Source organism: Eulemur rufifrons, chromosome 7 (assembly GCF_041146395.1).
Source record: "Eulemur rufifrons isolate Redbay chromosome 7, OSU_ERuf_1, whole genome shotgun sequence".
NCBI lineage: Eukaryota > Metazoa > Chordata > Mammalia > Primates > Lemuridae > Eulemur > Eulemur rufifrons.
Genome location: NC_090989.1, coordinates 73,773,938 through 73,846,026, shown reverse-complemented (window position 1 = coordinate 73,846,026; position 72,089 = coordinate 73,773,938). Strand labels below are relative to the sequence as shown.

General features: G+C 34.1%; 2 protein-coding genes and 1 non-coding gene across 3 annotated transcripts in view; 2 read left to right on the top strand and 1 right to left on the bottom strand.

The window, feature by feature from the left end:
• The window catches only part of CLDN16 (claudin 16), a 20,249-nt gene extending 11,846 nt beyond the window's left edge, over positions 1-8,403 (top strand). The window contains 4 exon segments of the mRNA XM_069472784.1: positions 1,081-1,183; positions 4,602-4,766; positions 7,379-7,570; positions 8,270-8,403. Of these exon segments, the coding sequence (XP_069328885.1) occupies positions 1,081-1,183; positions 4,602-4,766; positions 7,379-7,570; positions 8,270-8,403 (594 nt within the window).
• A 19,213-nt stretch (positions 8,404-27,616) lies between these two features.
• Positions 27,617-45,562, bottom strand: TMEM207 (transmembrane protein 207). Its single transcript, XM_069471993.1, has 5 exons — positions 45,488-45,562; positions 43,581-43,618; positions 37,684-37,728; positions 36,657-36,799; positions 27,617-27,753 (listed from the first exon to the last, which is right to left on the bottom strand). The coding sequence occupies exons 1-5, from the start codon at positions 45,560-45,562 to the stop codon at positions 27,617-27,619; spliced, it is 438 nt and encodes a 145-aa protein (XP_069328094.1).
• Positions 45,563-66,684: 21,122 nt separating this feature from the next.
• On the top strand, positions 66,685-66,787 carry LOC138388820 (U6 spliceosomal RNA). The gene has a single exon (XR_011234305.1). It is a non-coding gene; the product is annotated as a U6 spliceosomal RNA (small nuclear RNA).
• The last annotated feature ends 5,302 nt before the right edge of the window (positions 66,788-72,089 follow it).

The following is a 72,089-nucleotide window of genomic DNA, read 5'->3' as shown; positions in this document are numbered from 1 at the left end:
TTGCAAAGCAAAGTGTTTTTATGTTCTTTCCTTTCTTTTCCACATCAACTTAGCCCCCTTTCCTTTGCATTCCTCTTCCCACCCTGCTCTATTATTTATTCTTTCTTGGGGAAAAACTTAAATTTTCATTTTCCAAGATAATTCTTTGTTATACTTTACTAAACTATTCCCAGATTTCCAAGGTAATGTGAATCCATAATTGAGTCAGAAGAAACAATGGTATTAGCTCTGTTCCATATGCATGAGCTCTGCCAAGAATACTTAAACTATTTTCTGTTGGCATGTTTACAATTTTAAGAAATCCACTATGACTTACAGATTATGGACAAGGTATGGGAAGGCTCAGGGTATTCATACCTTTTAGCTTTGAGTGGACACTTAGAGTCATGGGTACGTCATTTCCAAGTAAAAGTAGTTTATACCTGTCAAGTTGTATGAAATTAACGTTCAATTTGTTGACATCCATATCATAGCTTAAGCATTTGTATAATGTCAGTGGAACAAAGAAGACTTGGGACCTTCATATTTTATTTATTAGTGTGTTTTCATTTATTTGTGTTCTTTGCTAATTGTTTTAAATTTATGAACCTCTTATAAAATAACACCTTTCTTCCTGGAACTCACTGTTCATGATGAAAAAAATTAATGTACGTTACTAGTAGACTCAAGATGCCAACAATTATTATCTATTTTTATATTGTTTTTCTTTTGTGAGTAAATGTCACCACAGAGAGGTGAAATGAATTGTTTCCATGTTAAACAATTACTCTATGATGGAAGCAGCCATAGATATTTGAATATATTATATTTAGTTTTGATTTTATCCCTCTTAACCATGTTTTATTTTTCTGCCCAGCCCCCATCAGGAAATGGACTTAGTCCCTGGTCCAGAAAAACTTTAACTGTCAGTGCTTAAGGCAAAATATTCTAAAATGCATTTTTTGCTGTAAATGAAATTCTCATCATGCTTATAACCATTTTTCTTTGCGTCAAACACAACAGCTAAGTTTTCCCTTTGATTAAGGGGAACTGAAATGTGTCTGCATGAGTTGTTTACACAGTGTCTTCTCCGACATCTAGGTGAGCACAAAGTGCCGCGGCCTCTGGTGGGAGTGTGTCACAAATGCCTTTGATGGGATTCGCACCTGTGATGAATATGATTCCATATATGCGGAACATCCTTGTACGTATATGCCTAAGACCTCTCTACTTGCCAGGAAGGGAATGCCACAGAAAGCTGAGCTCAGGTTTCCATTGTGGGTTTTTGTGTTCTATAGTACTGTATTAAGGTCCTGTCTAGTTTGAAATGTTTCAATTCGAAATTGAGTTTGTTTCTGAAATGTGAATTGAAACATTTTGGAAGTATTTACATTTTAAAAACATTTAAAATATTGTAACATATTTTATCTTTTTCCATATATTTGTACTCTCTAGGGGTAGAAATACCGTCTATCTCTGCTATTCCCCAAAGAGCTGGGCATAGTGCTTTATACAGTAGACTTACAGTAAACACTTTTTGAATGGAAATGATTTTTTTTAGAGTGCTGTGATGTTATGATTAAAATTGACAGGTTAGATGAAAAGCCTTTCAGCGGTATCTTTAAGCTACAACTTAGTTCAAAGAAAAAGTTTGCAGTTATTTCAGCTGAAAGTTTGCTAAGCAAGAGAGAGGTGGAGATAGGGGCAGAGACAAAAAGAGACAGGTGGCCAAAGAGGGACACAGACTATGGGGATTAGTGGATGAAAAAATGAACACATGTGACACGTTGTTACAGGCAATATGAAAGCCAGCTCTTTTGTCTTCCTTACTTTCAACTTTAAGTTATAGGTAGGTGTTAGCAAGGCCCATGTTGCTATGAATAAAGAGATCTCTTAAATTAAAAAAATATAATTGTTGATTCTTTCAATCCTTTTCCCTAGCATTTATTTATTTATTTCCTTCCTTCCTTCCTTACTTATTCTAGAACATTGAACTGTGCCAACAAACACCAGTCCTGTTATCAAAGCAAACTGTTTATAGTCTCTTTCAAAGCAAATGAGGGGTGATGGCACCACTTGGCAACTTCTTTTCTCAAAATAAATTTAAAGTAAACCCTTGGAATGTGACTTTTCCCCTGAACAGCTATTTCAGTCCAGATAAAAGCATTTAAAAAGAGCAGTGCTCTAAAATATTTTAATCTGCTATTTAGGAATTGGGTACCTGAAACATTTTTTAACATAATTCATAATGTCCTTGTTTTATTTTTGTTTTAAAAAAAGGGATCTTAATTCTTTTCCTTTTCCCCTCCCTGTGCTAACCTAGTTCTACCTACAAAGAAACATAATTTGGTGACTAGGAATGGAAATTCGGTCTATTGCAAAATTCAGTGATGTGGTCAGAGCTGAGAAGAAAAATGAAAGATTCAATATTTCAGACTTTTAAAAACTATTGTATACATTTATCCAAGAAGAAATTAAAATCACTCATCAGCCCACTATGCAGAGAAAACCACTCTCTATATTTTAATATGTTCCTTTTTTTATCTTTTGCCTATACTATCTCACATATTTTTTCTTTTGTTTTTACTTACTAATTTCAAATACTATACCAAATTTTTCTTTAAAAATTTCTATCATATGTTTAAAGACAATAGAGATGAAAACGTATTATAGGAAAATTACATATTTTATTCTCTATGTTGGGATGTTACCTATGAGGAAGTAGAATTTCATTTTTAGTTTTTGCTATTTTTTATACAGCCACAATTAGATAATTCTCTCCATTTCCCTATGGCCCTAAAGTGTGTGGCCCCAAATATTTGTTTGGCGTGGCTCCTGTTGATATAGATAATTTCAGTCCCCACAAATCATCATATTAATGTCATCCTAGTAGCCACATTTCACATGATCCCCCCAAAAGAAATTCCTCTCTTATGGGCATCAACCATCTACTTGCAAAACTGCTCTCCTAGAATCTGGATGGCCGTGGTACCCCCGCTCCACCCCATAGGTATGAGTCCTGTAGCTCTTGAGAGACCCTGTATTTGGGATGAGAGGCAGAGAGTCCCAAATGGCAGGACCAGGACCCATGAGAGTCTGCATGAGGGAGTTCAGGCCACCCCAACTTAATGGTACTGCTGTGCCTGGGTAGTCCTAGGTTCTGAAAAGGGACTTGGAAAATTTCAAGGGAGGTGCTCCAAAGTCCAGGGACCCCTGGGCCTGGGACACTGAGTAGGAGATCCATTTGTATATACTATGTGGTGATCAAGAGGTTATGTTGAAATAGTGATATTACCTAATGAGTTGCATATTTTGCTCTTTCCTCTATTTTGTGAAATGTGAGTCTTATATTTATAACATTTAAATTTTTTGAAATAATGCCAAATTTTGAGGTTTTGCAAATTCTCTTCTAGAAACAAATATGTACTCATATATATTATGCTAATAGGATAATTACATATAGTATATTCTCCTGTTAATAAGGCAAGAACTGATTTTATACATTGATTTCCTCTTTCAGATGCATCATAAATTATTTTTTATTTTAAATAAGGAAAATTGGATGCATTTTTGTAAGCAACATTTTGCCAAGTAGCCCTAAATTGACTTACCACTGGAGAAAAATCATTTAAAATTCAAGGAAACCTCAGGTCACTATAGAAATAAAATATATTTAGTGTAATATGAAAGGAATAATTTTTTTTACTCTTATTCATTAGCCAGCTAGAATAGTAATAGTTCTGACTTCAGGTAATTGACCTTCCATTTGTGACATAATTTTCCTCATTTTAATTTAGCATAACTGTAACTCAGAGTTTAGGAGGCTTTCACAGTTGAAAATGCTTCTACTATAGAAGATGATTGCTACTATTCCACTTTTATTTACCCAATCTTTTCTTTCTTGGACCTTTTACCATATATTATTATGGGCTGTAGCTTATTTGACAATATAAGGTCGAAGGCTTGATATGGAATGTTGGCCAAGAGGAGTCATATCTGAAGAGCTGAAAGAGAAGCTGATGTGGCTTCCAAAATAGTCTTCTACTACTTAAATAGCAGAGATGAATTCTCCTCCTTTTAAAGATCTGCTGATGGCTCCCACTAGCCTGAATAGGCAAGAGAGGTCTTGAAATGTTTTATCCTGCTTTCCTATGCCAAATTTTAACGAAATAATTGTTTTCAATTAAACTTGAACAATTATAGTGATAATTTATTCATATCTTCATTCAACCTTTAATGGGTAGTTCTGTAGAGCAGATATTCTAGCTTCAAGTCATCATTCACTTATAATACTTATGAACAAGACTCTTTTCAGAGCAAGAGGCATAAAGGAAACCATTTGTTTAGTACCAACTATCTACCGGGATGCTACCTGCTAGGATGCCAACAAAACCACGTAATCATCAGTGCTTAAAGAAGTAATGTCAATAATCTCCTAATATTTTTGAGTTTTATAAAAAAAATTAAGGGTACTCATGTCCAAGTTCATAAAAATGTGAATTCTGACTTCTGTTGGCGGGCCTATTTTAATGTTATGAAGTCATCTGTTTTTGATGTACCTCTGTGAGTTAATACGTTTCCTTCCTTTGTCTCTTCCGTAACCACATGCCCTGGTCTTCCAGTGAAGTTGGTGGCAACACGAGCGTTGATGATTACTGCAGATATTCTAGCTGCATTTGGATTTATCACCCTGCTCCTTGGTCTTGACTGTGTGAAATTTCTCCCTGATGAGCCGTACATTAAAATCCGCATGTGCTTTGTTGCCGGAACCACATTACTAATAGCAGGTACTGGTCTGGACTAGTGATGGGGTAGAGATATTCTGCTAAGGACTTGCAGTGAAAAAGAAGGTTACTGTTCTGAAGCAGTTCATTTTAGGATCATACGTGGCTTGCTTTTCTAGATCTAATGAATAAAGAGCACAACTACCAGCCCTACATTCTTTAGCTTTGGAATTAGTTTGGCTGTTATTAATATCCCATATCAAAATATGCCAAAGTTCTCAAACTATTTTTTAGTCATTTGAAAAGTTATATAATATTTCAAATTGTTAAAATAATTTCTTTGTGGTTATTCTTGAAGTTAAATCCTAAAGTAAGCCCCAAACCACTGCCTCCTTAGTTGTACCCACCCCACCAATTCCTTTTAGCAATGAATTAAATTGTGCCAAATCCTGTATGAAATTTTTCCCATGCACCAACCCATTTGATCATAAATGAAACAATAAACAGATCATATTATTATCCCCACTTAAGAAGCAGATAAAGAAATGGAATTCTGAAGACTAATAAATTAAGCTTGACTAATAAACAGTAAGTCAGGAAGCACTTTCTTTATGTGCTGTTTATTAGTGAAATGGCAAAATTGAAACATTACTCTTGTCTGTCTTCAACTTCAAAGCTTAGTCCTCCTCTATCACAACATTATATCTTCTTTGGATCTGAATGCACGTCGGGAGGAGGTGTAGTGCTGAAGAAATCAAAGTACAAGAAGATTGTATACCAAGGGGCACACCCCAGAGAGAAAACCATCTTCTTGTCTGGTAGTAGCAAAAATTTAGTAAAGCAAATATAAGTGAGAATCTGACCAGACAGCATAGGGAAGTGAGTGGATAGAGGCTTTGGAACAAAAAATACTTGGAGATATATTTCTGTGATATCTGTTTCCTGATCTGCAAAATAGAGTGAAGCTGGTGCAATAATACCCACCCTGAATTGCTGCTGTGAAGATTCTGCAGAGCAAGCTCTTAGCAGAGGGCCTAAACCTTTACACTCAAAACTGGGGCCTTCCTGATTTTTTCACACAGAAACGTTGAGTCAAGGTCCTAATAATCCTCAGGTTGCATTACAAAATTATAAAAGTTTAATAATTTATCCTTTTAGGACATTTCATTTCTATATCCAGCCTACTGACAGTATAAAGCTTTTGTATATAACAATGTATTTTATTTAATAGATTTAAACATTATTTAAGGCTATACAATTTTATTCTAGAACACTTTTTGAGGCATCACTATACACACATTTTTTATAAAACAACAAGGCAAATAAAATTTAAAGAAAGTGAAAGTCACTGAAGAAAATTCTGGCAGGAATGACTGAAGAAATGACTTCATGACTAGGGATGGCCAAAGCTTTGAAACCGTCATTCGGAATTAGTATGCTAAATAGACACATTTTTAAAAGGCCATAATCTATTCTGAAGTTTCAGAAAAGGAGTATCTAGTGTAAACCAGTGGGTAACAGTGTTATGGAAAAGGTGTGGCAATTTATACCCTGTTTTCTAAAGATCATATGTTCATGATCTGGTTCTTCTTAAATTCCTTGCATTAAACAATTAGGAGAAAAATGCAGTGAAATCGTATTTAAATAGATACCACAGACTCTCTAGGGAAAAAATGTAAATGTTTTTTTGAGGACTACAAATTTTAGAAACAGCCCATATTTCATGGATGCATCATATTAGGATGCACCAATGCAAGTGCCCGTGCACCACTGGATTCTCAGAACCCACCAAAATATTTGACGTATGACAAAGTTTAACAAATACAGCGGTTAAAATAAATAAAAGTTCATAACTCTCTACTGAAAAATTAATTTTCCCTCATAGCTTTTTGTCCCTCAACTCCACACCTTTCTTTTTTGTATCTAGGCTTTGACAAACAATTGATTCCTTTAGAGTAAGAGAACCCTAGTGGCATCATTTCAAACCAGTCAATTATCAGAGAGGCTAATTTGTGGAAATCAAATTTTATTTAAAGGGAATAACATTTCTTGGTCCATTCTTATATGGTATGGTATATAAGAACTTACTTGAAAATAAAGACAATTTTTTACTTTGGTTATTTGTCTTTGACCTCAATAAACTAAATGACTTTAAAAGTATAGTTTCCATATAGGTGCTGATTATGTAGCTGGTATAGCTTCAATGGTGGGGCTAAGGAACAATAGAATATTCTTAATGATATATACTTGCAATTTAAAAATCAGAATAGAATGAATATATTCTCTATATTATTTGTATTAGACTCTGTGATCTTTTTTTGTTTTGTTTCATTTTGAATATTTTTCTTTATACAATACTAATATAGCATTGGAAAGATAGGAAAATTAAAGAAAATCATGGTGGTTAGTTTAGGTTTACACAACCAGATGAACACCGCATTATTTTATGTTTGTATTTCTCTTTATGTATAAGCTGAAATAAAATTTAAAAGATATACAAGATAGAAAGCAAAAGGAGGAGATAGAAGAGGTATCTAAAAGTTGAGTTGCCCATGAATCCATAGTACTGTTACCTCTCTAAATGATGCCATTTATTTTGGGTAGTAAGCAGTTTTCCTTGGATTTAAATTTGGAAACTACCCCATATTATTCTTAGCATCCTCTCTTTCTTTCAGGTGCCCCAGGAATCATTGGTTCTGTGTGGTATGCTGTTGATGTTTATGTGGAACGTTCTTCTTTGATTTTACACAATATATTTCTTGGCATCCAATATAAATTTGGTTGGTCCTGTTGGCTTGGAATGGCTGGGTCTCTGGGTTGCTTTTTGGCAGGAGCTATCCTCACCTGCTGCTTATACCTCTTTAAAGGTAAGAACAAAATAAAATAGCATACTTTCTTGCCTCCATTATCATTTTTCCTAGCCCAGTGGAAACACATCTCACAAGAACAAAGTAATATTGTTCATTTAAATACCTACCTATTATCATTAAAAATTCCAATTGTTCAAGGGCAATTGAATTGTAGTATTCAAAACTGATTTCCCTGTTAGTGGTATATTAGTTGAAAAAAGTATCCATGGCTAAAACTATGTCCAATATTCAAATATATAATAGTTATTTTGGCATGTCACAATCTTTTATATATATGTGTATATACACACACACAAACATATATAATATGTATATGATATATATATATAAAACTTCACTCAGTCAACTAAATTTATAATTAATGTTAAATGGAGAAGTGGACTAAGAGCCAGCCAAATATCTATTGTTAAATAATTTAACATGTTATATTGGATTTCTAAAAGTGCCACTTAAACTACTAAGAGAATACCTCTCCTCATCAGAATAAAAAAATACTTGGCTGAATTTTAAATATAAAAACAACTTTCAGGATGAAAATATTAGATTTTCTTAGGGTTCCTAGATGATTCTTACTTTGAGTATCTAAATTCTTGCCCCTTTTGGGGAAGAATATATAAAATGGCATTATTTTTTAATTTCCAGAGTTTATGGAGTCATATTTATTTTTATGTCTCTGCATTTATTTCTTTCAAATAGATGTTGGATCTGAGAGAAACTATTCTTATTCCATGAGGAAAGCCTATTCAACTGCTGGTGTTTCCATGGCTAAGTCATACGTGGCCCCTCGGACAGAGACTGCCAAAATGTATGCTGTAGACACAAGGGTGTAAGATGCCACTTATCAATCTGCGTTGGCATATTATTTAATTAAACAATCAATATATTCAAGTTAATAAAATAGCATATCATTCCAGGAACATTTAGATTTCATGTTCAACTAAATTAACTGCTAGCTTAATCAAACAGTTTGATTCTCCTGTCATTTATCCTTTCTATTATTCTCATATTATTCTCTCTGCTTCTCTCCCCACACACTTTCTCTGTAATTTAATATAAGGATGTGAGGATGTAGAAATGTTTGTGATTTCTATATTTCTATTAGAAATTATGACATAGTGATATTAAAATAAAATGATATGTTAAAAATAGAAAGCCAGAAATCCTAATCTTTGAAAGAATTTACAAACTCCTGTCTTTCTCCCTGGCCTTTGGTTCACTTTTTGTATTCTCAACGAGTGGATGAGTTATTAGATAACTTTGAAGAAGACGATTCTTTGAAATTCACAGTATATCAAAACCTACTATTTCTTTGATTCTGTAAAAAGAGAGAAAGAAAATAATAGCTTCATATATCAGCCACTGGTGGGCGTTAAAGATAAGAAGTTCCTCTTCCACATTCTAAATGTCAAAGGCAAATACTAAATTAATACTGGAGTCAGTGGTGATTTTCTACCTCATTAACAACATAAAAGATCTGTGTATTATTTCACCACTATTCTAACTTTGTTTGTATATTGCCAAATTATTAGACTACAGCAGTAATAGTTCAACCATGGAGTTCACTCATTTATTAATTGAACATCCAAATATATTTCATGGATGCATCATATTAGGATGCACCAATGCAAGTGCCCGTGCACCACTGGATTCTCAGAACCCAGCAAAATATTTGACATATGACAAATTTAACAAATATATGCTATTAAAATAAATAAAAGTTCATAACTCGCTACTGAAAAATTAATTTTCACTCATAAAATGTGTTATTTTGAAAAAATAGAATTATATACACACTAAAGAAGTCAATGATGATTGCTAATAGCTTTTCATTCATATTCATAATTAATCATCTTGCATTTTTTAAATTTTAGAGTTTTTGAAAAGGTTATCAAATTTAATCTGAAGTTTTCTGATTCCTTGTAATTCATATGAATATCATTAATATCCTTAAGGCAACCTTGCAGTACCTTAAAAGAATGTCAGCTGAACTAGAAATTAGCTCTTTAGGCCGGGCGCGGTGGCTCACGCCTGTAATCCTAGCACTCTGGGAGGCCGAGGCGGGTGGATTGCTCAAGGTCAGGAGTTCGAGACCAGCCTGAGCGAGACCCCGTCTCTACTAAAAATAGAAAGACATTATATGGACACCTAAAAATCTATATAGAAAAAATTAGCCGGGCATAGTGGCGCATGCCTGTAGTCCCAGCTACTCGGGAGGCTGAGGCAGTAGGATCGCTTAAGCCCAGGAGTTTGAGGTTGCTGTGAGCTAAGCTGACGCCACGGCACTCACTCTAGCCTGGGCAACAAAGTGAGACTCTGTCTCAACAAAAAAAAAAAAAAAAAAAAAAAAAAAAAAAAAAAGATTTAGAAATTAGCTCTTTGGAAAAATGGAAATTAAATTGTGAATTTGTGAAGACACCAAAAGATGTGTTTCAAAGTTAAAATGCTAAGCATATTGTGAAAATGAGATGATGAAATCCAAGTGCATGTATTAATGTTGTTGAGAATGTTGTTCATGACTTCCCACAGTACCTCTTTGGAGCAATTCCAATCTGATCTTAGAATTAAGAGCAATTAATTCACCTTTATCTCATGGATATTATTAACTATATAATTGACATTAAAATTATTTTTAGATCATATACACTAGTTATATGGGTATTATCCTACTCATATTATTTTGTTTTTCTTTTTTCTTGTTTTTTAAATTTTTTACTCCCATTTTAATTCTATGATATGTTTTCTGTCATGTTTTATATATTCTAATAAGTCTCTTAAAATTCCCCATGGCAAAGGCAGGGAAAAACTGATTAGGTTTTAAAAGTGTTAATTTTTTTTCCTTTTAAAGATTTCATTTGTATAATAAAATATTTCAGAGACTCATGGTGATAATTAATATGTATAACTGTTTTGAACATTTTCTCAATTAAAATGTTTGTATATCCTCAGGGGGATAACAATATTTGTTTTTTTATTTATTTGAAATATTTATTCCTAATCCATTATAATTTAATGAAGCATCTCAAGATAAGGCATAAAAAAGAATATATTTTGTAGAGCAACTAGTGAACAACAAAACAAATATAAAATGGTAAAGAATTAATAATTGACATGGTGGTTGATTAATAAGGCAAGAAAGAAAAATAGTATAAACAGTATACACAAATAATAAGATTATTATGTTTAAACATTAAAATAGCTCACTAAATTCTGGGTACTATAATTTAATCATGCCTGTTAATAACAATAAAACAAAGAAAAAAATAGAAAATTGGAAATGTTATTTACCTACCCTTTTATTAACTGTTTACTTTATAGTATTACATTTTAAAATTGAAGTTAGCCTTTTATTATTACAAAATTTGTCTATGTGCATTATAGAAAGTTAGAAAACACAGTGACTCAAAAATATATCTTATTTAAATATCAAGGTACCATATTCTCCCCATCTAAAACATCACTACTAAAACTTAACGACTACCTACACCTCCCTCCATATAGTCTTTGTTTATACACATACGCACAAAGACATTCATACATACACATATCTCTTTTTAAAGACATCATTCCATATATGTTGCTTTATACCTACTTTTTTTTTTTAAGTTAACAATCTCTGCCTTTTGGTAGCAATACATTTTCCTCTTATTTAATACTCAGTTCATATTTAAGTTTCCTCAAGCATTTCAAAAGACACTGTACATCTGGTTTGTCCAAACCAGGATCTTTATTTCAGTTGGTAGATATGACCCTTCAGTCTCTGGCCATTGAGCTACATTTTATTCCATGACCATGACTTGTTACAAAAAAAAAAAAAAAAAAGCTGAACCAGTTTTCCTACGTTTTGTCTTACCTTCTGAATTTCTCTAGTGATACCATTTTACTTATTTCTCAATGCATTTTATTTCCATTAAACTGGAATTTAAATATAAATGCCACATAGAATCAAGTTAAACAGTTTTTAGAATAAATCATAGAAGATGTGACAGCATATTTGGAAACTAATATCTGGTTGATTTACCCTTAGTTTAAATGCTAAAATTTTTCACTGAATTAGGATGATGATAATCTGATTGCTCCATTTTCAGTTATATATGACAAAACAAATAATCACTGTGGTGTTATTTTGGAACTATAGGAATATCCCATTCCTGATCAACTGTATGGATAATAGTTTTAACAACTGATAATCCTTATCTGAGTTAATGCATTGGTTAGGATTTGTAGAAAGAGGATTTTCTAATTCTATTGCATCTACATCGTTTTTTAGAAATTCTTCTGTACAAGAAGCCTTTGTCTCTTCATCTGAGTCTGTTCAACTTAGCCTGAAAGGATAGGATGAATATTTAATTTTTTCCCTTTATTCACCAATTTGTTAATACAAACTAAGAAGCTGGTCTGTTAGTGGGATGATATATAATTTATCATCCACTCTGGTACACTTCTGAGAGTAAAAGTGAGTACCATTATTAGTTAAGTGAGAATGTTTCTGGAAAAGCAAGTAGATATGGTCACTCTCTTAGCTCAAAATGATGTGTATAATTTTTCAGTATTTTTTCATTTTTGAATATCATTATGGGCTCATAGATTTTCTTTGATTCAATGGGTTTTAATTCACTGTAATCATTATTATGTTAATACTCAGATTATTAAATTTCTTTAATAGCTCCTGTATTTTCTTGACATAGCACTACTAATATATTTTTCAGTAATCTTAATGTTGAAATACATACAAAAAAGTACAAGTTTATAGCTAGATGAATTTTCATAATATGAATATACCTGTATGTTGGGAAAATAGGTTAAGCTTAAGATAAGAAAGGTTTCAGGAGTTTTGCAGGGCTTTGCCTTAAAGGAATCTGTGGACATGTTAGTTCACAGAATAGAAGCTGCTTCCAACAGGGAGTCATTGTCAGAGGACGTTTGCAAAGAACATTTCTTCTTTGCTGCTGGACATTGCCTTGAGCTTTTTTGCAAGGCAGAAGCTCTGTTTGGGCCCTTGGTGGAGAAGCTGATTAAAATGTCTGCCCAGCAGATAACATGCAGCTGGAACTATCCTAGACTTCAAGGCTATTCCTTCTTCACTCCTGACTACATGTCTCTGTGTTTAGAAGAGGTAGAGTAGAGTAGTACACAGACTCAGTGTTCTCATTTTATACATTTTATCTTTAATTTGTATGTTCAGCTAGGTCTGTTTCTAACTTAGGGCTTAACATGCTTATCTTAGAAAAATTTTGTAACCGTCTATTCTTGTTGACAGAATTAGATAAGGTTCCCCTGGAAACCTCAAAAACTGAGCTGTACACATAATTCTTTAACAAAAGACAACTATTTGCTGTAACAATAAATACTGACGTGGGATTTCAGTCAGGGCCTCACAGCTCACGGGAATGCTGGAGGACCCTTAACTCCACCATCATTTAAACTGCACTTTGCCTCTATCTCAATCATTTCTCCATCTATATTATTTCTTTATTTCATATTATTTCCTATGATTTCCAAATCCCTTGCTATGATCCTGCCTTGGGCCCTGTTTTGCTGGAAGAGTAGTTCACTTCCGGCACCTATACCCTGTTAAGAAGTAGAAGATTACCACCAACCTCTAACCTGCACCAATGAAAAGCTTCCCTACACTGTCTTCCAGCTATTATCCTCAAAATCCTATGGGCAACCACTGTCTTGATTTCAAATATCATAGACTAGTTTTGTCTGTTTTTTGAACTATCATATATTCAATTCTTTGTGTCTGGCTTCTTTCATTCAACGTTATGTTATGATGGTCAAGATTTCCCTGTATTGTTGCATATAGTTTAGTTTATTTTCATTGCTATATAGTATTCTATTACATAGATGTACCACAAATATTTAATTCATTTTACTGGTGATGGATATTTTATTTGTTCCCAATTTTTAGGCCATTACAAATAGTGCTACTATGAGAGATCTTGTACATAATTTGGGAGACATATGCACTCCTTTCTCTTGAAAATATACATAGGAATGGGGTAGCTCCATCACAGGTATGCATATTTTCAGATATGGTGGATATTGACAAAATAGTTTTGCAAATTTCTTGTACAAATTTATACTACCACAGCAGTTAATGAGAGTTCTATTTGCTTTACATACTTGCCAACACCTAGTATTATCTATCTTTTTCATTTTAGCTATTCTGATGTGTGTGTACTGGCATCAAAAAGCAAAAAATTTATAGTTTTTAGTTTTCCTCTTCCTAATAACTGATGAAGTCCTGGATATGTTTACATGTTTTTTAGGCATTTGGATAGCTTATTTAATGAATTTATTTGTCATTTTTTTCTATTTGGTTGTCTGTCTTTTTTTCTTATTAATTTGTAGGATTCTTTACATTATTTTTGATATGAGTCCTTTACCGGTGATACATGTTCCAAATATCTTTTCCTAACTTATGGATTGCAGTTTCACTCTATTAATGGTATTTTCTGATGAAGAGATGTTATTTTTAACATAGTCCAGTTTGTCATTTTCTTCCTTTATGGTTGTTATTTTTTTGTGTGTCATGATAAAAAATTACTGTCTACCCCAAATCATGACAATATTCTCCTGTTTTCTTCTAAACTATGAATTTTAATGACACCTTATATTTTATTTCATGAAAACCTTATTTAAGTATAGCATACATTTAAAAACATGTACAAATCATAAGTGTATAATTTGATAAATGTTTACAAACTGAACATACTACATAATTGGCATTGAGATCAAGAAATAATACTATGCCAGAACTCTGGAAGTTATTTTTCACACACTCCTGGAAGATCCCTCTGTAGCTTTCATGGCCCAAGGTAACAGATTGAGGTTTAGAAATCACTTTAAGAAAAATATCTGAGTGCAGATGATTTCCATACAAGGGGATTGGATAGTACAACAGTACAGCTTTCTAATTATGTCCTTCATCATGTAATTTTCTTGTTTATAGTACTGTGAACTTTAAATTTTTTTAAATATACTGAATTAAAATGTAACGACCACAACATATAGTTCACAAACAAATATATTTCTAAAAGAAGTTGATTGACTCTACACACACACTGAGATACACACACACAAACAAATGATATTAATACTTATTGGGGTTAAAATTAAGTAGAACACTTAGAGTATAAAGTCAAAGCATATTTCTTTTGTTTCCACAGTTTCATTTCTCTGAAATAGGTTATATTTCATGGGTTGGTGGAATGTCATAAAGACTCAATATTTCATTTTGTTTCAATGTATGAGCAACTGTTTCAGTACAGAAGAAACATCTGCCACTTACTTTGGGAATTAAGTTTGATGTTCAATTTAAATATAAACCCAAATATTTTTGAATAAATTTATTTTAAATAATAAAATGAATGAATTTCATAGAATTTTTTGCATATGACTAGGTCATGAAAAAATATCTTATACATGCATTCAATAAAAACATGTATTGCCTTTAAAAAACTTCTTTTAAAATTAAAAATACTTTGGTTAGCATATTTTTTACAGAATACTGTACTGAGGTCCTGAAAAAGTAGTTTTGAGGTTTGTTTTTAATTTGACAATTACTCAAACCAGTAAAATTTAAGATAATTGACTTCTTTTCAGTTTCTATTCACAAAAAATTAGAGAATAATTCAAATAAATAAAATATAGAAAGAAATAAAGAAGATGGCAAAGATGTAGACAATTTTCTAACAATGTAAAATACAGTAAAAAAAATAATAGAAGGGAGAGAATGTTATCTAGATTATTACTCTTTTTATGAAGTAGCCTTCCATAGTGAATTACTGGTTTGACTAATCACATCACCTTAACTTCATTTAATTCTCACTTTAGAGAGAAGTAATCACAGAAGTGGGAATCTAAGTACCACAGAGTTTTTTAACTACTTTTGTTCCATAGAACTAGAAGTTCACACACATACACATACACACACACATAGTGATATTCAGGAATGTAGCTATTTTCTTCTAACTTTTTTTAAAACATAAAAGAAAAATTTCAAAGTTAGAAGAGAATCACTACATTAATTATTTAGAAGTACAGAGTGATAATAATTTAGTCCTGGAACAAATTTTTGAGCACATGTTGTTTAACCCTTTTGTTTTACAAAGCTGCTTACTGTTTTAATTATTTTGGATAATAACACAATAAAAATAATAGAAGCTCTTCAAAATAATAGTGTTATATACAATAATACTATGTCTAAGTTTATAAGATTATGTACACAATAGAATACTATTCAGCCATAAAAAGAAAAAAATCCTATCGTTTGCAACAATATGGATGAACCTTGAGGATATTATGTTAAGTGAAATAAGCCAGACACAGATAGACAAATGCAAAATGATGTCACTCATATGTGAAATCTAAAAAAGTCAATCCCACAGAAGTAGAGAGTAGAATGGTGGTTACCATGAGCCTGGGGTGGTTAAGGGGTGAGGAGGACAGGAAGATGTAGGTCAAGGGATTCATAATTACATTTAGATTGGAGGAATACATTCAGGAGATCTATTGGACAGCAAAGTGACAAGAGTTGATGATGCAATGATTTGAATGTGTCCCCCAGAAGTTCATGTTTTCAAAATTTCAACCATCTGCCATCATGGATGGATTAATGGATCAATGATAGCACTGCCTTCATGAATGCATTAATGTCACGATCACAGGAATGGGTTTGTTGTAAAAGCAAGCTCTCTCTGGCTCTCTTGCTCTTGCCCTCTTGCCTTGTCATGCCCCCTACCATGTCATGACACCACAAGAAGGCCCTCACCAGATGCTGGCACAATGCTTGTGAACTTCCCAGCCTCTAGAAGCATGAGCTGAATTAACTTCTTTTCTTCATAAATTACAATGTGATATTCTATTATAGCAACAGAAAATGAACTAAGATGTACATACATTGTATTCTTAAAACATGCAAAGAGAGTGGATTTTATGTGCTCTTACCACAAAAATGATAGCTATGTGAGAAAATGAATTTGTTAATTAGCTATAGTTAACCATTTCACGATGTATTTATACTCCAAAACCCCATGTTGTACATGATAAATACATATAATGTTATCTGTCAATATAATTTTTTTAAAACAATCTGTTGCTAATTTATTTAAAAACATTTATGTCATTCTGTGTGCTAGATACCAGGTATTTTATACTTAATGGAAAAACCTGGAAGTTGTGTTGGACTTTTTCTTCACCTTCATTTACATGGCCAACCAAACATTAAGTGCTACGGATTCTAACTCATTGAAAACCTTCTAAGTCATTCTCTTAGTCCAAGTCATTATGTTCATCCTAGCCCAAATTGTTATCTTCTTTATCTGAGATGATTGCAACAGCCTCTTCTTTTCCTTCCTCCAATCTATGCTTCATACTGCAGCCAGACTGCCTTCTTTGGTTTCTTAAGATGAAGTAACAAAAATTGTAATTTTTTTTGGCTGGCCATGAGTTGACCCATGGGTACTTCTGCCTTTTCTTTTACCACTCTTTCCTTACTCATTACCTTCCAACCAGATTGCATTTCTTTCATTGCCTAAAGGCCTCATGCTTTCTTGTGTCTAGCCCTGAAACACCTCTCTTTCCTAATTCTTCCCCACTAACATCCTTCTTGATTTCAATAACATATCGGTTCTTCAGGCATACTTTTCCTGAAGAAAGCAGTTTTTCTTCTTTCCAAGGTAGGAAAATTGAGGTGAGGATGTTTGCTTCAAATTCTTCAATGCCATTATTGGAAATAAAACTCAATATATTTGGTGCATCATTTATGTAGCAAAGTCTCATTAAGCCAGGCTTCACCATCAAAGAAATAATTCTGATTCTCAAATGAATCTCCTTACCATACACTCTCCTTTACACTTTAATTTCCTTTCCAATCAATTATTTTACCTTTTGGATTTCATTTTTTTTTAATCTCAGCATTCTCATGCCAGAAAGAATAGTTCCAATTTCACTGTAAGGGACTAAATTGGAAATTAGGTGGAAAAGTCATTCTGGGGCAGGTTCTGCAGCTTTTAAGCTCAGAAATAGTTGTTCTCACTTGGATAACATTGGTCCCTGATATGTAGTAATTAATTGAAAAACAATATCATACACAATCCAATATTGGTTACCCTATGTTTCCCTTCACAAAAACTGGTTAGTCATTGGAAGAATTTGCTGAAATAATATTTGTCTAAAATAGAAAATAATGGGCCGGGCATGGTGGCTCATGCCTGTATTCCTAGCACTCTGGGAGGCCAAGAAAGGAGGATCACTTGAGGTCAGGAGTTAGAGACCAGCCTGAGCAAGAGCAAGATCCCATCTCTAATAAAAATAGAAAAAAAAATAGCCAGTCAACTAAAAATAGAAACAAAAAATTAGTCGGACGTGGTGGCTCATGCCTGTAGTCCCATCTACTCAGGGCATTGAGGCAGGAGGATTGCTTGAGCCCAGGAGTTTGAGGTTGCTGTGAGCTAGGCTGATGCCACGGCACTCACTCTAGCCCGGGCAACAGAGCGAGACTCTGTCTCAAAAAAAAAAAAAAAATTGCATAAAATAGAATAAAAATGAAGAAGAAAACAAAGGAACAAACCATACCAATTATCCCAGCGCCCAGAGAGTCTTTGTTATCATACTTTTAAAAATTATAAATGCATAAGGTCTTTAAAAAATTAACAGAAGAAAATATAAATATTAATATTAAGCAATGTCTCTCCTACCCACACCCATAGTCTTTCCCCATCATCCCTCTCCTGAAAGGTGCACCTATCACCAATTTCTTATATTTTTCAAAGAAAAAAATTTAATATATGGCACATGTAGATCCACTGAAAATGTAAACAATATACCTTTACTCTACATAGTCCCTTTAAAAATAAAATTAATAATTAAATATATTTTGACATTTTTTTCCATATTGCCACATTCCTTTTAATGGCTGCATAGTTCACTATACATATGTACTATTATTTACTTTATCTGTCCCCTTAAACATCTCCATTATTGCTAGGTTTTGCCATTATAAACAATGTTGCAATGAATATGCTTTAAATAAACATCTTTGCCTTTTTATAGCATTATAACTACAGAATTAATTTCTAACTGTATCTAAAAGTAGAAATGCTGAATTCATGTAAATATGTATTAAAATTTTTGAAGCCTATAGCCAAATTGGACTTCAACGAAAGGTTGTAATAAATTTATACTTCCACCAATAGTATATAAAAATGCTTATTTCTCCACACTTTGCCAACACAAGATATTGGCAATCTTTAGTATTGCTGCCAATCTTATGCATAAACAAAGATTGTTTTGATTTGCATTTATTTAACTAAGTACAATTGAGTAACTTTTTCTATATTCACTAATTGTTTGGAGATATATTTCTGAAGATGAAAATTTTAAATTTTTTTCTTGTTTTGTAGTCCCATGCTATGTTGTATCTCTAATTTCAAAGCATGTAATAATGAAGTTCTCCAAGGGTGCCATACTTACTACCAATGGTATTTGGAATATTTTCAGGTGGTACATGGAATATATTTATTTTATAGCCATTATTTTTATGTAGATTTGGAAAAATGTCAATTTTCTATTTGTGATATAATTTAAAGTTTCCACTTAAATACACTTAAATTTGAAACTGAGTTGATTTGAAAATACATTAAATAAAAATAAGTAAAAATGCTTTTCACTCTGTATGTGAATAACTGAAGTTTGGCATATACTGGGCTAATCCATGTATTACTTTTTCAATAAAATATACTCTACAAAAAAAGTAAAGGTAGTTTATTAAACTGTACTGCTTACATAAAGGAGAGCCATGAGCTAAGATTAGAGTTAGCAAGTATAAAATAGACACATTCTTAAATTCACCATATAGGCTTTATTCAGAGCCCCAAAATAACAAAACAAAAATATTTATTTGGTTACTTAAAACAGATCTCAGAAAGATCTGTTTACATCAGAAATTACATCATTTTGCTCACAAATACTTCATTATAGATACATAGCAGATAAGGACTTTAACAATATAGTCACAATAGCATTATCACATTCAATGGTATTAACAATAAATAATTTCTTAATACCAATTTCTCAGTGTTTGTTTTAATTCAGTTGTCTAAAAAATTTTCTTTCTAATTGGATCCAAAATGGTCCACAATTTGGAGTTGATATCAATCTTAAGTAAAATACTGTAATTTTAATTTCTATAATCACTGTTTGAATCAGGGTTAGGGAGACTTGAAAAATGTGAAATACTATAAGGTTTCCTTTGCAAGAATGAAGCTGCCTCCACAAAACTGGCAGGTTAAATGTTTGTTGGTAATAACTAGAGAGAAAAAACAAAATTGGAGTTGGAAAGGAAATCAGAAATATTATAAAAATCAAGTAAAAAGGATACTTTTGTGATGAAACCTTAGTACAGATACAGGGAGATGAAGCAAAGTAGACCTGGGCCCTTTAATTGTAATGATGAGTCTGCTAGGAAAAAGCTGGGTTTAGGTGGAAACCTGGGAAGGACTGTTGAGATCATCAAATTTTTCTGCTGTTTTCTAAACTAAGTTGTTATATGCAAAGCTAAGCCTATGTAAGCTTAGAGGTTGAGTAATGCCCTAGTTGGAAGTGGTAGGGCACTTTTTAATTTAATTTAATTTTACTAAATTAAAATAGAAGTTATACAGTGTCTTTGTTTTCTAAAGCGAATGAATGGGAAGTATGGATTAGAGAAGGAAGTCAGAGGGGAACTCTACTGGAGAAGGGAAAGTCTTCAAATTTTGTAAATAGAAACAAGCTAATTTAGCTAATCTAGCAGAAAGTGAAGCAGTCGATAAACATTGCCAAAACTAGACAAAATAAAGATGCGGGGATGTGTTACTGGGGAATAACAGAGAGAGCTAGTATAAAATCACTGTGGAGGCTAATCACATGGAGTTCATGTTTCAGTGATGGCTGTTTCTGAGAATATTTCAATTCTTGTTGCCTTCCCAATGGAATCCACTCCTTATTCAAACAAAAATGTAATACAAATAAATACATATACTGTACATATATGTAAATGCATATTTATATGTGTGTATATTTATATGTACATATATACATAATAAACTCTCCTCAAAGGTCTTACACAGTTTAGTTCTGATTCCAAAAATGTGTACCTCAAAGGCCAGCAGTTAGTGACCATCTATTGTTACCTGACTGTGCCCCTTGGGTGGCTGTCCCTTACTTTTAACAGTTTATCAAAGTATTCCTTTTAATTGCATACTCTCCTTAAAGAAAAAAAAATTCTTACATTTCCAGATATAGCTCAGCATCCCACCAATGTTTTGTCGCTTGTAAGAGATTGTCATGCCATTCCTTATTCCAACTCTCCTCAAATAGCATCAATATATTTTGTTGGCCATGTCTCAGGTGGCAAGCAATCCATAGCATATCAGGTAAGCATGCGATTGTCCACAGGTTATTTCTAATAAATCCCTAGGCTTTCGTATTTTGTGTCTCTCAGTATTCTTCAAGAAAAGATAGTAGTTTAAGCCTTTCTAAATCTAGAAGACAATTAGTCAGTAGTACCTAAGACTCTTTAACATTATAAATTTACCTAGATTTAGATACATAAAGGAGAAAATAATCTGAATTGACACATGACTTCATTTTATTTGGTCTGTTTTTCTATCCATTGGAGGAAAAAAACCTGGCTATTTATTAAATATAGAGACATTCTTATATGAATTACTAGAGAAAGGGAAATTAGTTAACTTATTACATCCCATAAACAGATTTTTCCAGAGGAAACCCTCCCCAACAAACATGATAATGAAATTTTAACCAACCTACTTTCATCAATAATTTCAGTACTTTTGAGCAACACTATCTTTTTTTTACTATCTTTTAATAATATAAAAATCTGGCATCTTGATTGATATACATTGTTTCCTTCATGATTCAGATCATAGGTATAGATGAGCATAATTTTAGATTAAAGAATAACTATTTTCCAAATGCACAAATAAAAATTACATTTTGTTTATCACCAAACTACTTCATTTTATAAAGGGGAACTATTTCTATTTCACTTTTCCAAAGCTAGCGTTAGTAAAATAACATTAAAATGATACTATTTTGCCAAGGATCTAATATTAAATATAAAAATACCTGTATGAAGTTATTTTGTACAAAATCACAAACAAAATGAATTTGAAAGTAAAAGATTTCTTTGGATTCTAGTCCCTTTTTTTTTATTTAAAAAAAATCATTATTAAGAATGGGGTCTTATAGCCAACATATTTTCATTGTCTCATTTTCTGTTACACAAAAATTAATTGTGAAGTATATCACATTTTGCCTTAAATATAATATTCTGGATGACTTTCATTTTATTATCCACACCAATGCTTTTCAGTTATATGACAGCTTTATTTCATTTCTGTGAAAGATATTGAATTTTAAAGTTGTCTTTTATAAAATTGTGCTCCTAACATGAATGAAACAAATGTGGAACTACAAAACTGAAAATTAAAGAAGAAATTGTGGTCAGGTAAAAAAGAAATAGGCTAGACCTATAAGGTCAGTGTTGTAGATATTACATACCACACGGGCATCGTATGCATAGATTAGGCCACCTTTGCAGGCAACTCAAAGTTCTCATCCTCTGAAGAGTATATCTCAAACTTACTCTTCTGATGGCAGGCATCCCACCTGATGCTCAGGTTTCTTGTGAGCAATATGAGCTAAAGTACCAGATACCTCTTCCCAAATTGGAACCTCATTATTATTTTCATATTGCTAGGGTCTGTCAATAATCTGATAATAGTAGTAACTCAGCTTCATAGTTTCATTTACCCGTTAAATCAAATCTAGCTAATGGGCTGGAATCATAGATAGGCTTTCATGCCCTCTGGTGGACACACAAAGAAAGAGCTACACCTTTTAGCAGTAAGAGAAATGCCATTTATAAATGAACATTCTTTAATATGGGAACAAAAAAATTCCAATTCTGTTAGAAATAAAATCGGAGGCACCCAGTTAAAATAGAATTACAGAACTAAGATACAGGAAAATATTTTGAGAGATGAGATACCAGAAAAGGAATACGTGTTTATCTCTTTAAATTTATTTTTTAAATGTCATGATAATCGTAAAATCAAAATTATTATTATTTTATTATTTGCAGTAGTCAGCAAACCATGAAGAGTACCTGCTACAGAACTTTCAGGTCTCTGTCTGGATGGAGGTCAGAGCAATTTCCATTAGCCACTTGCTATTTGAAAGGAAAACTGGTGGACACTCCACCAGTGATAACTAAAAGTAATACTAACAAGTTTGTTGCACACAAATAGTCATTCAGTTCAGTCATTTTTCAGACATTAAATGAAAATGTAACCTGTGATATTTGTTAAGAGAACTTTGTCAGTAAAGTTTCTATGAAAATAAACTCTTTTTTTCTATTAGTCCTACCTACTTGCCTATTTGCCTATTCTCACACTTCCTCCTCCACTACTCAAAAATAAACCAACAAACCACACGCTAAGCATGCACTTTGGTTAGACTTGCACTGACACATAAACACAAGTCACTTAAAAGCACGTTCTGATTGCTTCAACCATGGCTTTCACTAACGTCTTAGGCAAAATTCAGCTGCTATATCATTAGACTATTTCTGGATGTGCTTATATTTTTCTAGGTGTTATTAATAATTATAACCAAGGCCTTCTCTGTAAATGGAATGAATTTTAACCTACATTAGCTCATAGGATACGAATGAAAACTTGTTTCTTAGAATTACTTATTTGAGATAAATGTAATTATAATCCACATTCTCTTTATTTTCATAGCCAATTTAGAGTTGGAAAATTGCAGTCGAAAAATACTTGGAATAGGAATTGAAAGATCAAAATACCTAGTCTCTAGTTTTAACTCTCACACTAATTAGCTATACACCTTGGGCAAATCAAATCCTCTTCCAGACAGAGTTCATATTTTCTCATCTGTTAAATGAAAACAATTATATATATATATATATATACACACACACACACACACACACATATATATTTCTTCTGTGTCTATTTTTCAAAACAGAAATTTGGTGAATTTTAACTATAAAAGTAATATATACACATTATTGAATAATTAGAAAATCCAGAATCATGTATACAAAATAAAATCACCTGTTGCCCAATTACCTAAAAATTTTATGTGACAATAATTTTCAATTCTCTAGCATTTTGTTTCATATATTTATGACATAATTTTGAAATGATGTGCTCTACTGCCATTTGATTTTTCCTTTAAGTTATTATTAATTGACTTTCCACAATCTGAGATTAGGATTTAGTTTCCTTACTGCCACCTTCCCTCATAAGCACTTTCCCTTTGCCTAGCTTGTCAATATGAATAATGTATATTTTTAAAATATTAATTTCATGATTTTAATTGATTTAAACAATATCAATTATTTACATTATTCACAGTTAACCATTTTAACAATGTTAATTATTTATAATATTTGTAGCTTAACCACTTTTAAAGTTATCCAACTTTTTAATGAGTTTAATAATTACCTTATTTTTTCACTTTCTTTATTTTCTATTTATCAATAACTAATTTAACACCACAGTTACATTATTTTTTCTTTAATCATTCCTTTTATCTCCTGCAACTTTTTGCTGTCATGTTCTGATGGGAACTGGTGTGCTATCTTCCTATAGATTAACTTCATTGTCATTTTCTGAATCCTTTTCACTTCTCTTATATCTAATTCTTGGGCATTTCTGGATTTCTGCAGCATGGATTTGCTTGATCATTCTCAGGTTCTTGCTTGAAGACGCTTAGCAATGTGGAGAAACTTGAAACCCCAGTCAATTATGACAACCTTTTGTATCCATCTCATTCATCTTTCCAGGTACTAAAATCTGATGGCTAGCTCTCATCTTCTTACTACTCTCTTTTTCCTTGTGAATTAAAAATATTTTTATTCCTTCACTGTATACTTACTGGATTTCCAAAGGAAGTAGATATTTTCATTCTACCATGTATACCTTGATGTTAGGAATAGCCAGGTCAGAAAATTGTTATGAGAATAAAATCTAATAGTATATATGAAAGTAGTTTCTGCCCAGAAAGCCCTACATACATATTAGAGAGTATTACTGTACCCACTTTTTGTACCCACTTTTTCATCAGTGGGTACAAGTGAGATTATGTTAACAGCATTAAGTCAGTTGTCCCTGGCTTTTACCCACACTCATTTTCATAAAGTCTCATTCCGGTCAAATACTCATTATTTTGGGGAATTTCCAAAACTAGGGAACATTACTTACAGAATTAGGTTAATACATACTACATACCAAGCAAGCTGCTTTAGACACTTGGGTATAAAACAGTGAATAGGACAATGATTCCTCCACTCATGGATTTACATTCTCGAAGGAGAAGGCAAACATCCGACTATAAATAGGATTCAGTTGCATAATATAGTAGAACAAGGTAAGTGCTATGGAAAAAAGGAAAAGTGTATCTGGGATAAGGTGGTGGAGAGTGCCAGGGTTGGGAGAGGCTGCAATTTAAAGTAGAATAATCAGAGTGGGTTTCAATGACAGAGTAACTTAAACAAAGACTTAAAGGATGTCAGAGGTGGAGCAATGTGAATATCAGGCAGGAGAGTGTGGAAGATAAAAGGAACAGCAAAATGGAAGAGGATAATACCTGGCAGGTTTGAGTACAAATGTTCCCAGAGCAAATTAGTAAACATAAGAAGAGTGGTACAGATCATATAGGATTATGTGGCAAGGACTTGGGCATTTTGTCTGACTGAGGTGTGGTATCTCAGTTAGAGTTCAGTTCAGGGACTAACTCTTTATGTTATGCTCCTTATGTTGAAAAAGATTACATATCAAAAGATGCTCCATATCATATGTCATCAGGGAATTCAAATTTAAAAAACCATGATATACCACTACACACCTGTTAGAATGGCCAAAATCCAGAGTACGAATAGCACCAAATTCTGGTGAGAATGTGGAGCAATGAGAACTCTCATTCATTGCTATTGGAACTGCAAAATGGTACATCCACTTTGGAAAACAGTTTGATGGTTTCTTACAAAACTAAACATATGATCCAAGAAGGGTGCTTTTGGTATTTACTCAAAGGAGTTAAAAACGTATGTCCACACAAAAACCTGCACACAGATGTTGACAGCAGCTTCATTCATAATTTCCAAAACTTGGAAGCAACCAAGATATCCTTCAGTAGGTGAAGGGATAAACTAGTACATGCACACAGTGAAATCTTATTCAGTGTTGAAAAGAAATGAGCTATCAAGCCATGCAAAAACATACAATAAATTTTTATGAATATTACTAAGTCAAAGAGGATAATCTGAAAAGGCTACTGTATCACTTCAACTATATGACATTCTGAAAAAGGCAAAGCTATGGAGACAGCAAAAAGATCAGTGGTTGCCAGGAGTTAGAGGGGAGGGAGGAACGGAGAGGCAGAACACAGAAGACGTTTAAGGGCAGAGAAACTACTCTGTATGATACTGTAATGGTGGATACATGTCATCATGGAATTGTTAAACCCATAGAATGTACAACACAAGAGTGAACCTTAATATAAACTATGGACTTTCAGTAATAATGGTGTGTCAATGTAGGCTGCTCGGTTGTAACAAATGAACCACTCAGGCAGGGGATGTGATAATGGGGGAGGCTATACATGTGTGAGAGCATGGGGTATATGGGAAATCTATGTACCTTATGCTCAATATTGCTGTGGACTTAAAACTGCTCTAAAAAATAGTCTATTAAAAAAGGATTACTCTGGCTATTGTATTGCAAGTAGAATACAGGAGGGCAAAAGCAGTAGCAAATAGATGAGTTTAGCTGCACATGCATCATTAGATGCATGTAGCAAGTAGAAACTGTTTAGAATCTAAGCATATTTTGAAGGTAGTGTCAACAAGATTTCTGACAAAATGAACGTGCGAAGTAACACAAAGGAGGATTGATCAACAGGAAGATTGTGGTTACCAGTAACTGAGATGGGGAAGGTTTGGATAAAACAGATTTGGGAAAAGAAGATGAGGAGATAAGTTTGACCAAGTTAAATTTTAGGTATCTATTGACAACCAAGTGGAGATATCAATGGTTTTGTTAAACAAATTTGTCAGCTAAAGACCATATGAAATCTTCCATGGATTTTTTCTCCTGCACCACTGCTGATGGTCACTGCCAAAATGCCCCTTGAAGATGTCTCTTTGCTACTTCTGCAGTCAGAGATTTCCATGGGAACACTGATCCCGATACCAAAGGTTCTTACCATTGTGTTGCAATAAATGCTAAACCTTGAGGCACCAGAGAAAGGCTGTGGGCTCCTGAGCCCACATTCACCGTGTGAAATGAAATCCTTCTTTCTATCCCCATAGTGACATTACATATGCTCCATGTCTTAAGCAATCTCCTTCAATGCCTATCTAAAATTTCTCCCTCCTCAGGATGAGGCACATAACCTCTTAAACTGAGCCTTGTAATTGTTTCTTGTTCATTTATCCTTCACCCTTCAACTCCAAATTTTGCTTCTTCCTACTCTCTCTCCTCACTCTAACTCAGATATTCTATTTCTGGCTGTAGGTCTGGACATGTGCTTGGACTATTGTTAAATTATGATAATTTGTATGGACTCCATAGGAGAGACATCAGATTAAGATAGAGATATTGAGGCAGAGAATGGTGTGATGTGTACTGATGTGGAATCCTACGTGTAATGGAACTACTTCTGGCACCTAATTACTGCCTATTGTGGTATTAATAGAGAAACATTAACTTGATTGTGTAGCATAAAAGTATAACACAGCTGTGATACATCAAGAATCCACTGACTCACTATTTAAACATCTCCATGACCAAAATTCTTTCTCCACATCCATTCTTTTGTCTATTTGTCTTTTTTCAGACTATATTAATAGATCTATGGGAATTTCCACTAAATGAAAGAATTATTCCTAAATTTGATATTTTAGAATTACAAATGTTTCTAATACTTTAAATTGATGATCCAGATCTAAAATTGGCTTGTTTTTAGAATTTCTTCATATGGAGGTGGGGGGCTTAATGTGCCAAAACATGGAACAGGAAACAGTTCAGGGTTTGGGGTTTGAAGGTGAATTCCAACAGTTGGACTCACAGCTGCTTCTGTCCCTGGAAAGAGAAAGATGGGGACTTGTAATCTTTCTAGTGAGCATGAAACAGAAGTACACAAACTGATAAAATCTGACATTTCTTGGATTGCTGGAGCAACAGAAAATTATTTGTACCCATAAGAAAAAAATTTACAGCCATCTTGCTTTCTGCAGTGAAAGTTTAGTCACCTTTGCAAGAAAATTTGCTTGCATGAACTGATTATGTCATCATTGACTAATTCATCAAGAAGTATTTACAACGAACAGCTGAAACGAGAAGGAATATCTTCTTTTGTGGATCATAAGACAGTATTTCTCTAAATACTAATGACATTGCAGCTAATGCTCCCAATCATGAGAAATGCAAGCCCCACTAGAAACATCAAAATATCACTCTCTAGGCCGGGCGCGGTGGCTCACGCCTGTAATCCTAGCACTCTGGGAGGCCGAGGTGGGCGGATCGTTTGAGCTCAGGAGTTCGAGACCAGCCTGAGCAAGAGCGAGACCCCACCTCTACTAAAAATAGAAAGAAATTATATGGACAGCTAAAAATATATATAGAAAAAAAAAATTAGCCGGGCATGGTGGCGCATGCCTGTAGTCCCAGCTACTCGGGAGGCTGAGACAGGAGGATCGCTTGAGCTCAGGAGTTTGAGGTTGCTGTGAGCTAGGCTAACGCCACGGCACTCACTCTAGCCTGGGCAACAGAGTGAGACTCTGTCTCAAAAAAAAAAAAAAAAATATCACTCTCTAAACTTCATCATTTTATGTTTATGCCTGCAAATTGCAACTAATACAAATAATTACTATAATCATCTCTCTATAATGAATAGTAAAAATGTTACCATAAATGGTGGAAAGTTTGCATTTAAAGTATACACACAGGATAAAGAGAAGGCATTCTAAAGTTTTTTTCAAATGTTTTGAAATTAAAGTTCTTGACTTCTAGATTATGCACAAGCCATTAAATATTTAAAACAAGCCCATTTTTCTACAAATTAGTCACCTTATGAGACCACGAATGTATTCCAATAGCTCATTAGGAAATCTTCTATTAGTATTTCCTTGATTGTTTTTGAGTCATACAAAAAATCAATAGTAATATTTTATAACCACCTCTCTTTTATATATATATATTTTTTCACCTGGTTCTTACCTGCCTTTGAATGATTTTGATTGCTTCTTGCCAAAACAATAGTAATAACTATAAATTCATCTTTAAAGAAGAAACTAGAGCCTTGCACTAAATCTGGCCCTTTGAATATTTTTGTATATTTAATTTAATTGAAATACAATCATATCCATTAATTGACACACTGTCTACAGCTAATTTGGCACTACAATGTGAATAGACCATATGGCTTGCAAAGCCAAAAAATATTTTCTATCTGTCCCTTAACAGAAAAAGTTTGCCTTTTTCTATTTAAGACCTTTCTTAAAGGAATAAGATTTGATACCATTGGGAAGATTCCAAAGAACATGCCACAATTATCAAAAGAATTCAAAGAGTGGTTACATATTAGGCATTAGCTGCATCACTGAACCTGATATGTAGATTACTCAAAATGATTACTTTGAAGTGCACAATGTTAGTTTAGAATTATGGATTTTCATACATTTGTATTTGTCTTATGTCTTATCTCACTGGTTCTCAGAACAATGAGTAAAAATTCTTTGCTCTGAGAATAGTAGAAACATTTAAAATATAAGTCTCACTTCCTGGATTAGCACTTTTCTTAGGGAGTTATTTATTTAATTGAATAACCTACTCCTAGCATATTAAATAATATTTCTTTATCTCAGTTTTCTCTTATGCAATAAAAGAATAATGTTATTAATAGTATCTACCTAGCAAGGCTAAAGGAGTATAAGGTGCTTAAAACAAGACCTGGCACACAGTAACTTCTCATCAAATGTTTATTATTATTACTAAATATCAAGAACTGTACTACTCTAGGAATATGCATGCATTTTCTTTTATTTATAATATTATTTCCCAATCTATCCTATTTTAATGATTAAATAATGAGTAAATCATTATCATTAGTTATATTAACAACACAAATTATTAAATGAAAAATATCACAGAGTTAGAACTTCTTGCAGTTCATAAGTTTAGGCTCATGTCAGCTAATTATGTGCAACTTAATCAATCAGAGTTGACATTGGTAAAATATACAACTTGTCCCAATAATTTCCTCTATTGAATACTTGTACTAAATGCTGGCCATTTTCTTGGTGAACTGCTTTTAGTGTATTCAATACAAAGTCAAATGTAACTTAGTTCTCTTTCTGTCTGGAAATAGCCAACCAGATTAACTCAAAACATCTGTTATTTTTACTAGCTCCAATTCCTTTCTACTACTGTCACTATCAGTATTGTGCTTCAGGTGATAGGATCTTGACAATTGCTCTCTGTGGTAGGAAAGTTTTGGTATTTACTTGCTACAAATTTGGCTGTTGCTCTTAAACTTGTTATGAAAACCACAAGACATTATTTTGATAAACATAACTAAGCCAAAGTGCTCAGAAGCTTTTGAAAATCAAACATACATCATATCAGTTTTAATTTTATTCAAAGCAGGTTTACATACACTATCAAGTGGTTGGAGCATGGGAGAAGCAGGTATTATTTTATCTTTTGACAAATTATGAAGCTGAGAGAACTCAGTTAAAAATGCTGGCAAAAATCCTATAGTTTTACCAGAACTGCTGGCTAAGATATTAGCATTTATTGTTTAATTTTGGAAAATCAATACACTCACTGCTGAGTTTTTATAGTAAAAGTTCAGATTCCCCACATTATTAAGGATCACTCAAATAGACTTCACTTATTTCAACATCCCCCTTCCACCATTTTCTTTTCTTTTCCCTTCTTTATCTCACCCCTTTCTCTCATATGGGAGTGGCCAAACGCCTACATTTGAGTCACAGTTCTACCATCTACTGACTACGTTGCTTCATCTGTTACGTGTCTTTGTTATCTCATCTGTAGAGTGTTCAGAATGATAGTGAACCCTTCATATTGTTGTAAGGAAGAAAAAATGAGATTAAAGATGTCAAATGTTAACACAGGGCATGCCTCATGGTAAATGCTTAATGAACTTGAGCCGTCACTATTATCACATCCTTTCATGAAAGTCTGTGAATGAAACACTCCCTCTTTTATTGCCTAAAGTAAGTCACCAAACATAAAACATAGGTAGATGACATTTCTAAAGGACCCTAAAATAAAAGATAGAATCCTGGGAGACTTGGAGGGAGAAGGGAGCAGTGTGTGTAAATCCCTGCTTCTTGTTCATCTTCCTCCAGCTCGCCATCTCCTTGCCAGCTCCGAGCGTTCACATTTAATCACTGCTGGAAGACTGGTGCTTCTATTTTCCCTGAATTAAGAAAATGGGAGATTATCTCTGAAATTGCAGAAGACATGGGATCAGGGAGATTGTATAGTTAAGAGCAGTGTCATCAGGAAATCAGCCCCAGTGAGAATCCAGACCAAGATGAGCATCCCCAGGAAGACCCTCACTTCTTGCTGTCTTCTCAGGGAGGGCAGGGGACATTGTTAGGGAAACTTGTCAGGGCTGAGCAGACCCAGCTCCAATCCACAGACCTCATGTGATAAAGGCAAAGGGACCCTTATGTTCCAGTAATTTACTATTTTTTTTTGGTTAAAAACATGGACAAAGATTGGTGGAGGCCCCTCTCCTAAGCTCTCAAAGTCTCTCTACTCTTATGAATATTATATTGTTTTTCTGCCTCAATCCTTATTTGCCATTCTCTCTCCTTCCAAACCCCAAACTTCTTTCCCTTCATTATCTTTAAATGTCTTCCTTCATCATTAATATGGGTTTTTATTCAGCTTAACAATCTTGTTTTTAATGAAGCCTTATTTTCATCCTCATTTTTAGTGAATTAAAATGTAAACCTTTTGTTTTTAATAAACTTTAAAACTCCTTTGACATTACCTATGTTTCAAATGTAAATTAGAAAACAAAACAATTAATCTAAGAAACAAAATCAAAATCTTTTTCTTTTTTTTTCTTTCTTTAATCATGTGTAATTCCTACTTATTTCACCCAGTCATAATTATAGTCCTTGGTTTTAAAGAGTGGAGAGCAATGATCATGAGTGATAGAGATTCAGGATACAGATGGTTATACGAGAATTATAATAATTTTCTCTTCTTTCCTGACCTTTACTAAAAACTTGCACACACTCCTTTAAAAAAATCACTTTCTGTGGTCCACTGTGTATTCTCACTTTCCATTTTCATATTTGAATGGGGGGTAGGGGAGTGGTTGCAAATCATCTGTGTAAGACGAGAAAACACTGAAACAAGAGATAATTTTTACCCCTAACACAGGTGCTAAAAAAATGATAATGCTAGAATTGTTAGTCTGTGATGGTTGTTAGTCTAAGAAACTGTATCATGGATGATCTCATTCAAGAGTCATAAGGGCATTGAATGGACACTTTCTGGGGTTGTAGCAGGGATGGGAAGGGAGAACCCCATCCAGACATTAGTGGTGTTTGAGGAAGACTGAGAAGGGAAAAAGGGACTATCTAGGAGACTCTGGAGCTGGGCTCAGGAAAAGGAGGTTGGCTTGAAGCTAAATAAATAAATAAATAAATACATACGTGCATGCATATACAAATAAATAAGATGATTTTAGGGCTTGTATATAATACAGAGATTTAAATTTTAGTCCTTAAAGTATCTCCAACTTTAACTGTAAGTTTCTTCTCCTATTGGTCCTTCTCTTGCTCCTCATCTTCCTCCTTCTCTATCTTCTTGACTTTCTTCTTTTCTTCCTCCATCTCTTCTTTCCTTGATAACACTTTCTTCTCTTTCTCACTCCCCAAGAGAGTTTGCCAGGGCTGCCATAAAAAGTACCATGGACTGGATGGCTCAAACAATGTAAATTTATTTTCTCACAGTTCTGGCTGTGAGATGTCCAAGATCCAGGTGTCAGCAGGATTGGTTTCTCCTGAGGCCTCTCCCCTTAGCTTTAGATGGCCGTCTTTCCCCTGTCTTCACGTGGTCTTCTCTCCGTGCCTGTCTGTGTGCAATTGCCTCTTCTAGTAAGGATGCTGGTAATACTGGATAAAGTCTACCCCAAGTACCTCATTTTGACTTAATTAGCCTTATAAAGGCCCTATCTTCAAAGACAGTCATATTCTGAGATAGTAGGGATTAGCACTTGAATATATGAATTTGGGTGGAACACAACTCAACCTATAACAGGGGGTATCAGAGGAATCTTTTCTTCCTTTCTGGAGTGTAAAGAGCTTCATCACAGCATATTATGGACACGGGGTGGGGGGTGATAGTTGCATGAAGTTAAATACACAGTCTCTTCTACTGACTCCAACAACTCTGGAGAAGCCCCTGGGTCTAGGACCACCATTCAGAGCATACATCTTATGGAGGGGAAGGAAAACCAGCTATCTGAGCACTGAATCAGTAGAGTACTGTGGAAAAGCATGATCACTGGCGCTGGGCCTGGGGTGTTTGGCTGAGATGCCCAGGACCTTTCCCAGACAGGAAATCTCGTCAGACATTGGGATGGGCTGTGCTGGCAACACTTTCATTAAATATCTTTTGTAAGAATCCCAAGCCAAGCGTTTTCTTTTTTCTCTTTAGTGTTTTTCGTCAAGATAATTGGCAACCCGAGCTATGTGATATTGTCAGTAGTTGCTGTTGAAAGAAATTTCCTATTTTATATGTTATAACATTAGCACAGTTTAGTCAACTCCAGCCCCTTGTATTCAGCCAAAGTTTTCCTCTTGGCTCTTCTCAGTTGAGGGCAGCTTCTGGGAGATCCTGAGTCAAACCTCTAACCCACAGTTCAGAAGAACAGAGCCATTTCAACTAATATATTCAACAAATAGTGATAATAAAGTGAAATGAGTTTTGAAAAAGTAAAAAATTAAGTACTGGGAAGAACCCAAGGTTAATATATCAAATGTAGTCTCTCCATTAAAGTGTTTTAAATGGCTCATTTCTTACATTCTGTATTCAGCGGGGGAACATCCTATCTTCCCCTTTGTGCTCAAAGGATCACAGAGGGTCCAGAAACCCTTTTCATATTCTGATATGTCACCAGTGTCATTCAAGATGTTTCTCATTTTTCTTTCCCTCTTCTGAACAAATACAGTGAGGAAAACTCAGAAGAACAGTCCCATTACCTCAGTGTGGGCACAGGAATCCCTCAGGAGGGATTCCCCCCAGGCTGTGAGAACATGCTTTGTGGGGAGGTAGACGCTGTGGTTTTGACATTTACCTAACTCTGTAGCCACAAAAGTTAGTGGTTTTCTAACTTCCCTTTTGCAGAGCAGCTCTTTCTTACAGAAATATTATGAAGGAAGAATCATTTGTTTGGAGAAATGAAGGTACAATGAGGATCCAGTGGGAAAAGTAAATTCAATGTGGGTCGAGGTTTCAGACTGCCTTAAAATATTGACTCTCTGAAATTTACTTCCACAATTACTAGTTAAGAAGTCACTGAAAAACACTGGAAACACAGAGATCATTACTTCCTAATTTACTCTCTTATATTCTATTCTGTTTTGGAGAGGAGAAACACGAATGCCAAAAAAGCACAACTCTAGGCAAACATCCATATCGAAGATTGTGTAAATGGCTGTTCACTGCCAGTACAGCTATCCTGAGCTGTGATGGGATGGAAGATGAGCGGTGGGTGGGATAATCTAACACCCAACTCCATGTAGGCTTGAGAAAGGATACATGGGAAAGGGCCACTGAGCCTGTGGCCTCCAAGATGGGAATCAATAGAAGAGAGCTTTGTAATCCAAGTCAAAAGGGAAGAGAGTTTAAATGCTTCTTAAGCAAACTAAGGTTCAGAATCTATACCAGTGGATTGGGTGGAAGGGAGAGAATGAAGATGGATGAGAATGAAGATTCTGGAGTGCAAGCCCTACCATTGAGGAGCCGTCCTAGTATATGTCTGGACATTCAAAATATGAGGCTAGACTTAATTTCCAGGGATGAGATAGCTGGGCTGAAAGTCCCCAGCCCAAATTTTCACTGGCTCCTGTTCCCAACTTTAGACAATTTGAACTATATTAGTAGACTTGCAGCAAACATTTTTGTATGCATATTTACCAAGCACAGTGAAAAAAGTAGATAACATCCTCTAAAAGAAATAACAGCCAATTTTCCAAGTTGATTTTTAGGAATTAGAGAAATATCTGAAAAGACTTGACCTACTGTCTAGCATTTGGTAGATGTGAAATAAATTGTGACCATATTTTTTTAAAAAAGGCTTCCCAAGTTGTTTTACTTTCCTGTTCATAGTGATTTCATGGTAATATAGAGAATGTGATTCTAATGCCAGGCCCTCAGTGCTATCACGTGCAGATTATTGAAGTAATATAACTGCCTTGACCCGTTCTCTTACTTGTTCAGGCAAGTTCAAAAGCATATAAGTAAGCCACCGCAGGGGAAAAAAAAAAAAAAAACACAAAACATTAGATAAATGAGGACATAACCATGGCACATAAACTGCTTTAAAAATTGTAACAGTACACTAAGTAGTTTATAATATACTTAAAATTAAAAACAGATTTCTTTTAAGATTCAAGATAGTCTAGTAAATGGTATTTCTCAAAGTGAGAGAAGGGCTGAAACCAGGCTCCATTTTCCTCCTTAGAAACTCAAGTTCAGTTAAAAGATGTATATGTACATTTATTTTAAATACCTCTAGTTAAATAAGGGAAAACAGACCAATGCTGCCATGTTGATACCTTTCATTAACATATTTTGTTAGAAAATCAATGATCCCATTTCCCTCTATACTCTGTGGAAAGTGCCTTTGATTTTAGGAGAAAGAACTATTGTCATTGGAAACTTTAATTATCCTTCCCAAACTAACCATTTCCCAAATTTATAATGTGTTGTGCTCGTTAAGTAATAACCTTTGGAGGAAAAAAAAAAAAAAACTCAATAGTGAATATCACTAAATCTTAGAGTACTGAAAATTTAGTTTATTTTTACCTCACTTTTTCATTGTGCTGTTAGTTTTTTCCAGGGCACACCTTGCTCCGTCTATTGAAAATCTCATGCTGTCCTAAATTTCTGAAGGACGTTTGTTAATTTCTATTAAGCACTCTTGAGGCAACTGTGGTGTGTAAGGCAGTACCTTAAAGTCAAGTCTCATAACAGTCTCTGTGGGAGAACAATGCTTAATATAAAGAAATAGCTATGGCCTCTCAAAACCAGTAAATGTTTTTTTTTTTTCTTCCTACTTGCAACAAAGGCTGGCAGCTGCAAATAACCCTTAATTTCCTCCATTCCTCCTCCTTATGCAAACTAGAAAATGACGAAGGGGCATGATTTGGGGAGCAGGGGTTGGGAATGGCAGGGTCAGGTGCCACCAGTGCATCTGGGGTGAAAAGCCATGAGGATTGACACTCTCTTGCTCAATTCCACTTATTTTGGACTCTGCATTGGCAGCAGACAATCTGGAAAATGTGGTTCAATGTTACTTCAGATGAGTTAAGTAAGCCATAGAAAGCTTAGCTCATGAGATTATAAATAGAGGTTAGGATAGACTGATATCAAAAGCTCATAGATGCTTTCCTGCACCTTAAATCCTACCCCTCATTTGGAGTGTCCAACCCTACATATCTCTTCTCTTCTGCTTGTAGACTGAGCCAAGTGTTTAATTTCTGTCCCCACACTAAACTACGAGTCAATTCTCCAAGATACCTTTTCTTCTGGAATCTCCTTTCTTCTGAAGCTTTCTCCCTTAAACTCTCTCCACAATGCATGCTTTTGAGTCTCCCATAAGCCATGTTTTGCTCTAAGTTCACAAATCTGATTTTAAGAGAATAGTTTTTCATTTTACTGCAAAATCACAAAGTTTCAAAGAGGAGCCCAGAAATGTGTAGACAACTCACCATAAATGGGGTCCAAATCTCCAACAGCAACAACGGCCACTGTGCGTCTTTGGGAGTCAATTCGGGGTCTCTTCAGACAGCACTGGAGGCATAAGAGCACTACTCCACAGAGAAGAGCCACCAGGAAAATCAGCAGGAGGAGCCTGACACCAGAAGTAGCAGGAGAGGAGTGAGGTCGAGCATGCGGGAAGCTAAGAGCTTCTGTTGCTGTCTAGAAAAGGGGCAAGGACTCAGCTAGACTGGCTGAAAGCAATCTGGGATGCTGAATTGGTCAAGCAATTCCCCCCTCCCCTCCTGCCACCACCACTCATACATTCGCACTGAAGCTGAATCAGTCTCTGCCTTCAGAGAGGGTCAGTATTTCCAGATGGTCATAAGCATTTTCTTGTTGGAAATTAGAGGGCTATTCTAAAAAGTTGTGTCTTGGTTACTTAATGTATTCATCCATTCTTCCTTTCATTCAGTCATCCATCTATTCATTTAACTAGTATTTAAGCAATTGAACACATTTTAGATATTGGGGTTAGAGACTCAAAAGTAGACAAGATAGGGCCTCTGCCTTTGAGGTGCTAACCATCTAATTGAGATAACTGACATTGTTAAGTTTGGAAAGTACAAACGTCAAGATTTACAATTTCTAAATTGTACATTGTAAATTCTTTTAAAATTTCTAAAAGATTATCTCATAGAAGAGGTAGCAGTCATATTTTAAATGGCTTTTAAGGCCAGAACTAAAATCAGTGGAGGAGTCATTTAGGGAGATTTCATGAGAAACAACAAATGTTTTATCATTTAAAAAACTCCAACTCTAGAATAAACTCTTATTCTTAAATGTAGTGCATTATCTGTCACAATTAGTGTTTAAGTAAACACTGGACAACAAGCTAAAAGCAATGTTTCTATAGGTATGGATTTGCATGAATCCTAAAATTTCCTTAAGCTGTATGATTTCTTGCGCCATTGTTTAGGGGAAAAAGTGTGTCTATACCACCCAATGTCTTATAAAACAAATTGAAGATATCCTTACCAGATATACCAACCATTAGGATGTTGATCATTATAATTTACACACCTACTGATAAAAGAAGAGCAGTTAGTGCTAGAACTCTAGATGGCCAAAGCCTATTTCTTTGGATCATAAAATTTGTACTGATCACACCTGTTTCCCCAGAACAATTAATAACTTATCATCATACCAACACCCCTCCCCACAATTAAGCAAATGTTTACCATATGCTCACTGAGGATACAGATAAATGTGATGCTATCAGACATATAAATAGATAATTGCACTGAAGTAGGTTTGATTCTGGAGTTACAAATACTGTTGTGTATTGAGAAGGCAGTGACTAACTCTTCAGAGCCAACACATCATAGGCATTAGGTATTAGACAGATAACCATTCTACCAATCTTTTAATCTATAGACCTAGAGTCCTTTGAAATCCAAATTATCTAGGGTAAGTTCATAATATCTGTTAACCTTTACTATCCTGGTAGGGAAATAGCAGGCATTTAACGATTGGTTGCACTCTCATTGGACAACTGGTGAGGAAAAAGTTAAGCTAGGAGGAAAGTGAGTGAATGTGGCCACAAGTACCATTTACTAAGGAGCTGGAAGTTGATCTCTTCGGTCAGGATGGTCAAAGCATTTGCATATTTAGGTACTCAGTCATTCCTGAGATAAATTTAAAAAGGTCACACAAAAACATAGTTCACAGTGTGGTTTTCAGAAAGTTTAACTCCGCAGGTGTAGAGAAATATGTGTTATTCATTCCAGAGTCCCTCACTATGCCTGACATGGTGGCCTGAATGTACGTTTGCCAATGGACTTTTTTCATACCTGGATATATGGGCCACCGTTAAGGTATTCTGAGCTTGAACAGTGGAAAACTGCTCATCACAGCGCAATACGCTTCTGAGATGGAGCTAAACTTAATAATGTCTTCTTCATCCATTGTTTAAATAACACTCAGTAATTTTCAGCTTGAAAGCATTCATAAATGTCAGTTAACTTATTGCTTCCAGCATCCCTTCAGAAGCAGTGTGTCATACCATCATCATACTAGTGAGAAATGACTTTTTAACATATGTGAAGTGTCAACTTAAAATTTTTACCCCAAACATTAAAAAAATCACCAGAATATGGATTATTTCATCCTCTTCTATATGTAAATTTTCTGCTTTGGGTTTTTTTTGTTGTTTGTTTATTTTTTGTTTTTGAACACCTATAAGGTTTAGCAAAGTTCACAGGCACAAATGGCTGGGAAAAAATGGCAACTGGAGTATGACTTTAACAAGAATTCTAAGACAAGTGACCATCAATAAAAGATTTAACAAATAATTAATGACACATACTTACAAAAGAACACTATCCAGTCATCAAAAAGAATGTAGATTTACTTTACTAATTAAAAATCTTGTTAAGTAAAATAATATAAATAATTCAGTCCTACTTTGTAAATGCTCTTTTATACAAATACAATGATGGCACCAAAATAACTATTAGTTAAATGTAAATATACACCAAACTGCTAATAGTGCTTACTTCTAATGAAGATGGTACTATGAAGTACTTTATCTTTTTAATATTTTTATATTGTTTGAATTTTTATAATGTTCATGCATCACTTTGTAATCAGAAAACATTAACATATTATATGAAAAATATACAAACACTAAAAATGTAGTATTCCACTTAGTGATAGACTCAGGGAAATTCTCTTGGCCCAATTAAAGGGCAGAAGGTTCTTATTTTTGAATCTTGACATCTAAGCTCCTGGCCAGGAGTGTGGATTATTTTCTATCCATCCTCCTGCTTCTCTTTTTTTCCATTTAAAAATAGTCCATATTCTTATAATTAAAGTCAATTCTAAATGTTAACTACTTCTTTTATTTTTTAATTCTAATTTCTGAGCCCCTCAATATTTTTTCCGGTGCTAAAAATTGCTAACAGACTTGTTTCACTTTCTCTTCCTGACCTTGTGCACCCTCTGGTGGAGGTTCTGATAAACAATAAAGTGGCCAAGAAGCAGTTAGCATGTGATTTCAGAAGTGTTTGCACCTTTGGAATCATTTATTTCACCCTTAAGGTTTTATTCATTGTACAGTTGAGACCCAGGATGGGGAGAGAAAGTGGGAAGTCACTAGGTCAGGGAACTTAATCTAGACTATGGGTCTTCGGACTCCATATGCTTCCCTCCCCCCGCAACCATTATTTCCATTTCTTTCTCAAATTCAATTTTCAAACATAAATATTTTGAGTTCTCAAAAAAAAAAAAAGTAACAGTATTCTCATTACTTGAATTTTAGATTCAAGACCTTCAGTGTGGGATAAGTTATATTTTGGAAAATGAAGTTATTCTCAGAGATTGCTCAGAGTGGGCTGATGATGATAAAAATAAAGAAAAAAAAAACAAGGAAAAGTGAGAGCTGACTATAATGTTCAAGGAAGACATTTGGAATAATAAGAATTCTCTAGAAGTAGTTATTGAAGGAGACAATTTCTGTTCCTACCAGAACAGCTAGTATCTTTTTTTACTTGGATGTTGTGGAGATGATTCCTGCTCTACATGAATGTTTAGACAAGTTGATCTTTATTATTGTTCTCAGTGTTGATAATCTGTGAAACTAAAATTAACTATTAATTAATTAATTTGATAAATTCAAGAAGAAATCCACAGAGTTGCTCCATTGGCTCCTCTGTTACAATCACCAACATTTCCTAGACCAGGCACTCTTCTAAACTGGTGCATAACTTCATGTGAAATGACTCACTTTCAAACTGGCAATTATCAGGTAGAACCACACTATTATAGTCTTCTTTCACAATTGAGAAAACTCAGTCATACAGAGGTAAGTAACTTTCCCAAGATAATGTAGTTGGAAACAGCAGAGGCAAGTTTTAAACACAAATGATCTGGCTGTAGAGTTCACGTCTCTTAGCACCATGTGATACTATAACTGGATACAGTAGAATCCAGACTTAGCCTCGTATTACTGTGTGGAATGTTGCCTGAATGCTTCCAATATCCTATGTTCCAAAAATATCAAATATACAAATGAAATTTAGACATGAGAGCACGGAGAGTATCAGACAAATGGAATAGGCCAAGAGCAAGATCAGTTTGTAAACGAATCTAGTAAATATCAAGAGTGAGGTTGGTTTGTAAAAGAATGTAGTAAATCTCATATGTAAAATTAGAACTGAACTCCAGATCTGGCTTAAGCTTTCTAGCAGTTAATAGGATGAGAGGGAGAATTGCTTATATGGTGTTCTCTAAAACTAAAAACAAATAACACTACTCACCAGATGTATAACTGTTGCAGGTATAGAAACCAGAGAATAATTCATATTATGAGGCCTCATAGAGAACACTGTTAACAATGAGAGAAATGCTTTCCGTAATACTCCCAGAATGAATACAATAACAAATTTCATGGGTTTATTTATTTTATAAAATTATTACTCAACATAAACCAAAGTGCAATTCAGCTACAATAATTTGAGGGAGGGATGAGTGTCAATCATACCACTCAGAATCTGCTGGTAAATCCTATAGTATCTAAAACAGTGAATGGGCTATATATCCCTCAGATATTTCACTAGATGCATAATTAATTAAATATTAGATATACAATATAGATTTGTGTTTAAAATTCTGGGCTAGGGAGTTAGTCTTAGATCCAAATCTAAATTCTGCTTCTTAACTTGCATGGAAAACATTTAACTTCACCAACCCAGGTAAAATGTAACGTATCATTAGGAAATCTATTAATGCAATTAATTTACAGAATCCTTTATATGGATAGTCATACTTATGTTTTGTAAATCAATCTATTTATGTACATACATGCACATTAGTGTACTTGGTGATTCATGGGGAGCAGAATGGATTAGAGGTATAACTAAGGGAACTCTTCTATGTTTTATTTTATACAATAAATTACCTACTAAATTTGTATAAAATTTGAATTTTATACAAAGACAGCCTAGCAATGGATTTTTCATACTAAAAGTGCTGTTATAAAAATAAAATGAGTTGGTTAGATCAGGAAAAAACCATGGCCTCCACTAGGCAATCCATTTTTCAGGGTTTCCTTTTCTATTCCCTTGCATTCAGATCTAAGTCTGCCTTTTCTGTGTCCATTGTGCGTGTGAACTTTGGCAAGTTACTGTCCTTTTATCTTCCTCATTTCTAAAAGACACTTGGGGTAGACCACGTCTATGGATCCTTTCACCTGTAATCTACCGTGTTTTTGTTACTCTCTTGTGGCAGTGCAGGTAAAGATGAATATACTCTCTTGGCTGGGGAGCATATTTTAACAGGAGATAATATCTCAGATCAAAGAAGTGATTCTAAACTGAAAATCTCTTGAATAAATATAAGTAGAGAAAGAGGATTTTGTTTGGGGAGGGGCTTTTTACTCTCTCAGAAAACAGCATGCCTTTTATTATAGACTCATCCCAAGAACACTGTCTTGTGGCAGCAAAAGATTGCAGATATCGTGTCTATCTTTAACACATTTACTTATCTTATATTACCTTTCTACATTTTAGCTGCTCTCTTGCCTTCTCTGCTTTTATTTTCTGCTAATTTGCATTTTATTTGTGGTAGTTTCTTGTTTTTACTCAAAAGCAATGGTATCAAATAATGATAAACATTACGGACACTTAGATGAAAAATTATGTAGCCTCAAAAGGTCATACGTAAGTACCAGGTGAAGTTCTGCTATTAATTTACTCTCTTTCTCTCTCTCTTTCTGGGTCTCAATTTCTTCACTTGAAAAGGAGATCAGTAGCCTAAGTGGCTCTAAAGTCAGCATAAAAAGTTCCACATTTCTCAGTCACATTGATTAGAGAGTTAGATTTGACATTTAAGATCCTTTCCAATTATGAATTTCTTTATTCTATTATTCTAGGTCAAATGCAGAAGATGAGCAAGCAAGATGAGGGTATTCACGAAATTCAAAGTCAGGTAAATGTACAACCAACCAACAAAAATCTCTGTTGTGTCATAAACAACATAAGAGGGCAAAAAAATAAGGTCCACAATTAATGCAAAGAAGCAGCAATGGAGAGCTCTGCAAAAGCTGAAAGAGCTGCACAGATTTAATAAGTAGATTGTCAACAATAAGATACTTCACCAGAAAAAGGTAATAATTCCAAGGCCAAGAAAACACCCACCTAAAATGGTCTCTTACTCTAGAGCCGGTGTCCAGAGACCCTGGCTTTTAGAGTAGCAGGCAATGATAATTGAAAACAGCCAGCTGGCAGTGAGGGCTGCAACCAGGAGAAGACAGTGCTTGGCAGAAGTGCTTTTCTGACACTTGCACTAAGTCACAGCACATTAGGGTTATCATTAATCATCAGCAGCATTATTAATGGCACCTTCTCCCCATATCCTGAATAGAATTCTAAGAACCATTAAGTATACAGTACAAAAAGTGAGAAAATTGAGTCAATTATTCACACAATTCATATCACAAGCATTTTGAAATGTACACACACAATGCAGGTTAAAATTTTGGTTAATTTGCTTATATTTGAAACTGATTTATCCAGAAAATTGTCTCTCATCATCACTGTGACTTGGAGTGCGCATGCAGTCGTGGATGATGTCATGACTCTTTCATGAACTTAAAGTACCATTGAAACCTCAAGGGAAGAGAATTCAGTGAGCAAAAATACCTAGAAATCTACTAGTCCCCTTGTTTATTTAGCAAACCTGATCATAATGAAATTATCTTTCTTGTTTTCAGAAAAATTGAGCCATCTACATTTAAAAATGATTAACTTTTTTTCTTACATGATTATAATGATTATTTGAAACTCTTGGGGATTTTCAAATGACTTGAGCCTTTTATATTATTTGAATTTTTAAAATGCTAAATAAAAACATAGAGTTTGTAGCTATTTACTTACATTTCATTTTCATCACATGGTAGGTCCGAGAGCACCAACTGAAACACATGTTTAGAACAATAAAATCCAAACATCTCATCAGTCTAATCCTTTAATACAAGCAGTGCCTAGAGACAATGTGGTTTTATATCATTGTGTTTGCTTTTTTAATTAAAAGCTTTGTGCAGAGTTATTGTTGGTGCACAGAATTTTAATTGAAAAAAAAAATCTCTGGGTAGATTCTTAAGCTCAGAAGTGACAGAAGATGTATATTGTGAACCAGATTCCTATTCTACATACCACTATAGATAGATTTGACAGCGTTTTTTGTTTCTATAAGACGATTTTGCTTGCTCTAAAGAGCTTTGTACACCTTGCATTTTTGTTTTCATATTTTAGCTAGAGGAAGTAAGTTCATCGTTTGTGAGTATTATTTTCATAGGAAGAAACAAAATTTCATGTATGCACATGGAAATAAAAATCAATCTATTAGCATTAATGGGTGTTAAATAATGCTTGAAGATGTGATTTTAACCTGCTCTAAAGCTAAGCTCCATGTAAGATACATGGCATTCCTGTTGAGATTTACAGTTTCTCTTTTACAAAAAAGAGGGAAAAGTCCCAGATCATAAGCATTCTAACATAATTATCTTAGTCCTTTGTGTTGAGCCTCATAGGTTACAACATCCTATACCCATAATCACAAGGAAAGAAAATACTCCTTTTTAGATGTTTTATTTGTTTGTGTATTTGTTTGTTTGCTTTACCTCTTGAACAGGAACTGCTTCCTTGTACAGTGAGAAAATCTTTAAATGTCATTCATACGTAGCTCTAAAAACTGGGTTGATGAGGTCAGTTGAAGTATTTATTTTACTGGATTATAACATGCAAATAAAAGTACAAGTAAGAAGTTACAAAATGTAAAATGATTGACTTGGGAATTTTGTGGAGATATGTCTTTCCCCCCCTTACTCCCCAATGCATCTTCTTCAGCACCTTGTATTTACTCCACCAAGTTTATCTAGGCAAAGAGATTTGTGGAGTTGCAGATGGAGCCACAAATTGGCCATCAGAGAGCATGATAATGAACAATTTATAAGCACAGAAAACGAGTTGCATTCTTTTTTGCTAGAGTGCTACAAATAGATTTGCATACTAACAGAGAGGAAAATGAACATTCAAATTTTGTCCATAAAGAAAGAAAGTTTTTTTATGAGTAGATCAAATCATTTGGGATCCAGTTTAACAGAATTTCACTTGCAAGTCACTTCCTAGTCTTCTCTGAGTGTTGTACACTAGCAGGAGTACAAGATATTAAATTATTACCACCTCACTGCCAACGCATTAGCTGTCAGACTTCTGGGTTGTTATGAAGTGGCAAGTAAAGTCTTAATATACTTTAGGTATAAATCTTTCAGATACACTGCATTCAAGTAACACAGATACAGAGATGCAGGCATTAGTCAGAAAGGGATGCTGGAGCAGAGGAACCAAAATAAATCCTAAAATGGTTCTGTCTATATCAGTCAGCAGTGAAAAACCGTCAGGCATCAAGTATGGTTGCAGGCAACAGTAAACATGTCTTAAATTAATCCAGCCATAGCATTTTGATGTGTATCAACAGTATTTTTGGATTTTTTTTTTAAAAAATTATAGCATAACAAAGTTAACCAAAGGCTAAATTTTTATCACATTTTTCAGCAACAATAGAACTAAATAAAGGAAAAATAAGGCTACTGTTGTGAACACTTTGTTTTCTGTATCTCTGACCAATGAATACAATAGTAAGTCATGAGATGCTGGTAACACTTTCTTAAAGGAAATCTTTTAAATGTAGAAGTAGTTAAGTTGACCAAAGAACAAATCAATAGCAAATCACATCCTCAGAGTACCTCTGAAAATCTTTTCCCAGAAAGAGATGTGGTTACCTGGAATAGCGGCAAACACAAGGTTCCTGTTGTTGAGATCACTGAAGTGACACTGAAAGGTCTGGGTCTTGACATACTTAAAGGACGATCTGCTGAGATAGTGGTTTGCTAATTGTATTTATCTCTCTCTTTCTCAGAACTTGTTAGCTTCTCTGTTAAGTCATGCTTCCCACCAGGGCATGTATTAATGGTGGCTCCCTGTGGCTAGTAAAGTGCATGCTAGGGGAAGGAATGTTGGGTGCATGCTCACAGGTACAAGAGTTCAAGGAATTTAAGTTTAAGGTCAGAACCTTGGGACTGTCAAGGCCCTTAAAAGTAGAGGTTATAAATGCTGACTGGCAAAGCTAGCCAGCTGCTTAAATAGCTTGGAACATTCAAGTGCATGTTTCATTCCACTTCTGGGTTTTTAATAGTATCTTGTATTTGGAACATTTATTCAGTTTTCTTCCCTTTGTTGGTCCCCTTTTGCACATCATTGTCAGTTCCAGACTTAGGCATAAAGCTTTCCCTGTCCCATAGTGATGACTCCTTTCTTTTAAACAGGGTATAATTCAAGGTTTATTTTAATGAAACAACTCCAACATCACTACTGACAATAAAATGCAAAAAATATCTAGGGAAATTCTGAAAAAGAACAAAAAAGTGACATTAAACTATTGTATATTAAGACATCTTAAACTATGGTAATATACAAAAATTGGTACTGATGCATATTAGCAGTAAATGTAACAGAATACAGAGTTCAGAAATAGACTGAAATAAACACAGAGATTTATTTAAACTGCTATTTTAAACCATTGGGGAGAGGATGGATATCATTCATGGAATGATGGAGAACTACATAGCTATGTGGAAAGATGGCATGATCAGATTTTTTTTTTAAAAGAATATAGACAAATGGCCAACATAGGAAAGTATGCTCGACATCACTAGTCATCAGGAAAATGAAATGAGATACCATCTTACCCCTGTCACAGTGGCCATTACTAAAAGGTCTAAAAACAATAGATGTTGGCACAGATACAGAGGAAAGTGAATGCTTATACATTGTTGGTGGGAATGTAAAGTAGTACAACCTCTATGGAAAACAGTATGGAGATTCCTCAAAGAAGTAAAAGTAGACCTACCATTTGATCCAGCAATCCCACTACTGGGTATCTACCCAAAGGAACAGAAATCATTTTACAAAAAATACAACTGCACTCGAACGTTTATTGAAGCACAATTCATAACTGCAAAGCTGTAGAATCAATCTAAGTTCCCATCAACTTAGGACTGGATAAAGAAATGTGGTATGTACATACCATGGAGTACTAATCAGCCATAAAAAAGAATGAAATAATGTCTTTTGCAGCAACATGGAAGGAACTGGAGGACATTATCCTAAGTGAAGTATTTCAGGAATGGAAAAACAAATTCCACATGTTCTTATTTATAAGTGGGAGCTAAATTATGGGTATATATGATCATAAAGTGGTGTAATGGACATTGAAAACTAAAAAGAGACTTGGGTGACAGGGGACGAAGGATAAAAATGTACCCAGTGGGTACAATGTACACTATTCTGGTGATGGGTACACTAAAAGTCCTGACTTCAGAATTATACGATTCAACCATGTAACAAAAACACTTGTACCCACTACATCTATTGAAATAAGAAAATTATAAATAAAAAAATTAAAAAAAGCACAAAAAATGGCTTTCATGGAAAAAAAAGAACTAAATGATTAGTGGAATGTGGAAAGAATGTAACGAATGATTTTTAAGATACTTAACCCGAGTCATAATTAGATAAATTTACCTTACAGTTAAAATCAGATTCAAAAAATAAATAATATAGTGAGGAGGGGTAGATATGGAGAAACAAATCCTCTCATATTTGATGGGGAAAACTGCATAGTTTCTTTAGAAGATAATTAACCATTATGTATCAACCTGAAAAATAAATATACCCTTTGACAAGACTTCTCCTTATAAGATAAAAGTATTTTACAGACACTCCTACACATGGCACAGATAATTATACAAAATGATGTTCACCAAAGCATTGTTGGTATTAACAAAATATTGAAAACAGCAAATGTCCATCAAAACGTGACCAGTTAAGTACAAAACCATTATATCCATTCAACAGAATACTAGAAAGCTATTTAAAAGGATAAAGACAGATCGCAGATGCTGTTGTGGTAAGATGTCTAAGAATTATCATTAAATAAAAGTAACAAATGATAGAACACTGTGTACATCATGCAACTTCTTTATGTGAAAAATAGGAAATTATAGCTGTAGCATTTTCTTTATAGACAAAACCTATGCATTTATAAGTATATATGCATAGAATGTCTCTATATTAAATTGTTAACAGTGGTTGTCTCTGTAAAAGGTAATGGGAGACGAAGGAAACGAGAGTGGAGGGGGAAACTTCTTATTCACTGTTAGCTCCTTGTATGTTTGATATTTATTATTTGATGTTTTTTAGAATGTCTGTATGCCATCGAATCATTTTATGCTTACATACATTTCTAAGGGCCAATTTTGAAGTCAATTATCTAGAAATCAGAATGAGCATATTGTAGTTCGAGCCCCAGTGTAGTTTACCAAATCCAATTCAAATTATAATATGTGAAACCGTTTATGATCATACATATAGATTGCACTGGAAACAAACCAGCAGTCTTAGTTGCCTAAACTACGGCTCAGAGTTGGCCGTTAAGGTGTATGGATTACTTGAGCTGCATCCGGACAGGCTGAGCAGGCTGTGTGGGGGCCTTGGTCTGTTTAGTATGCAGCCACAGTCACAGCCATGAATTTCAAAGCAGAGGAAGGGCTTGGTGCCAATTCCAATAGGAGAAAAGTAAACCAAGCCTGCAGTATTATTTGTCCCTAAGACATCCTCCATTTTGAGTGTCTCTGAAGCCTGTAATTAAACAGAATGAAAAATAGGCTTTTCACTGGTGAGCTTATTTATTAGGCGGTCAGAAGCCTGACTTCCGTCCGTAGAGTCAATGATCTTAAGAATTTCTGGGAAAGGAAGGGAAGGCTGTTAACTTGGAAAGAGACAGAATGGAAACAAGGGCAGCATATTTGGGTTTGATTTAAAAAACTGCAACAATGGCCAACCAGATACATGGATTAAATAATTCTTGTCAAAAAAAAACAAAAGTTGTGATCCTGCAACAAGTGGGAGACTAAGAGTATGGCAATTGAGTGGAGATGGGGTCTACAGTCACAAGAATACTGCAAACACTACTACTATATTTGGTGCTAAAATGAAAATTCATATTCATTACCACCTTTCTCTTTCCTGATTGCCATTTATCCATTTACTTCTGTGACTTCCCCACACCACTTCCAAAAGCCAGCATGATGGAATCTAAGACAGCAGTTTTTTTTATTTCTTTCCTAGCATCGTAACAGTTTGATGGTCATGGAAAACAAAATCTGACCATGACTGCCATGTTAACTGCATATTTTTAAAATATGTTTTTAAAATTAAAATAATTTATTTTGAGATCATTTTAAATTTGCATGCAGTTTTAAGAACTAATACAGAGATCCCACATAACCTTCATCCAGTTTTTCCCAGTGGTGACGTCTTACGTATCTATTGTACCATATCACAGCCAGAAAATTGACACTGATACAATCCACCACGTGCATGATTTTTTAAACATTTTCATGGGTACTTATGTAGTTGTACATAGTTATGGGGTACATGTGATATTTTATCATTTAAAATTTGTGATTGATTCTGTTTGTCCAGCTACATACTTATGTGCATAAACTTGTGGTAGTGAATTCTCATCACAGGAAAGTCAAGCTGAAAGTGGACAACTGCTATTCATAACAATAGTCACTTAGGTCAGTAAGGGTCTAGAGACTTCTTATGTTTGAATATAAGGGTGGAAGAAAGCAACACTCTCAAAAAGAATCAGGAAGAAGAAAGAGGACATGAACTCGATGGCATATGAAATTACACATCCAAGATTCACTGAGTACTTGAATGCCGACCTTATATCTTCATCTTTGTAACAAGAGAATGGGCACATATATATTCACCTGCACAGTGTTGGTCATTTATCCAACTCTTCTCTTTGCTAGGAGGAATTAAATCCTGTAGAAATGGATGGAGTTCAGGGGATATGAAAACTATCCTCTGGATTCAAAGCCTAGCAAAAGTCCAAATTCCCTGAAGCTCTGAAGTCATATCAATATTTGTCCTTAAAGGTCATGGCATGCAGCTGTTCAAAAGGATCAAGGACCAAAATTCTAGGGATTAAGTCAGAATAAATAAAAGGTGTGAATAGAAGTGGGCATGCATAAAAGAAAGTCTAAAGAACACGTAAGGAGGCATCAGTTACTGTCTTTATGGAAATTAAAGGAGCAAGATAAGGTTCTAGGAGTCAGAAGACCCTAGCTGGAGTCACCAGTAACCAGCAGTGTAACAATGAAACAGCTATTTATTATCTTTAAATATTGAAATTTCAAAAACAATCATAATGATATTGACATATCTCCTTCAAATAATTTCATTTTAAAGATCAAACAGAAAATATCAACATGAAATTGGATATTGTACAGATATGAGAAATTGATTGCTGGAGTAAAAAATAACATAACACAACATAAAGTAAAATAGTAAAAGAATTCCAAAATAAGTTCAGAGACCCATGGAAACCACAGGAGCTGGCGTAACATAAGGAGACCTTCAAATGAAGCAGTGTGCTGTCTTAGCCTCTGGTGTCTTCATTTGCTTCTTCTCCCCAGTGAGAGGAAATATCGATCCCATTGCTAAACCAATAGTTTAGCAAAACCAATAGTCAATTTTCAGTCTTTATTTTCCTTGAAGTAATGGACAGTATTTGACACAGGTAATCACTTCTTTTTCCTTTAAACACTTTCTTCACGTGGCTTCCAGAACAATACATTTCCTGATTTGTCTCCCAGTTCACTGACCACTTTTCTCCATCTCTTCAGACTTGGCATGTTAGACGTGCTCTAAGACTCAAGTCCTCTTCTTTTTCCATATACATTCACTCACCCATGAATCTCATTCGGTCTCATAGAATATCATCCATAAACTGACAACTCCAAAATTCATATTTTCAATCCAGATCTCTTCCCTGAACTCATATAATCAACTGGCAACTCCATATCACCATCTGGATGTCTACCAAACTTCTGCAAATAAACTTACTCTAAACCTAACCTCTGATCTTTCCCATCTTCCCTGTACTCCTTTTCTCCCACAGATATTTTCTACATTAGTAAATAAAAACTCTTTTTTTTTTGGTTGTTCAGACTAAAAATCTTGTAAATATTTTTTTGGCTCTCTCTTTCATACATCGTCTCCTATTTATTAGTAAAGTCTGTAGTCTCAACTTTCAAAATATATACAGATCCCCAATACTTTTCACTACCTTCACCAGTAACTTTTCACCTGAATTACTTACCAACCACATCATCTATCACCAGAATTTTTGCAATAGCTTCTTAGCAGGCACTTGTGTTTTTAAACTCTCCCACCTGCAATATACCCTCAGAATAGCAGCCAGAATCATGCTCTTTACTGTAAGTCAGAGCATCACTTCTCCACACAAAACTCTTGAGTAGCTTCTGATTTCCCTCAAAGTTAAAAAAAAGTTCTTGCAATGGCTTATAAAACTCTCACAGGATCTGTTCTCTCTTCGTTTTCTTGTCTCATACCCTACTAGTGTCCTCTTGGCTCACTCTGTTCCAGACACACTGGCCTTCTTGTTTTCCTTGAACTTCCCAGGCATCCTCCCTCTTCAGTGGTTTTGCATTTGGTCTTCCCTTTGTCTCGCTAGTGCACCTGCTTCATTTTACATATGGCTTATTACCTCACATCCTTATGGTTTTGCTGAAATGTCACATTCTTGGTGAAGTTTTCCCTGACTGCTATATCTGATATTGTATTAATAACAACCTCCTCACAGCCAACACTCCCTATCTTATTTCTGTAATTTATGTTTTCCAAATAACTTGGAATACTACAATGTAATACTACATATATGCCATTTATTTATTGTTTTTCTCCCTCCTTTGAAATGTAAACTTCATGAGGAAAGAGTGTATTGCTTGTTTTATTCACTGTGTATTTCTAGTGCTGGAATAGTATCTTTCCATGGTGTGTGTGTATGTGTGTATATATATATATATATATATATGTATGTATACCATATTTTATTAATCCACTCATGAATTGATGGCACTTGGGTTGATTCTACAACTTTGCAATGTGAATTGTGCTGCAATAAACATTCAAACGCATGTGTCTTTTTGATGAAAAGCCTTCTTTTCCTTTGGGTAGATACCCAGTAGTGGGATTGCTAGATTTAATTGTAGGTTTACTTTTAGTTCTTTGAGGAATCTCCATACTATTTGTGGATTAATAAAATGTGGTATATGCATACCATGGAGTACTACTCAGCCATAAAAAGATGAATTAATACCTTTTGCAGAAATCTGGAAGGAATTGGAAACCATTTTCCTAAGTGAAGTATCTCAAGAATGGAAAGACAAACACCATATATATTCACTATTAAATTGGAAGTAACGAATGAGCACATATGTGCACAGAGGGAAGTAAAACTTAGTGAAAATCAACCACGGGGGAGAGGGGAAGAGAGGAAGGGAAAAAACCCTACCTAAGGGTACAATGAGCATTATTTGTGCCCCCTTAATATTTTGAAATGAAAAAAAGAATAGTATCCTTCATATACTAAGCATTCAATAAATAAATAGATAAACTAATTGATTAAATGAGTAATGAGAAGATGAGCTGCCCTAGAGTCTGGCTAAAGAGCATAAAAACAGTAGGCTAACTGGAAAATAAGCTCCTTGTGGGAACAGGAGACCAGACATGTTTCTTTCAGTAAAGGCAACTTACAGATGATGTGGGAGAGAAAAAGTAAGCCCAAATTTTAGGTTACTGTTGCTGGAATTTTACTGACTAAGCTAAGGTCATGTGACTATAAGAAGGTGTCAACCAGAAAAATATGCAGAGGGACAAAGGAAATCAAGGTTACTACAAAGGCACAATAGTTAGATGAATCTCAGGCCAGTCTGGGGAAATAGAGTCTCTAAGACTTTTTAAACGGAAAACCTTGACATTGGTTTGTTCTACATTCATTACTAGATTGTACCAGCAACTAAGAGGGCATGTCTGAAATGCACCATTAAATGTAGTCCTTTGCAGGTTTAACACAAATTATATCACTCTGAAAAGTGCTTTGACATAACTTGGAGTTAAACATTTGCTGTAAGTGGCACTGCTTATGGTAATAATTGACAAATCGTGCTTAGGTTAGATGCGTGTAAGAGTAGGAGTTGTTTTATTAACTGACATTATTGAATTCCTGAAAAATTGCAAATTCTGGTTGTGTTTTTAAAACCATTGGATAAACATTACAGTTGCTTAATAGGTGAGTTTATTGATCTGCTAAATATAATGTGACAGATACTGAACTCTACTTTTTAGCTTCTTTCACAAATTTTAGTGGGGAATTTTCTTTGTTGTCAAATATTAAAAGTTTAGAATTCTAACTTGCAAAATTGGTTTTTGCAAAATATTACCCAAACCTCTGTGAACGCATGAAGGATAAACACTTCTTCTCTACCTTCATTTTGGGGTTTCTGGTTTTCTCACTTTTTACATGAAGATAGGAGTCGGTGTTGCTTTAAAAATAATAATCAAAAAATACTTTTTGAGCTATTTTTTTTAATCCAGAAGAGGTAATGGGAGAATTCAGAGTTTGTCAATTTTGTTGTTTCTATGACAGTTAGTAAAGGACAAATGTGACTTGCTAGGCCCAACTATCAGTATGAAAATTGGTTCTATTTGGCTTGTGGAGAGAATACATGCTCCAGGAAGCTTATTTTATTTCCATATCCCACACTGACTAAATGAGCCATGACTTTCTGATCTAAACAGATCATACTAACTATAGCTACCATTTACCAAGTCTCTGCTACCGGGCTAAACAATTCGCAAGTATTGATTCACTTAAGCCTTACCATAACTTATGTTCATGTAAAATTATTCCATTTTACAGATAGAGAAAGGAAAACTATGGAACTTATGTAACTTGCCGATGTGAATATAGCTGGGAAGCAGAAATGACTCTGTCTGCCAGCAGTGTGCATACACAAATGCTCCTCTTATCTCTTTGACTTCAACCTAGTGCCTTACAGACATGGGGTACGCACAGTCATCATTCTGCTGTTCAGGAATATGCTTGATGGTCACTCTAGTGACATTTGCTTCTAAAGATCTTTGTTGGTACCTACTGTGTGCCAGATTTTGGAAATACAGAGATGCAGTCTCAAGTCTGTTTCTTATGTCAAACACAGGGCAGACTGAAATATCCTTTCTTTAATAACTATGTAAATAAAAAGCAATTTGAATTTAAAGAGATAGCAAGTAGTTTTGCATTGGAAAGAAGTAAATACTCTGATGACTGCCTACCCCAAATCTGTTCCTTTTATAACACTGACTGGTTTTATTGAACTATTTACTCCTCTTCCATATGGCTTAGGTTATATCCCTACAGACAGCTCAAACATTTGTGGTATCTATTCATTTCACCTTGTTTATAATTAGTTTCAGCATGGTATTAGTTTAGGCATGTCCAGTTCTTGACAATGAGACATGAGAAGAAATACGCTACAGGGCATGTGCATTATAGGAAACATTTCTCCACATTTATGAAATATTAACCAGGGAATGAGAACACATTTCTGACTGTGAATGTTTTGTGTTTACGATGTTATGTCTATTTCATAGAAGGTTTCATAGAGGAGACAATATTGGAGATGGATCATTAAAGATACATAAAAGTAAAGTGAAGGTGATGGGCATCTCAAGTGAAACTAACACAGTGAGCAAAGGTACGCGGTAAAAAGTTTATAAGATACAGTTGAGCAATGGCAACCAGGGACTCCAATGTGGCTAGAAAAAGGGATGTAGAGACATATCATGGAGCCTTAGATTATCAGAATAAAGGGACTGGACAAGTCTTTCCCTTCAGGAAATGAAATTGCTTAGTAGATTTTTGAGCAAGGAGACATCATGGTATCTCATCTTGGGATGACTCTGGCTGGAGAAAATGTAAATGGTTATTCTAGACCATAAAATGGTGGCATGTACTTGCATATATTAATAATTAATTGAGTATTTATTTAATTTTTATTCAAATGCTAAACATTCTAATAATTGATTGGATCCCTAACAGAATGATAAAAATAATTTAGAGTATAAATGTGCCAAAATGTCAAAGAAGCACAATATTCATTTTCCTATCACATAATTTTACCAGAAATTCTTCTAAGTGAGGAATGTGGAAGAAAATGAACGATTGCCTAGTGAATGCCCTAGGGAACAATTTATGCTCTGTGGAGTCTGCATTCCACTGTGGCTGAGGAAAGGAGCACTTTGTCTCTGTAATTTAGACTATAATTTGGGTTGTGATAGGGTGACACTAAGTGGCTGAAAAGGGAAAGGCTTAGTCAATGGAAATCAAAATAAGAACGAAAAATTGCACTTGTGGTGACATTTATGACTCCTCAGCAACAACATGAGAAAATTATATTCATAGTAACTCAGAATCATTTTTTAAAAAATCAACAACTAGCCATTTCTTTCCTTCTGTGAAGCTTAAGATACTTAAAAGAGAATGATAAAAAATCAACAGAAATTGAATCATATAAGCTAAATTAGGAGATAAGATCTTTTTCTTTTAAATTAAAACAAAAGGTATTCTGCTATTGTATTTCCTAACTCAGATGCATATTTATTGTCACATTTTTTCTTTTGCTGTTGTTATCCATAACAATAAATAATCAAATAATAATTTTGCTTCTCAGTGTATAAAATTTATAATAGGTTTTCAATGCAACATCTCTGAGTTAATCTACTCAAGTAAATAAATATGTACATAATACTCAATTAAGCTATTGCTTTGGACTCTTTCAAAAACTTTTACGTGAAGGTGGAAGAAAATATTTTTCCTTCTGATAAGCCCTGTGGTCAATTTGTGTTTTTATTTCCCTTAGTCCTTTTAGAACTGATTTATTTTTAAAGGCAGATATATTTTTTTCCATTGAAAATCAATAAGACTTTCCAGTCTAATAGTCATTCATTTGTTCATTAAATAATTATTAGATTAGACCATATAAAATTATCATTTTTGGTGGTTAAATTAATTTAATATAGTCAATTACATATTATTCAACATGTTATTTATTACGTATTAAATACTTCTGAGTAAAGGTGATAGACATATGATATCTCTATACATGGACTCCTTTTATCTATCTGGTACTAAAAACCCACTGAGGCAACCCATTTTATCTTTGGACAATTCTCACAAAATGCAGAACTTTTCTTCCTTAAGTTGAGCTGAAATTTTTCTTTCCACACATTGGTTCTAGTTATGGCTATTTTTTGTCTTTTAAAAAAATTTTATTTTACTTTTAACTGAAAAAATTGTGGATGGGGGCATGGACAGAGTAGGGGGAGATGTTGGTCAAAGAACACAAAGTTTCAGTGAGAAAGGAAGAGTAGGTTCTGGTAATTAATTACACAGCATGGCGACTACAGTTAATAATGTATTGTATATTTCAAAATAGCTAGAAGAATGGATTTAAAATGTTCTCAGCACAAAGAAACAATAAGTATTTGATGTGAGAGATATGCTATGAAGCCATAAAAACCAAATCTACTCTCTTTTATATAGGATTAGTCTTCAGATGTCAAACAACCAACTCTGCACTTATTTCTGCTTCTATCTTGTAGTCTTCACATCTCTGGATTAAACACTTTAGTTGCTTCACCTGAAATGTGGTCATCTCAAATTGATATTTTAAAATATTGGCCACTTCAGCTTTCCAGTTTTTCCTCTCTAAGCTTCTGTGACATCCCTTTTTTCTGCCTTTCTTGCTGCCTCTCAGATTCTCCTTCATTTTCTCTGGATTCTTTTTATTTTACTAACCCTTTCAACATTATTGTTCCCAGTAACCCTTTGACTTGTTCACTAAAGGGACCCTAGATGACCTCATTCTGCCCTTTGTCTTCAACTACCATCCATATGTTAAATGTTTCCAGATTTATAGTTCTAGCTGGAAATTTTTTGAACCTCAGGCCTATATATTCAACTGCCTCATAGATATGTCTACTTGAAAGTTCCATAGATCCTTCAGCTAAACCTATCCACAGCTGAATACATCACTTGTACCCAGCTTTCATTCATTGGGTATCCTCTGAGTGGTATTTCTTCATCTACCTGATCACTCAAAGTAGAAACATAATGTCCTTTGATGCCGTCATTCTCATTGTCTGCCTTCCCACCAAAACACAAATTCTGTCTCATTAATGACTCTCAAATCCATGCCCTCCTATTTGTACTCATTCAGGACTGGGTCTCTGCGATAGATTTTTTTCATTATTGCTTTGTTTTGCTTTACTATTCTCTCCCTCCCATCTCTCACTTCATCTCCTAATATAATCTCCCAGGCAGACTCCCAGGCCTTTTAAAGCTGTAGGACTGATCACATAATTCTGCTTGTTAAAAAAATATGTATTGGCTTCCTACAGCTTTCAGAATTTAAAGTTCAAACTTTCTAATTTAGTACTAAAAGGAAGGAAGCAGGAGGAGGGAGATCAAGTATTTCAGTATGCTAGTGGATAGATTCAGTCCTTCTTCAATATGGATGAGGAGAGAAAGTCTCAGAGAAAGAAGAAGATGAGAGAAGGAGTGGAGAAGGAGTAGGAGCAGGAGCAGGAGCAGAAGGAGCAGGAGGAGAAGAAGTAGAGGGGGAGAAGGACGAAGAGACCCATGTGAACTTACAGCCTGAGCTACCTGAAATCAAGAGACAGATAGCTCAACACAGCTGCCACTATACAGACAGTGGTAGTCTAAGTCAACTCATCCACCTAAACACTTAGATGAAATTATGAAGATAGAGGGAAATGGCTGTCAGTGATTTCCTTCCCACATGGACTATTATTGCCTTGTCATCTGAGCAATCTAAATAGACTTTCACCCGTAACCCGTCTGGGTTACGGGTGAGCACAAAGGCAAAAACTATTTGCTTCATGGAGAAAGTGAGCTTTCCCTTCTTGTTACCTGTTTGTTTTATTTTCCAGTCCATCAGGTTGTTATAAAACTTGTCAAGTAATATATTACCTATCCTCTAACTACCCAATGAATTCATCTAATTATATGGCTTTCATTTTCCTATCTTATCTAAGAATATGAAAAACTTTTATGAAAATGTACTAAGACTATAGCATTGCCAGATCTGTTATAAATAGTTGTCTAAAAAATTAAATAAGGTGAATTTGAAAGAATTTGCTCTTTAATGAACAATTTATTTCATTTCACTCTTTTTATGTTTTATTTTACAAATTTACTGTGATATAATTACTGTGTGTATAACAAATTTTAAATTATTTAAAATCTATAGTTCCATGAATTTAATATATGTGGACATCCATGAACCTGTTACCATAATCAAAATACTGAAAAAATTCCACCAACCCCAAATTTTCCTCAAGCCTCTTTGCAATCCATCCCTTCCTCCAACAAGTCCTCCAACAATCCCTTTCTGATTTATGCTACTATTGTTAGCAGTCTTTAGAATTTTACATAGATGGAATTATACAGTATAAGCTCTTTGATGTCTAACTTGTTTTGTTCAAATTCTCCATGTCATTTTATGTTTCAATAGCTTATTTCTTTTTATTGCTGAGTAATATTCTATTTGCCACAGTTTATGAATTCATTGCTTGATAGATATTTGGTTATTTATAAGTTTTGTCAACTACACATAAAACTTCTATGAACATGCATGTATAAGTTTTGCAGGAAAATATTTTCGTTTCTCTTGGATAAATGCCTAGAAATGGAATGGGTACATCATCTGGAAGGTGTATGTTTATTTAGGAAAATATCAAAATGTTTTTCAATGAAATTGTAACATTTTTACATTACCTCCAGCAGTGAAAGACAGATACAGTTTTTCCATATTTTTATTAACTTTGGTCAGTTGTTTTAATCTCAACTGTTATAAAGGATATGTTGTGATATATCATGGTGGGTTTTTTAATTTGTATTCCCTTGATGACTGAAAATTTTAATCATCTTTTCATATGCTCATAGGCCAGTTGTATATACTTTATGAAATGTTTCTTCAAATTTTATCATTTTTTTAAATTGAGTTGTCTTGTTATTTTTAGTAGTTTTTGATATATTCTAAATACAAGTCTTTTGTCTGATGTGTGTTGCAAATATTTCCTCTCATCAGTTTCTTGCATTTTTATTTTCTTATGACAAAAAGTTTTAATTTTGATTAATTTCTATGTATTTTTTTAATTTGATACTTCATGATTGATTTTTATGTGCTTTCTAATAAATCTTTGCTTCCTCTAACTTCACAATATTTTTCTATATTTTATTCTAGGGTTTTTACACTTTTAGTTCTTCTATTTAGATTTATGATTCACATTGAATAATTTCTGTGTATAGAATGAGTTAAGAATTGACATTTATTTTTTCCACTAAGATATTTGAGGAATTCCCCATTCCTAGTTTGTTCAGAGCTTTTAATCATGAATGAATATTAAGTTTTGTCAAAAGCTTTTTGTGGGTCCATTGAAATGAGCACATGGTTTTCCCTTTTATTCTGTTTATATAGTGGATCATGTTGTTTGATTTTTGAATGTTAAATCAAAAATGCTTTCTTGGGATAAGAATCAGTCTTAAGATACTATCCTATTTTTTGTAACAGCTTTATTGAGATATAATTCACATATAATACCAGTTACCATTCAAAGTGTATAATTCAATGATTTTTAATATATCCCCACAGCTATGCAACCATCATCACAACTTTAGAATATTTTTATTGTACCCCAGAGAAACCTTGTACCCTTTATCTATCACCCCTCAGCTCTCCATCTTCCTCATCCCTAAGAAACCACAAATATTTTTTGTACCTATAAATTTCCCTATTTTGCATATATAATATAAATGAAATCATATAATATGTGATTGTTGGGATTAACTTCTTTCACTTCACATGACATTTTCAAGATTCATCCAGATTGTAGCATATGTTATCAATTTACTCCTTTTCATAGCCAAATAATATTCCATTGTATGGGTATGCCACATTATGTTTATCCATTCATGAGTTGATTGACATTTGAGATTTTTTTCACCTTTTGCCTATCATGAATAATGTTATTATGACCATTCATGTACAAGTTTTTGTGCAGATATGTTTTTATTCCTTTGGAGGTATATGTACACACACATATTTGATTGTATGGGTTCTTGAAGTAATAGTTTCTACTGAATGTGTATCACTTTCATACCATTGTGAAGTAAAAAAAAAAAAATCGTAAGTCAAATCATTGTAAATCAGGGACCATCTGTATATAGATATATAAAAGGGGATTTATTATGGAAATTGGCTTATGCAATTATGGAGTGCAAGAAGTCCCACGGTATGCCATCTGCAAGCTGGATAACCATGAAAGCAGCTGGTATCATTCAGTCTGTGCAGGAAGGCCTGAGAACTGGGGAGCCAATGGTGTTACTCTCAGTCGGAGGCCAAGGGCCCGAGATCCTGGGGAGGAAGAAGGATGCTAATTTATGTCCTGGAGTTCAAAGGCTTGACAGCCAACAGAGCTCTGATGCCCAGGGCCAGGAGATGAATGGCCCGGCTCCTGAAGAAAAAGTGAATTTGCCTTTCCTCTGCCTTTTTGTTTTCTACTTTGAGTTCTCTTATAATGTCCAGAAAAAAAATGTTTTTTTCTTAAAGCAGGCAATTAATTTAGTTATATTTAAATTATCAGTTCTGTCTGACCTTCTATGGATGGTTCAAATCTCAATTTAGTTCCTTAAAACTTACCTCCATTGTTTGGGTCAGTCCCATACATATAAAGTTAGGCTGAGACTTGTGTAGGTTCATTTCCAAAATTAAGAGTTCTGCCTATAGCTCTCTTCCTTCAACCCACACCCCCAGGCCATATATATTCCTTTCCTTATTTCCAGTGGCCAGAAAAAAAAGGCTGGGGTGTTGCAACTTTGGCTGCCCACCCTGTACCACTCTATAGCTGTGGTTCACCTTCAAGTACTGCCAAAGGGGGGAAAAAACCCTGAAAACTACCACCTGTACTGGTTTCTTCTCCACATTTTCATAGTCTATTTACTTTTATTTACTATCCCTATTAAACAAAAGGTAGTTGTCTTATTTTGTCTAGAGTTTATATTTGTTATCAGTAGTAGAGTTGAACTATTAGGGGCACACACAACCATACCAGAATGGAACTTGCACTGTTTTTTTTTTGTAAAGTGTTTTATTCCTCTTATTGCCATATATTCCTTAGGAAATTACACTTTAGATTACAAGGAGGGAGAAAGAGTTGTAACAAAAGAAACGGTATTCAATTATTTATCCTATACTTCTGTACTTTGAGCCTCATATGATATAGAGAAAAGAAAGTCTGAGTTTTAGTTCTATTTGAAATTAATTAGCTGTTTGTGCTTGGAAAAGTCATTTTGCTTCTTAGAGCATCAATTTATTTAGGATTACATTATCAGAATTCTCTGTGGAAATTCTTTATAAACTCCAGATTTCTGCAGAAAATAAGGGGTTATTACACTCTGAATCCTTACACAGCTATCTGAATAGATAATTTTGTTTACTGTTTTTGGTTACTAAGAAGCATTTCAGCATTCATGCATTTGTTTTGAAAAGCTAGAAGAGGAACTTAAGAAGCATGCAGGGTTTGGGTTTTTATCTACGTTGCTGCCACCCTCATAGTTGAAGCTAAAATAATCATCCTCTGCTGATCTATCACAGCCCTAAGTATATTTCTCTTTGCCTGGATTTCAGGCAGCCATGGAATTAGGGATCTAAATTAGAAATTATCCTATCTGATTATTAACTTACAGATCTGTTTCATTTTTCAGAGAATGCAATTAAGAATATGATGAACCTGGAGTAAAAGAGACTGTTTGAAAGCTCTTTATTATCCTCATCACTTAGAAAAATAGCTATGCATAAAATACATCTGAAATTTATGGATTTAAGACTAAAACCACTGTGACCATAATTTTTTTTATCTTAATAAGCTTTTTACTTTTCACTAAATGAGTAAGGAGTGATTTTTAAATCACATTTGATTCCCTCATCCAGTTACTTTTATTTCTGCCTCTCCACAACATACATATTTGTTTATTAGAATTTGTATCCAGATATTGCTTATAACTGGTAAAAAAAAAAACTGTAATGAAAATAAATTATTCAGGATTTCAAGTCTTAAGTTTCACTTAATCTTATGAAGAAGAAAAGGACAGAAAGAAAGCAAATGACTTTTAAAAATATAAGAGTTATAATTTTTATTCCCTTTTTGATATACTGATACTGTTTTAGACTGGACTTTGAAATTATATGATAATAGCTGGCACTTTTCATGAAGCATTATCAAGTCAATTTCCTTGGTAAAACCATTTAGCAATGAATACTGAAATACATTCTGCTTTAAAGTATCTTACAAGCTAATTCATGCATACTGTATTAGAAATTTCAAATTTGGGTGGTATATATAAATGCAATATGATAAATACCAAAAAATGATTTTTGAGAGCCTTAGAATTTCAGTGGACGTGAATAATTTTTCTTTTTCATTTCAGATTTTCAAAGAACTTGTCCATAATTCTCACTTTAATATAATTTCATCATCTATGTTTTTTACTCATAATTCTTTTATTAGTAACAAACATGTCTGGAACCACAATACATGATTTGTTATATTATTATGACCTGGATATTTGTTTCTGCTCTTTGAAATTATTTAATATATAGGAAGATCCTAGAAGTGAAGCCAGAAGAAGTTTCTGGGTGTCTGCTCTGAGTTTTGTCGAGTGGCTTTTGATAAACCAAGTAACTCCTTGCTTTTCTACCACTTCTATGTAGAGAAACTTTGTTATCATTACAATAAAAGAAGTTTGAATTAAAACTCTTTGAAAAGTGTTGTCTAATTCTTCCATGATGTTTTGTGCATAGTGATTTTTCAGTACATAAAATATTGATGTTGATAGCACTAGCCTACTGAATTCAGGTAAAACGGTAAACTGAAATAGTGTAAAAGTCCTCCCAATACAAGAAACTAAAGATTCTGGATTTAAAACAACAATATATAAAATGCGTGGCTGAACTAAGAAGATGGGTAAAGAATCCCCAGATGCTAGAATTGAAGAGTATTACAGAGACTGTAGAGTAGTTGAATAGAAGACCCAGTATGTCTAGCACTTGGATTTTAATGACCTCACTTTAGCTTGCTGAAGAAGAAAACTTGGAAAAGAAATTGATGCATAGAGCTGGGGCACTAAGAGGGTTGAAACCTCAGGGAATGGGTAAACTAAAATAAAGTCTACACACTTACATAGGAAGGAGATAGACAATGATGAAGCTTCTATCTGCCTAGATTTTGGGTGGGAAAAAAAGGAGAACTTGTAAACACAGACCCAACTCTGAATATTAAAGTTTAAATTCCCAATAATTACAAGATGTAGAAACCCCCATCTCAATAATTAAGATAAAAATTGGTCCCCAACTAGTGTATCCCTAACAAAAGCAAACACAAAACCATTCTAAAGAGACACACTACAATCCATGTCACAAGAAATCTCACAAAAGAAGGCCATTTGAAATGATATTACAATAAAAATAATTTACAGGAAGTTAGTAAAAACTAAAAAGTGAATTAGAAAATTGAAAGATAAACTGGAGAAAACTATCTGTAATGTAGCAGAAAGAATTAGAAAGATGGAAGACAGGTTCAGAGATAGAGAGGATAGAATACGAATGCCCAGTACATGTTTGGTAGATGTTCCAAAAGAAGACAATATAGAAAATAAGGGAGTCTACATTTGAAGAGACTTTGGTTGAAAATGTTTAGAATTAAAATTCTACATATTCATAAAGCATAAGTTATATAAAGAACAAATAATACCACATTTAGATACATTTTAATGAAACTTCAGAACATCACATCAAAGAGAATATGTAAAATACAACTAAATAGAGAAGACAAATTATATTTAAAAACTACTGAAATTGGACTATTACAGGTAGCTCCACAAAAACAATGCAGGTCAAGATTTTGAAATATCTTCACCATGTGGAGAAAAAATAACTGTCAGCCTATAATTCTCTACCCAGCTAATCTATCAAGCGTAATGGTCATATAAAGAAAATTTCAAATAAAGACTGAGACAGCTTCCCCCTGACAGGCCTCTCCTTCAGAAAGAAGGATTTTAAATTCTTGAAAAGGTAGAATATAAGAATCAATGGTGAACAAATTATTGAGAAATGTGTGAGTAAATTCATATATTAAAGTATTCTTATAATCTTCATTTTTTTGTGAGGAAAGTAAAGCTATTTATTAAACTTTAAGTCAAATAAATTTAGAAGTTTAATTTAAGCATAAAACAAATATAAATTAAAATTTAAAACATTGAAACCAATAGTAGTGACAAAAAAAATACATTGTATTACACCAAAATTAGTCTAATGGAAGTATAGGAAAGAGAAAATAACAAAGAAAATGTTATGGAAAGCATAAAGTGAAATATATATATACATACAGAGTCATTGAATGCATATAGTAAAATTAGGCAGTATCATAAGTGTATTAGATATTTTTTTGCCTAATCTTTATAAATGATATCGGGTAAGAAATATAATTATTCCATTTGAAACATGAGGAAATTGACTAGTAAATGATTTCAATAAATTGCTCAAATTCACACAGCTAGGGAGCAGTGTACTCAGAGTTTGGCTTTTCAGTCTAATCTGCTAACACTCTAAATTTTCTATATACAAAATTAAGATGGTAAAATAAATTTAAATTTATCAGTAATTGTAGTGAAAAAAATATGTTGATATTAAGGTCTGAAAACATATATATTCACTCATGGTAATCTTAATTGGAAAAAAATGCACACCTAAGCAATTCTTATCATAAATTATGAGATCAAGTGGAGGAATGAGTACAAAATACCCTAGAAAGGAAAAGTAAAATAGGTTAGTTATCATTCTCTAGACTCCAAACAGAAGATCCAAACACATTCATACTAAAATAGATACAGTTACAGAAATACAGGAGGCATTTAAATCTCTGAAAACTTGAAGAAAATAGTTAATTATCATTCTGAGATAATTACTGCTGTAAATTCAGCCATCCAGTCTCTGTTTTTACAACCTGGCATTTTCCACAGAGAAGAATAATCTGCTTTCCTAAAGAATTTTATTCTCCAGGATCTTCCATGGGTTCTGCCAGTGCAGTCCTGACTCACCAGCTGGAGCTCCCTGAGGAAAGAAAGGAGAAGAGAGAATCCCAGATGCATGTGTTCCAACAAACTTCCTGGAACTCCTTGTACATTTTGTCATGACAATTAGGTTGTGTAGTTACATAAAATATTCTAAACATCTTAATTAAGTTAAATTCCAAGAAATTAAACTTAAAAAGACCTGAGAAGTAGAGCGTTTCTTCCAATGTAGCTTGAAATGGAAGATAAGAGAGGGTAGCAAGCAAATAAAGTCTTACTAATACAAATTCAATAAATTTGGATTCTTAAATTATAGCTTTAACAACGAGGAAGAAAAAATAGTGCAAAAAGTTTAATGGCTATGGAAATAAAGGGAAAAGAGGAATGACAAGGAAGGTGATATTGGTAATGATAAAAAAGGCCCTAAGATTACAGGATGTCAGAACTGGAAAGTATTTTATGGACCATCCAACTAAACCAGACCAATCCCTTTATTTTATAAATGGGATATTTTTAATGTTGTTAATTTATTTATCATCAGATAAATCATAGGACACGTAATACCTCTAAGAATCACCATGTTTTATGAAAGAGTACATATCATAGGTATTTCTTTTTATGCTTTTTCTTTTCACATAACAACATTTAAATATTTTAACATTATATAAACTGATACAACCATACTGAATGTAATACCACCCTAAATCACATCCAAAGTCTCAAATAATGATTTGAACTTTATAATTCTGGATTAGCCACATCATTAAATAAAATTCAAAAACACTATTTTGATGCTTAACACTTACAGGCACTATGTTTAACTCTACAGAGAAACCATTAAATGAATTTAAGAGGTTCTCAACCTCTGGTGATTCACAATTAATCAAAGGACTTTTAGTACAGGCAAACACTATAGGCATTACAGGTAAAATAATTTTAAAAAATACAAACAAATAAATAAAGGCATTTTTAAAGGGGCATTAAGAAAAGAGTTCACAATGAGTTTCTTTTTAGACATTTTAGGAAAATCTCATGAAATTGAATTGAGAAAGGACCTTGAAGGAATAGTAAAACTTCAGATGTAGATTGGGAAAGTAGGCATTTAAGGTTGAAATATACACACACAAAGGCAGAGAGATGGGAAAGTCTAGCATATTTTTTAGGAAAGACAAAAATATTGGCTGCGTATGTTTAGAAAGAGGGAGAGAGGGTGTAGTTGGCTTCCTGATTTCAATGCTTGCCCTGTACATACCTTTTCTTTGATGTCACTTGTGTATCCAGCCCTTACTCATGGCTTTCTCTTGGGTAAACATGATTATTACCAGGTGTTCTTGTCTCCAAGTGCCTCTCATTGGATTAGAGATTGGCTATTAGCTATTCCATCATAGCTGCCAAAAACTTGTACGTTGGCTCCACAAAGAGAAACTGTGGGGCTCCCAAGAAAGTTAAAAAGAAAAAAAAAAAAAAAAAAGCTTGTCCCTAGAGCTACCTCAGTCCTTGAATTGTTCTACTTATAAACCTTCTTTATCCTGAGTAACCAGGGAGTCTCTGATTCCCAAACCAAAAGGACCTGGCTAATTGAGGAACTAAGAAAGCTAATGAAAAATTAGGCCACATTTTAGAGTACATCTCAGAGCAAGCTGGGTATTTTAGATTGTACTATATATATTCATAGATGATGGTTTAATAATTATCATGGGAGCTTGTTAGAAAGACACAGAGATTCTGACTCACTAGATTGAGGAGGGAACTAAGAATCTACCTTTTTCATAGACTTCCCTGAGAATTCCAAATCAGAGTGTTCATGGACTACAGCTTCAGAAATTTTGATGTTTGCTGTGGCAGCACATATACTAACATTGGAGCAATACAGAGAAGATTAGCGTGGCCCCTGTTTAAGGATGACATTTAAATTCATGAAGTGTTCCATATTTTTAACATAGAGGAAATGGACAAATTTCTGGAAGCACACAACCTTACAAGACTCAATCAGAAGAAATAGAACTGCTGAATAGATCAATAATGAGCAAAGAGATTGAAGCAGTAATAATAAAAAAAAAAATCTCCAGTGAAAAAAAGCCTTGGATCACATGGGTTCACAGCTAAATTTTACCAGACCTACAAAGAGCTGGTACCCATACTGCAGAAATTATTCCATAACATCAAGAAGGAGGGAATCCTCCCCAATTCATTCTATGAAGCCAGTATCACCTTGATACCAAAGCCAGGAAAGGACACAACAACAAAAAAAGAAAACTATGGACCAATATCCCTTATGAAAATAGATGCAAAAATCCTCAATAAAATACTAGCAAATCAAATTCAACAACATATCAAAAAAATAATCCACCATGACCAAGTGGGCTTCATCTCAGGGAAGCAAGGATGGTTCAACATGCATAAGTCAATAAATGTGATTCACCACATAAACAGAAGCAAAAACAAAGAGCATATGATCATCTAAATAGATGCATAAAAAGCATTCAACAAAATTCAGCACCCTTTCATGATAAAAACCCTCAACAAACTAGACATAGAAGGAACATATCTCAAAATGATAAAAACCCACAGCGAACATTTTACTGAATGGGGAAAAGTTGAAAGCATTCCCACTAAGAACTAGAAAAAGACAAGGGTGCCTACTGTAAGCATTTCTATTCAACATAGTGCTAGAAGTCCTAGCCAAAGCAATCAGGCAAGAGAAAGAAATAAAAACTATCCAAATCAGGAAAGAGGAGGTCAATTATCACTTTTTGCTGATGATATGCTCTTATATCTAGAAAACCCCAAAGACTCCACCAAGAGACTCCTGAATTTGATAAATAAATTCAGCAAAGTCTTAGGTTACAAAATTGATGTACACAAATCAGTAGTATTTCTATACACCAATAACAGTCAAGCTGAGAGTCAAATCAAAGACTCAATACCATTCACAATACCTACAAAAAAAAATAAATAAAATGCTTAGAAATATACTTAACCAAGGAGGTGAAAGATCTCTACAAACAAAACTATGAAACACTGAGGAAAGAAATCGTATGTTACACAAACAAATGGAAAATCACATCATGCTCATGGATTGGTAGAATTAACACTGTTAAAATGTTCATACTACCCAAAGTGATTTACAGATTCAATGCAATCTCCATCAAAATACCAATGTAATATTTCACAGATCTAGAAAAAATAATTCTATGCTTTATCTGGAACAGAAAAGAGCCTGAATAGCCTAAGCAATCTTAAGCAAAAAGAACAAATCTGAAATCATCACATTACCAGACTTCAAACTATACTACAAAGCTATAGTAACCAAAACAGCACAAAAATAAAGACATAGACCAATAGAACAGAACAGATAACCCAGATATAAAATCATCCACATACAGCCAACTGATCTTTGGCAAAGCAGACAACAATATACTATACACTGGGAAAAAGAAGCCTTATTCAATAAATGGTGCTGGGAAAATTAGATAGCTACCTGCAGAAGATTGAATCAGGATCCCTATTTCTCACCACTCACAAAAATTAGTTCAAGATGGATAAAAGAATTAATGTAAGGCTTTAAACCATAACAATTCTAGAAGAAAATTTAGGAAAAACTCTAGTTCTAGATATCGGCCTAGGCAAAGAATTTATGACTGAGACCCCAGTGGCAATTACAGCAACAACAAAAATAAATAAATGGGACTTGATCAAATTAAAAAGCTTCTGCACCGCCAAGAAAATAATCAACAGAGCAAATTGACAACTTACAGAATAGGAGAAAATATTCACAAACTACACATCTGATAAAGGGCTAAAATCCAGAATCTACAAAGAACTCAAACAAATCAGCAAGAATAAACAAACAACCCCATTAACAAATGGGAAAAAGACATGAACAGAAGTTTTTCAAAACAAGACAGATAGATGGCCAACAAACATGAAAAAAGTGCTCAACATCACTAAGCATCAGGGAAATGCAAATTGAAACCAAATGAGATATCACTTTACTCCTGTTAGAATGGCTTTTTATTAAAAAGTCCAAAAGCAATAGATACTGGTGCAGATGCAGAGACAAAGGAACACTTATACACTGTTGGTGGGACTGCAAATTAGTACACTCCCATGGGAAATAGTATAAAAATTTCTCAAAGAGTTAAAAGTAGACTTACCTACCATTTAATCCAGGAATCCCACTACTAGGTTTCTACTCAAAGAAAAAGAAGTCATTTTATCAAAAAGACACTTGTACTCAAATGTTTATGGTAGCACAATTCACAATTGAAAGGATTTGTAAGCAACCCAAGTGCCCATCATTTCATGATGAATCAAGGCCCTTTGCAATAATTTGGATGGAACTGGAAACCATTATCCTAAGTGAAGTATCTAAAGAATGGAAAAACAAACACCACATGTGCTTGCTATTAGTTGGAACTAACTGATGAACACACATATGCCCAGAGGAAAGTAAAACTCAGTGGAAATCAAGCAGGTAAGAGGGGGGCAGAGGGGATGGGCAAAAATCTACCTAACAGGTACAATGAACACTATGTGGGTGATGAGCACACTTATAACCCTGACTCAAGCATTACAAAAGTAATACATATAACCCAAAACAGTTGTACCCCCATAATAGTAATATTTTGAAATTAAAAAAAGAAACTTTGATGTACAATTTTTTATGGTAGGGAATTCCCATAATAATATGTTGTTTTATTTTGACAAGCAAATGCAAAGAGAGAGAGAGAGACCAGGAATTAAGCTATTAGAATATATTAGATGGGAGGTAAGTAATTATGGAAAAAAGGTGACTGTGGATATAACAAATAATCTTTGATAAGTTTCCTCTATTATACTGAAACTATATATAGAATCTCAGTTCCTCATCCGTGTTCTCTTCCCTTCCTTCATCCCATTCTGTCTATGTCTTGTCTGTAACAATACAGCTGAGCATAGTTCTAAAAATGAACTTGAAGATTGGCACATCTGACCTCTGGATCCAGTGATCTAATAAAATTAGCTCAGCAGATTGGTCCTTTTTTTTTTGGCGGGGGAGGAGGAAAGAGACATTTTATTACTTTGCCAGCAAAGGAAGAGGATGGGGACTCCTATCTGAAATGCCATCATCCTTCTAATTAGCAGAAATATGTTTTTCAGGCCATTCCCTCTGTTACATATTCCCTACTCTCAGTATTTCCCTTCCATATCTGTGGGAGGAGGGGGTGACTGCTCTGTTACACATTCCCTCCTGTCAATTTTACCCTTTGGTATCTATGTGGGGGGGGGGTGATGTAGCTCTGAGCAAATTGTTAAGAAAACTCCTAAAAGACTACAGGTTTACCCAAAAAGAAGAAGATATGATAGGATAAAGTGCTACATCTTAATGCTGAGAAATCATTTACATAACTAATGGGCTCTTAAAACTCTTTTGAGGTAAAGAATGGAAAAGGAGAAGAAAATGGAGGTAATAATAAAGATATTTTTAAAAATAAGAAAGGCAAAAGTTAGGTACAAGTAGCTATGTAAGGAAGCTTTAGTTGTAGTAGAGATTTTTTGGTTTTAAATAGCAGTAAAGTAAAACATGATTTTGGTGATTGATGAGTAAGAGGGAGTTGAGAATGGTGGTCTGGGTAGAGCAGAGCTTAGACTCCAGTATTTCTACTGTATTTCTACTTATTAAATGTGTTTTCAAGTTGCGGTCTTTAATACAGAAAACTGATTTTACTTGCTAGCCATCAACAGAAAGTGATCTTTGAATTACCATTATTATGCAATTTGAGGGTTTGATTTTAAGAACCAAAATCATTTTGTGTGTGTCTGAATGTGCCCAAAGATACACAGTCTATCAGGTTGTGAATCAATTCTCCAAAAGAGAAGAAAGAGAACTAGAGAAGTAAGAAGACTTGATAAGTTTGAGAAGACACTTAGTTTTTCAATTAGAACTTTAATGATAAAATAAAAGACACATAAAAATCCCCCAAAGCATTTTTGGCTTGAATTAACAATATAATTTCCCAAGTTTCCCGCTTTTCTTTGCACCAATCTGTATCATCTGAGTTGCAAATAGGAAGCTGAATAACAGGGCTCAGATGTGCTTTTGAAGGCTCCATGTAATAGCCAATCTGCACAGACTTCTAATTGCCTTAACTTGAAAAAGAAGTACACTCTTAAAAAAAAAAAAAAGAAGAAGAAGAAAATAATTCCCTGCAAAGCCAAATTGATATCTTGATAGCACTGCAGAATAATTACAGCTTCTTCTCCTTGCTTATGATGCCTTAAACTTACATCATCCTTTATCATAAGTGTTTTTGAGTGTTAGTAATAGAAGATAGAATAATGACATAAGATTAAAGACATGGTGGAAAAAAAAATCTATTCACTAAAGGTGACATTAAGGAATAACCTAGTGTCAGTGTCCTAGTTAATGGAAATGTAATTATCTTCGTAGCAAATATTACCACATATGTCTTATGATGCAATGACTTTTAAGAGCCGGTACTTGTGGGACTAGTTGAGAAAGAGTTTTAATTTAAAAGCTTCTCGGAATGTGAAAAGTAAAATAAGGTAAGTCTACCCATGTTGCAACTGGAAAAATGTTTGAGCTTTTCCTTAATGAATTCCTAAGGGGCCTGGAACAACTGAATGATAACATAAAACGTCCCTGTTTTAGGAAGAAGACTCGGTAGCACAGCTCTAAGTAATGAAGATTTTATTCTCTTCCAAACCGCCTTTGTATGGTAGAATGTCAGAGCTGAGTTTCACCCATTTGGTGTGAAAAAGAGTGAGTCTTGTGAAGGCGAAAAGAAAGGAAAGGATCAGGAAGAGGAAGGCAGTGGACTGAATGAATGGTAATGAGTTCAGAGGAGCTGCTTAATCATTTGCCTACCATGGGCTTCTATCTGGGTAGAACCAAAAGAAGCTTCATTTAATGAGAAGATTTATCTTTGGTGCCTATATAGCGAGAGATGATCTGACATTGTTTAAACAGACAACATCAAAATGCAGGGGTTTAACACCTGTGTATTACTAAAGTGCTCAAAGAATCCCATAACAAATACATTCAAAACACACAATCTAAATCCTTTTTAAAGGGCACCTCACATTAATCCCTCAGTTGGGGTTCCTCATTTTTATAGCATCATTTATCACTTTAGTCTAACATTAGTTTATTGGCTAAAAGCCATGGCGGAAAACCTGCACTGAATGTTGGAACATTAATGACTTAGGCAAAAAGGAAACACTTGAAAGATCAG

What these genes read in the sequence shown, in the direction of transcription:
- TMEM207 (XM_069471993.1), bottom strand. Translation starts at nt 45,562, where the DNA reads ATGTCAAGACCCAGACCTTTCAGTGTCACTTCAGTGATCTCAACAACA. An exon ending in TGTGTTTGCCGCTATTCCAG is followed by an intron (nt 43,619 to 45,487) that starts GTAACCACATCT and finishes CATGTGTTTCAG; the next exon opens with TTGGTGCTCTCGGACCTACC. An exon ending in AGATTTGGACCCCATTTATG is followed by an intron (nt 27,754 to 36,656) that starts GTGAGTTGTCTA and finishes TTCTCTTTCCAG; the next exon opens with GGACAGAAGCAGCTGTGAGT.